This window comes from Ceratotherium simum, chromosome 25, assembly GCF_057802395.1.
Source record: "Ceratotherium simum simum isolate JZ-2026a chromosome 25, ASM5780239v1, whole genome shotgun sequence".
NCBI classification, from domain to species: domain Eukaryota; kingdom Metazoa; phylum Chordata; class Mammalia; order Perissodactyla; family Rhinocerotidae; genus Ceratotherium; species Ceratotherium simum.
The window spans coordinates 14,503,065-14,574,761 of record NC_141924.1 but is presented as its reverse complement, the minus strand read 5'-3'; the positions used below and the strand labels follow the sequence as shown (position 1 = coordinate 14,574,761).

The window sequence follows — 71,697 nt, the reverse complement described above, 5'->3', positions numbered from 1 at the left end:
ATGCAAAATGAATTGATGAAGTTACTCCTAAAAGATCTTCATATCCAGAGGCCAACTCTTCTGAATCACTTTTTGACTCAAAATCTTTGTTTTACTTCTGTCCTTGTTTTGCACACAATATCATCCTCACGCCTCTGTGTAATGCAGCATTTCTTTTTTTTTCATTATTGAGGTCACATTGTTTATAGCATTATATACATTTCAAGTGTATATCTTTATATTTAGACTTCTGTTTAGACTGCATTGTGTTCACCACCAAAAGTCTAGTTGCCATGTGTCACCATGCACATGTGCCCCCAAAGAACACGAAAACACTAATTCAAAAAGATACATGCACCCCCATGTTCATTGCAGCATTATTCACAATAGCCAAGACTTGGAAACAACCTACGTGCCCATCAATGGATGAATGGATAAAGAAAATGCAGCATTTCTTAAAAGAATGCTTGGTCATCATCTCAGGATTTTCTTCCCAGCTGCTGACACCTGATCTGGAAGTTCTTATTTGAAGATACAGGCTGTGACAATTATGCTGTGACTGCTGCCTGGCCAGCGGTGATTTTAAGCAACATCCCGATTTCAGAGATGTTAGAATGTGTGGCAGGGAGGGTGGCAGGGAGAGTGATATGAACAATAAACTTTTTCGATATTGTAACAATTGTTGACTGGCTGGGTGACAACAGGAAACAAAACAGATCCAAGTTCTGTCTTCAAGCAGCTACAGTCTAGTAGGTTAGGAAGACAATAGACAAAAAAAATATATATGGTTTGTATCAATGGGTGATGAGTGCTCCAAAGTTAAATAAGCAGAATGGGAAGAGAAGAGGGAAGAAGAGGAGAGGAGGAGGAAGATGAAGAGGAGAGGGGAAGAAAGAGAAGTGCATGCCGGGAAGGTGCTGCTGAGGGAGCGTATATCAGGGAAAGCCTCCTGGAGGAGGTGGCATTTGAGCAGAGACCTGATGGAGTGAGGGAGTGAGCCACAGGGAGACGTGGGGAAGAGAGCTCCAGGTGGAGGGACAGCAGGTGTGACCCCAGTGGGAGGGCAGTGAGGTGGGGGTGGGAGATGAAAGATGAGGTCAGAGAGGCAGTCTGAAGCCAGGTCAAGCATGAAAGAATTCTGGATTTTATTTCTAGTCTGATGGAAAGCCACTGGGGGTGTTGAGCAGAGGAGTGGCATGATCTGACAAATATTTTTAAAGGATCGCTCTGGCTTCTCTGGTGTAGAATGTGGGGCTCGGGCAAGAGCAGAAGCAGGGAGACCAGCTCAGAGTGGAGGGGTGAAGGCGGCTTGGAACAGGGTGACTGTGGTGGAGACAGTGAGAAGTGGTCAGAATTTGAAAGGAGAGCCAACAGGGTTGCTGATGACTAGGAAATAGGCACGAGAGAAAGAGGGACAACGGGGATGACTCTAAGGGTATGGTCTGAGGAACTGGAGGAATAGAGTCACCATTTTCTGAGATGGGGAAGTCTACGGAGGGATGGAAAGTCAGGAATTCCATTTGGGACTTGCCCAGTTTGAAATGTCTATAGACGGCCTAGTGACCCAAGGTGGGCAGCCAAGTGGACAGCTCTGCATTTCAAAGGAAAGGACCAGACTAGAGAGAAACCCCAGGAGACATCAGAGCATAGATGGCCACCAAAGCCATGAGCCTGGATGAGCTCACACAGCGAGTGGGTATCCGTGGAGAGGAGACTACCCCGAGGGCTGAGCCCCTGGGCCCTCCAACATGAAGAGTTCGGAGAGATGAGAAGAGACCAGCAAAAAGACAGAAGGAGCCACTAGTGAACAGGACGGCTACCTCATTCATAGGTCCCAGAGCAAAATGAAAATGCAGGCCCCCTTGCTCAAAATTATTAGGAATTTCAAGATGGCAGCAGCAGAGCCTTCAACAAAGCTGGGGGCATTCTGAGCATTACTCTCTGCAAATGCACAGGTCACACATCCGTGAAGCTGGCCCTGTGGGTGACATAGGACGCCAGGGGAACGTGGAGTCCCAGATGCCAAGAGAAAAAAGGTATTTCAAGGAGAAGAGAATGACCAATTAACTGGGTCAATAAATGAGGACTGAGGGCCCACTGGCGGATGTGGCAAGGTAGAGACCACTGGTGGCCTTGTGAAGAGCAGCTTCTAGAATGGAGTGGGGACAAAGCCCACTTGGGTGTGTTCAAGCAGAAAGAGAGAAATAGAGTTGGCAGGTAGATGACTTTGGAGGGGTTTTGCTGTAAAGAGAAGCAGAAATGTGGAGCATTTCTGGAGGCCACCACGGAACCCAGGCAGGGACTGTATTATTACTATCATGAAACGATTCTGTAGAGAACAGAAGTTGATAAAGCGGGAAAGAAAGGGGAGCGTTTGCAAGAGAAGTGTCCTTCAGCAGGCGGGGGGTTGGAGGAATTGGCCTTCTGTGGGAGGACAGTTCCTTGATGGCGTGGGCAGGCAGGCCAGCCTGTGACGGGCGGGGCCGTGTGGAAATTCTTGTTCCAGCCACCTTCTCAGTGGACAGACAAGCAGGGCATCGCTGAGACGAGGGTGGAAGGAGGACGTTTTTGAGGTTGAAGAGAGAGGAGCAATTACGGAATGTCCATCCGGGAAAGAGGGAGGGAATGGTCCCAGCTCTGTATTCTGAACGCCTTTTGACCGCTCCCCGCAGTAAGAAATACATTTTGCATCAAGACCCAGGGTACAACCCATTTCACAAAACAGTGTTCAACCTTGTTATATTCGGTGGGCTCTGCCCTTTTTCATTCTATCTCATTTCCTTGATGCTTGTCAGACCCACTAAATTGGTTTCTTGACTCACAAATGAATCTCGAGCTGGAGTGTGAAAAACAGGGGCTGGGAAACAGGGTTGACTTGCAGACACACTGGGGCCTTGCTTGAGTTGGTGGTCGTCATGTAAAGGAACACCTGGGTGCAGGTGTGGAGGAGACAGAAAGCTAGATTTAACCAAGACTGAGATTTTGCCAAGGAGGTACCACTCAGCGAGAGGGGAGCGAGGGGCATGGGGGTGTACACAGGAGAGGGATTTTACTGATGGGTCATAGGATCTAACGAGGGAGTTGAGGACTTGAGGGGTGAAAGGCAGTAAAAGGAGGGTAGTGTGGGTAGAATGGAGGTGAGGCCCAAGAACTATGGAGACAGGGAATCACAGGGGGCGACAGAGCAAGACAGGAAGCATTGGGTAAAGTGTGGAATTGGCCAGGCGGTGGGGAGGGGCAGTTGCCAGATATTGGCGAAAACAAGGTCCAGGGTGTAACCATGGAGGTGACTGGCTGAGGGGGAGGGAGGACAAGTTCATTGGAGGAGACGAGTCTAAGGAACCAAGAGGCTGGGGTATTTGAGGGATCCTCTCTGCAGATTCTAAAATCCCCCCAAATTAGGACCCGAAAGTCCAGGTTGGAGACATGGCAAGTAGCCAGGGGCTAAAAGCTTCGGTCTCAGAGACACAAACTAGGGTCCACAGATGGCTGCAAGGAAGAAGGGGTGGCAGGTTTTAATCTCATCATGCGTGGCTTACCCTGGACAGCAGGATGGGCAAGGCGTCCGTCCGTCCGTCCGTCCGTGTGTGTGTCGTCCCCCACCCCCGCCCCAACCCCTTACACGGAGTGTGGGAGAGGAAAAGAAGTCTGCTTGAAAGGCTGCCAGGGACACTGTGTGCTCAGGAGAGATCCAGGCGTCCTCCAGAACAAGAGGACGAAGGGACTGCCTGGGGAGGAGGCTGAGTGCGTGGAGAACCTTGCTGGTGGTGCCTCTAAGTCCTGGAGGGCACAGCAGAGGGTCTGGGCAGGGGCGTCCCCAGGGCGTGGGGAGGCGGGGCCATCTGCCCCCGCAGGGGGGACTGTGACCGCTGACCTTGGCTAGAACAGTGGGTGCATGGTGATTATGAAAAGCAGGCTGACTTTTATTGGTTTTATTCACGTTTTAAATTCTCTACAGCCCTTCTTGCCTGACCCGGGCAGACGGCTGCCTCCCACCCCCTTTGCTGGCCGCTGGTTTGAGGAGTTGGGAGATGTGAGAAACTGAGTCAGGCAGGGAAGCACCGGGAACAGTAGGGGATGAGACTTGGTGGGGCTGGGGGTGGGAATAGCTAACCCCCATGTGAGCCACCCTCCTCTCTAAGGGCTTCATGTTCGGTGACTCATTGAATCCTCTCGACCACCCTGTGTGCAGGCTCTGTGATTAGCCCCATATTGTGGAAGAAGAAACCGAGGCACTGAGAGGGACGCGACATGCCCGAGGGTGCACAGCTTCCAGGGGGGAGAGCCGAGGCCCCCATCGAGGCCACCTGGCTCCAGACTCTGCTCTGGACCCCCGTGTGGCCCTCCCTCGCGCTGGGCGTCACTGTGATGACCCAGGGCCCTGGCTCCTCACGGTGCTGCAGTACACGGGGCTGTGAGTGTTGGGTTCATCCTGGTGGTCGCTTGTGCTGTGAGGGATGAGGAGTGGGGTGTTTCCCGGGGTGCCTGGATCTCCATGGTCCCCTCCTTAATCTCTCCAATGGCTGTGTCTTTGAGCAGAGGGCCAGGTCCTTGAGCCCAAGGACCTCAGTGGGCAGCCTCAGCAGCTCCTGTCTCTGTCTAACGAGGATGCAGAAGGACAGGTTCCCGGGACGCAGCCAGTCACTGCTGGAGGCAGAGTCAACGCAGGGCTCCACACCTGTTCCCAGAATAATAAAGTTCCTTCTTTAAGGCAGGTCAAGTTGGGGTTTCCCTCCCTTACGGCCAAAAGCATCGTAATTGAATTACAAGGAGGGTCTGCTGGCACGAGGTCCAGGGCAAAACAACCCGGAATGTAGGGAAAGTCAAGATTTGGCGAGTCGAGCATCAAAGAGGTCTGGCAGCCAGGCTGTAACCACCAGGAAGACGTCCCCATTCCCTGAGCAGGGGGCCTCATAAGGTGGAGCAGGGCCCCATACGGGACGACTGGATGTAGAGCAAGGACTCGGGATGCACCGTCAGGCCGTTTCCTGGTGTGCGAGTGACAGAAGAGGTAGGGATACCAGCCCGAGCGTGACGCTGCCCGTCCTGGAGCCCAACCGCCACCACGCAGTGGCTGTGTCCCTTAGAAAACAGCTGAACCTCTCTGTGTCAGTTCCCTTCTCTGCCACATGAGGACGGAAAAGCACCTGCCTCTGGGGTTGCCAGGTGCACAGATGAGGTCATCCTCACCAGGTGCTTAGTACAACGCCCGACGATGCTGAGAAAGTGGCAACTACGAATAACCTTCAGCCTCCCCCGCTCCCCTAGGCTTTCTGCCTGGTGGCCACACCCTCCCACGCTCCAGTCCCCTCCGCTCCTGCCTGTCCCACTTATGCACATCCTTGAAGATGCAAGCTTGGGCGTCATCTCCTCCAGGAAGCCTTCCCTGCTTTCCTCCCACTCCAGGTCTGGGTAGATGTTTTCTCTGTGCCTCTCCCTATTGAGCTGTTGAAATCTGCCTCTTCAGCACCTATGGTAGCAGGTGGCACATCGTAGGTGCTCAGTGATTGTTGACCAAATGAGGGAGTGAGCAAACAAGCTGAGGAAGTAGGGGCTGGGTTTCAGGAACAAGACAGAGGTTTATTTATCAATACCAAGGGACAAGCAGTGAGAAGGGCTCGTGCTGAGTTCCCTGATGCCTCCCCACACACACCTTCCACGTCCTATCAGTCTCAGGGCTGTTTTTCATTCACGCAACGAATATTCCTGAGCTCCTAATGTATTCCACACCCTTGGCACTAAAGATGCAGAAGTAAACAAGATATTCATAATTCCTCATCTCTTTATGCCTATTGTGTTCTAGGAGCAGAAACGGACACACAAGGAAATACGTAAAATACAAGATAATTTCAGATCAAGGTAAGCATTAGGGAAAAAAATGAAAGGATGCAGGGAGTTCCTTTAAATGGGGTAGGCAGGGAAGACATTTGAACAGAGATTGAAATGAATGATGAGAGGGAGGAAGCCAGGTGAAGACCTGAGGAAGGACTTTCCAATACAGAGGGAACCAGCAGCAAGTGCAAAGGTTCTGAGGCAGGCCCAGGCTTGGTGTGTTGGAAGAAACAGGGGAGTAATGCTTGGGGAGCAAGAGGAAGGCAGGGAAGCCAGTCAAGAAAGAGCATAGAGGCCAAAGTAATCCAAGTGCAATGAGAAGCCTTTAGAGGTTTAAGCAGGTTCAAGCCTGATCTGACTTATGTTTTTAAAAGGGGCAATCTGGCTGCTGTGTTAACAAATGACTAGGGAGGGAGGGCAAAGGTAGAAGCAGGGAGGCCGTGAGGAGGCTTTCACGGTTGTCCGAGGAAGAAGCAATGTGGCTTGAACAAGTGCAGGGGCACTGGAGGTGGAGGGAAGGGTGGCTTGGGATATATTGCGGAAGTAGAGACCACAGGACCTTGTGAGTGTACCAGGTAATCAAGCCAGCCCAGCTGTGAGGACTCGGACCCAAGAGGCGGCTACTGTCTTTCCAACTTTGCCCTGGGATGGCTCTGCCTGAGCCGTGTTCCCAATGTGTCTGGCATTCGTCCCACAGCCAGCCACCAGCTGTGGGTGGACGCCTCCTGACTGGTACGTTTTTCCTCCCCTCCCTGCCTTCTGCACGCAGAGTCATCCATTATCACCATTCTCTTCCCTGAGGATTCTGGCTTCTGCCTCTATCTGAAGTCACCTCCTATTAATATAAGTCAAGAAAATACCAATGGCCAACCATAGCTCTGCCCGGGGTTTTATCACAGCAAAGGGGCTTTGTGTACTTTGTCTCCTTCCAGCCTCAGAAGTCATAATAATGGCTAATATTCATTGAATATTTATGAGGCAACAAGCTGAGAGCTTTCCTTACTGTTGTGGGTTGAATTGTGTCCCCTGCAAAAGATATGTTAACATCCTAACCCCCAGTACCTGCGAATGTGACCTTGTTTGGAAACAGGGTCTTTGCAGACTTAATCAAGTTAAGACGAGGTCGTTAGGGCAGGTCCTAATCCAGTATGACTGGTGGCCTTATTAGAAGAGAACAGACGCAGAGACGACACGCAGGGGAAAGGCCGTGTGACAAGAGAGGCAGAGACCGAAGTGATGTGCCTACAAACCCAGGTAGGCCAAGACGTCGAACGCCCTGGGGATAAGGTCTTACGAAGACCAGGAGGCGGAGCCAGGAACGAGCCCCCCAGACCCTCAGATTCCTGACTCCCTCCACCCTGCAAGCTCGTCCCTTTCACATTCTTGGACATAAAGTCTTCAATTTTAGGTAGTGATTCCGGTTTATAAAGAGTCTTCAACTCTCTTCTGGGTTCACTGATCCCCCAGTCTGTGAGGGACGCAGGAAGACCTTCATCTCACAAATGATGAAACTGAGTCTCAGAGAAGCCAGGTGCATGAGCCCTTCCTGGCCCCTCTGACCCCTCTGACCCCACTCCAAGGCTGGCCCCCATTTGTGCCATCAGAGGGGTAGATGCTTAAAGGCATGAGGGACCCGTCCAGGCCTTAGAGCCAGACAAGCAAAGCTAGAAGGGCCATCTGGGCTCGCCTGGTCCAAACCACTCATTTCACAGAAAGCTGAAGCCCAGAGAGGGAGGGCAGCTTAGCCAACATCACACAGCTTGAGAGACCTCGATCTCTAGACCCAAAGATCCAATACTCTTCCATCCAAACCACAGCCACCCTACGTACTAGTCACGGTCCGGTCAGGAAACCAAACCAGGGAAAATCTAACGTACAGCATTATTCATTAGTAACAGGGATTAACTACGGAGAGGAATAAAGAGAACAGAAATAGCGGAAGTAAGGAGTGGGCCCCACCTCCAGCGCTGAGGCAGGGCCCCAGGGGAGGACTACATTTGAAAGAAGCTGACACCCGACCCCAAGTCTGAGATTCGGAACTGGTTGGGGAGGGTGTGGCTGAGGCCGGCTGGGTGGTGGAAGCTTGCTAGGGTGCCACAGGCCGGGGCTCATGGGCAGGAAACCACCCACTGGGGTGCAGCAAGCCTCGCTGGAGGATGGGCACCCCCAGACCCCCTCATGTCACTGGCAGAGAAGCCAGCTGCTGGTGTAGAAGCCGCCTGCTTACAGCCATGCCCTGAGAACAGGAAGAAACAGAAGCCTGAGACCCGGAAAAGACGCCGTCTCCTCCTACAGGGACCCTCCAGCGCCCTCTGCTGACCAGGCCTAACATTGCGCCTGCTGGTGGAGGAGAAGAGTTTACAGGGTCCAGCTCCATGATTCCAGATCAGGGCAAGGAAGGGTGGGCTTGGAGCTGAAACACAATCAACTGACGACTGGCCCACCCCGTGATCAGAGGAACCAGCTAATTTCCTCAGCGTGATATTCAAAGCCCTCCATGGTCCAGCCCCTCCCCTCTTACATGGCGTGCTCCACGCATAGCTTATAGTTTCCCCAACAAGGTAAGCTGCTCGACGCCTCCTCCTGCTCAGGCTGCACCCACTGCCTAGAATACCTTACCCCTCCTCCTGTCTGCCTCCATCCTATCTAAAAGCACGTTTTGAATACCTGCTGTGTTCCAGTCACTATTCTAAGCCCTCTTCATGCACTCTCTCGTTTCATCATTTGTGGTCACCCTGTTGAGGGGGCAGCAATAGCCCCATTTCCCAGGCGAGGAGACTGAGGCTCAGAGGGCCCAGGTAAATGGCACAAGGTCACTCAGCAGGTGAGAGCAGAGCTGGAATTCAAGCACTGTCCCCTCACCGCCTCCCCCAGGAGGGCTGCCCCTCCCATTCCAGGGCTGTCCCCACTGGTCCCAGTAAAGGTCATCCCCAGGGAGGGCCATGGTCTGGATTCCGTCCAGGGGTGCTGGCCTGCAGAGCTCTGCTCGTTTACCAGTTTGCCACCCCAGTCACCCCCTTCCCCACACGTGTCCTCGCTCCAGACCGTGAGATGGCCTCCGGCTCTGCCTTCCAGCTCTGGAGCAGCCTGACACCATTCGTTATCACGGTATTCCAGGATTTTGAACAATATGAAATCTGAATCATTTACATCTTGAGACATACCCAGAGAGTTATATGCTGAATAAAAAGCTCAAAATGAACCCAAATGACTGCCTCGGAGGCATTCTGACCACATCCTCCCTGGTATGGAACAATTTCCAGGTATCCTGTGGTCATGGAAATAGGAAATTCCTATTTCCTGGGTTACTGATGAGATGGAGCACTTTTCTTGGTGTTAGTAATCATTTCCATTTCCTCCAGAGTCTGTTTGAACCCAAGACTATTTCCTAAAGTCCTAATGGAGTCATCTTCGCAGAGGGTGGGGAGATGGAGGGAAACAGAAGGAAGCATAGGGTAGGGAGGCAAGGGGAAGGAGGGAGGTCCCAAATCCAGCTCCCAGCCTCAGGAGCCTGACCACCTACCTCCCTGCAGGGCGGGCTCCCTCTGCCCCCACCAGGGCCCCATGCCTGCCTGTGATTGAAGACCTTGTTCCCTACACAAGAGCACCCACTGAGAGGCCAGGGAAACCCGGCTCTCACTGTTTACAGGCTCCACGCCCTCCCACATCTGCCCCCAAGGAAAGCCCTTTCCTGACTGGCACAGGCCTGTATGGACTGGCAGCAGCTCTGGCCCTACAGAGGAGGCGGGGTGCAGGGGGGCCCATCTCTCATTTCTTCAGCCAAAGACCCTATACAAAGGTTCGGGACCAAAAGGATGATGTTGACCCCCCACCCCGACCCCCTAGGGAAACTGAAGGAGAGAAAGGCGGTCTCCCGGCCTGTGCAGACTGCCTGTGAGATGTGCGTGGCCCCCTCTCAAATGATTCCTGGGTGTGCCAAAAACATTATCCACGTCCTCAGCCTGCGGGGGCCAGGCCGGGAGGTAGCCAGCTGGGGCTGAGCAATCTTGAGGCCTGTGTGGGCCCGGGCGTGGACGGATGCTGCTCTGGTTCCTTTCCTATCAGCCTCGTAACGTAATGCACTGTGTGTAATTGGTACATGAATCAAGAGCCACACTCCCTTTATGTTCCGTGGGGCTCTGCGGAAACCTCCCTGTGTCCCTCTGCCTCGCTCGGGCACTTCTCCAGCTGGTCAACCTGACATTTTTGGAGCTGGCAATTTGCAACCCCTAAATTGGGAAGTGACATATTCTTAAGCTTTTGTAAGAGGCAGCGATCAGATCATCGGAAGGCCAGCCTCTCTTTTCGTTCCTAGAGAGCACGTCTGTTTCCAAATATAAGGAATTGGAGAGGGCAGGAGGCAGCCAATGGGAACAGATGCTGGCAAGCTGGCCCCACCGTGTCTATCCAGGGCTGTCTCACTTCCTATAGGCCCAGTTTCTCACTTCCTGCCACCACCACCATCCTGGCTGCCTCCCAGCCCGACCCTGCCAGGGGTCCCCAAGGTCCCCCTCAGCTCACCTTTCTGTACTAGTAAGGAGACAGTGCAGAACAATGGAAAAAGTCTGGGCTTGGGATACCCAAGTTTGAATCTAGATCTGAGTACCTAGGCCAGGTGACCTTACCTGCCGGCCTCAGTGTCTTCATCTGTAAAATGGGTATGTCATACCTTCCTCCCTGGCTGGTGGTAAAGACTGAGTAAGTCTCCCAGAAGGTCTGGCACAGAGTTGGTGTCCAAGTCAGTTTGATGGCCCCCCACCTCATAGTCCCCTCCAGCCCTGGCCCCACCCCATCAGGCAGTCATGACTGGCCTTTCATTATGTCAAAGAATGAATCCAGGAAATAGCCTGGTGGGGAGGTCTAGGCTGTTCACTCTAAGCACACAGCTGTGAGCTTACTTATCCCTAAAGGAGTTCTCACGCAGTTCCTTCCACGGCCAAACATAAAACTCATCAATGAACTGGCCACTTGTAAACACATCCATGCTCAACCATCCCGCCCCACTTAACACCAGTGTCCATCTTAGCCCATCACACCATTGGGTCAGTCGTCAGTCAATCTCACAGACTGTGGGACATTCGTGTCCCATGATGCTGTGCACATGAAACGCAGGTTAATTTCATCTGAAAATGCAACTCTCACAAACGAGGCAGGATGTCATGAGATCAACGAAAGCAATCTTAGAGCATGGCTCAAATCACACACAATTGTGTCTTTAACAAATGAGTAGTTTAGAAGCATTCTCTGCAGTTCAAGCCCCTACTCCTCCACTTACTAGCTGCACAACCATGAGCAAGTGTCTCAACTTCTCCATGCCTCAATTTCCTTACAACACACGCATGATAATATGTCCTACCCCACAGACTTGCGGTAAAAATAAATCCATTGATATATACGGAGAGCCTGACACGTGGTGAGCATTCAAAAATATTAGTTATTAGTACTGTATAGAAGGGTAAGACCTGTTAATAATTAACAAAGAGGAAATCAATGAGGATAATGAATAAGTACCTCCAAAGAGAATAATTTATATATCAAAGTACTAAGAGAGGCCCTTAGGAAAACTTACAAAGCCCTCAAGCGTTTTTGCAAAAATGACCCTCTTTATAGCGCTGTGGAAATCTAATAAGAAGTGAAGATTGTCCTAACAAACCATTATATCCTCTTGTCGGAAAAATTCCACCCAGAGGAGGAAGATGTGATTCATTCTTTGTTCATTCCAAAAATGAGTGTGCTATTTTAATTATAGTAAAATAGTGTTAAATATAAGACACACTTTACTTACTTTCATTATATTTAGCTTTATGTTTCAGTGACAGATTGGTCTCATCCAACGGGATGACTCGCGGGGCTGACATGAGGCAGAGATGGAAGCGATGTCCAAATGGGGGGTCCGAAGCTCGCCTTGTGCAACATAAATACTCGTGTGGCTGGAGAGGGGGCCCAGGCCAGGGGAAGCAGGAAGCAGGAGATTTTCTGTCTTTCTTTCGATCAATAAATATTTATTGTGCCAGATACTGTTCTAGATGCTCGGGATACAGCCATGAGCAAATAGAATAAATTCCCAACCCTCATAGGCTTACAATCTAATTGGCAGGAGGGATAGGGGGTAAGATCTAAGCCATCGACATACTAAAACTGTGTAGCACATGAGAAGGAGCTGAGTGCTACAGGACAGAGGAGGAGGATCAGGGGTTCCAGAGCAGGGGTCAGCAGGGAGGGCCTGGTGGAGAAAGTGGTGTTTGAGCAGATTAGCAGGAGTGAAAGAGTGAGCCATGAGACTGTGTAGGGAAAAGCGTTTCAGACAGAGGGAACAGCAGGTGCAAAGATGTGAGTGTGTCTGGTGTGTTCGAAGGAACTGTCAGGAGGTCTGTGTAGCTGGAGCACAGACGGGCCAGGGGGTCAGATTCACAGGGGCCGGTAGGCTGTTGGTTCTCCTCTATATTCATGGGGTGTCCAGGCAGGGGCTTGAGCAGGGAGACCAGATATGGAGCGCACACACTGGAGGGCAAAGGAGAAAAGCAGGGACCCTAACACAGTTGTCTAAGGCGAGGCCTGAAGCCACTCACCCAGGGGGCAGCGGAGGTGATGGGGGAAGTGGCGGGATTCCAGGCAAATCTGAGAGGTCTAACCAACAGGATTTGCTGATGGACCAGATGTGGGATGTGAGGAAAAGGAGTTGGATAGTTCCCAGGTTTTTGGTTTCGGCCAGTCTGGGCCCAGGCCTGGAGCCTAGGTCAGTTCCCCAAACTGAAGTGTCGCCTCCCAACAGGACACGGACGATGAGCAGTGTGGAGTCAGCCACAGCGTCCACCACAATACGGCAGCCTGGGAAATAACAACGACAGCAGGCACCCGGTGGGGGCGCCTGGCACCGTGCCCTGCTCATAGGACCTCAGGTAATGCGAGCCTGTGACATAGCATCGTCAGTCCCGCTTAAGAGACGAGGGCCCCTGAGCCCAGAGACGTCACTAGACAGACCTCACCCAGCTAGGAAGTGGCAGAATTAAGACGTGAATCTGCGGTTGTCCGACTTGATAACCTGAGTCCTTAGCCACCGTGTGGCACTGCCCCCTCCCGTGCCAGGCAGCTCATTTCCCCTCTCTGACCACCTGTCATACAGGAGAGAGGGCCTCTAGTGGTCTCCCTGCTCTGGAATTTTCTGTGCTGCAAAATCAGGAGTCAGGAGACCCAGGAGCTGCTGGTCTTGGCTTTTCTGCTAATTGATCCTGTGACCTTGGGAAAGTTGCTTCCCTCATGTGCCACGGTTTCCCCACTGGGCTAGATGGTCCCTCCAGGCCTTTTCTGCTCAAAAACCCTCTGTCTGTATGAATGCTACCATTTTCTGAAAGTTCCAGCAGGCACCTGCGGACCCTTTCAGAGGGAGCGATGGGTTGCACTGCCCTCTACACAAAAGGCCCCCCAGAGAGCCCTGTCGAGCCGCCCGTCACTCAGCCTCTCCTTCTGCCTGTACCCGGCGCTGGCTGTGAGTGCCGGATGGCCCCATAGCTCTGCTCGCTCGGGGTGCACACCAGGCCGGCATCTCCTAGGAGCGCCATTCATACCCGCCCCCTCCTGTGCCTGCTGAGCTCCCACCTGCCCTCTCTTTCTTGCTTCTGCTTTCCCTCAATCAAGAAAGAACAGCTCCCAAGTCAGGGTTTCGTTTCCACCACACTGAGGTCCTTAAATGCAAGTCACCAAGTCACGGTTCACTGCGTATGCACCTACAACATTCACTCCTCTCATCCGAGCCTCCCGACCACCAGGCAGGGAGACATTGTTCTACCCACCCTGTGCTGGCGAGGCAAGGGCACGGCACAGGAGCCTGGGCCAGGCCTCCCTCCTGGTTTGGCCCTCCCTGTGGCCAGGCCCAGAGCCCCAGTCCTTGACAGAAACATTCTGCCTCCCTCCTCCCCATACCCTGCTCTGGGCAAACTCAGAAGTCTTCTCCAGGCAAGTCCCATCCTCTGGGTTACCATCGCCATCTCCACAGCACCTCCTCCTCCCCATCCTCTCAGAGACTGCTCCAGTGCCACCTCCTCCAGGAAGTCCTCCCTGATTTCCCAGGGGGAGGGAACCTAACTTGCCGCTGAAACCACGTAGACAGTTTCATCTTCCTTTTTTGAATTTCTTTTAAATAAAATCTGTGTATATTGAAGATGTACAACGTTATGATTTGATCTGCACATACGTAGTGAAATGATTACTACAGTCAAGCTAATTAATGTATCTCCTCATATAGTTGCCATATGTGTGTGTGGCACGTGTGTGTGTGTAATGAGAGCAGCTGAAATCTACTCTCAGCGAATTTCCAGTATTCACTAAGGTATTGTTAACCGCAGTCACCGTGCTGTACATTAGATCTCCGGAACTTCTTCATCCCACGTCACTGCAACTGTGTCCCCTTCGACCAACAGCTCCCCATCCCCCACCTCCCTGCCCCTGGTCCCCACCGTTGCGCTCTCTCGTCTATGTGCTCCACTTCCTGTGGATTCCACACACAAGAGGGTCATGCAGTGTTTTTCTGTGTCTGCTGATGGTCACTTGCGGCTGTGGTTTTTAGGATGAGTCGGGAGGTAAAGTGGTTCTAAGCGTGAAGTCTCTAGAACAAGAGGGACCTGCCGTTTCTTCATGGGTCGCCTTGGGGAAGATAGTCTCTGGGGGTCCTTTTTCTCATGAGGCTTTTGGGAGATCTCAACTAAATGACCAGTTTAGGTAGAGTGCCAACTGTAGCAGCTACTGCATCCTGGGGACTCTCTGCAGACCCTCATTGTTCAAAGCCCTTCGTGTTCCGTTCTCACAGCAGCCCTGTGCCAGGGATTCTGGCAATAAACACATTGTATAGAAAAAAAGACGGGGGGCCCGCCCCATGGCATAGCGGTTAAGTGCGCACTCCGCTGCTGGCGGCCCAGGTTCGGATCCCGGGCGCGCACCGATGCACCGCTTGTCAGGCCATGCTGTGGCCGCGTCCCATATGAAGTGGAGGAAGATGGGCACAGATGTTAGCCTAGGGCCAGTCTTCCTCAGCAAAAAAAAAAAAAAAAGAAAAGAGGAGGATTGGCATGGATGCTAGCTCAGGGCTGCTCTTCCTCACAAAAAAAAAAGAAAAAAAGACTGAAGCACAGTAACTTGCCCGAAGTTCCCTGCCTCCTCTCCTTCTTCGCTCTGTGGCTTTGGGCAAGTCACTTAACCTCTCCGATCTCGTTATTTCACTGCTTGTGTGCCCAGTTTCCTTCTCCGGAAAATCTGGCATGCATTAATACTCAAAGTCAGCTAGAGGGTTTTTTTTCATCATCATCACCTTCATCACCACTACTAATGTAATTACAGACTTGCCCAAAGAGATAAGAGGTACCCAGGAAACATTCAACAAAGGAGGGAGGGAAGGCAGGCAAGAAGGAAGGAAGGAGTAAGTGAATGAAGAATGAATGAATGAATGAATGATTCACCCACCCAGAGAAAGTTCTGGAAGGCCGAAGGGGGGCAAGAGAGTGTGAAGCATATTTAAGTGATACGCCTAAGAATAGATGGAGCCTGTAGGTGCAGAAGAAACAAGGACTCGCTTCACGGCAGCCTCATAACCCTCACCCCTGGGCTGCTGTCTCCCTTCAACCCCCCGGGCACGAATCCTACAGCCACTTGCCCCCTGATGGATGGTGACGCAGAAGGAAATGTCAATTGATCATAACTGGTCCATAAATGGACCCCATCACACAAGTTATCAGTTTAAGACCCAGGGATGCTTTATTAATATTCCTAATTTATGGGCTCATTTGAGAAGTCGTCAGGGACGACAAACCCAATAAATCACGGGATATAAGAACACCAGACCGCAGTGCACGGGGCTGTCCGCACGAGGGGTGGTAGCCGCTGAACTTTGGAGACAATCTAGCAACTGTCACCAGGGAGACAGGCGGCAGAAGGGAGGCTGGACCAGGCGGCAGAGACAGCTGGAGGCGGATTGTCAAGAGAGGACAGCGTTTCCTGGTCCCGCGGGGCAGGCAGGGGAAGACACTGCTGGCAACTGCGCACCTACTTTGCACCGGCACTTGATTCGCACTGCCTCGTTCAAGCCACCTCACGACACGCCTGTGCGGTGGCTGCCTGCATCCCCATTTTACAGACAAGGCAACCAAGGCTCAGGGAGACGAGGCCACCTGCCCAGTGACTGCAGTGAACAGCTGAGCTGAGATTCAAAGGCGAGAGGCGCCCACTCAGCCATTCGTGCTCTTCATCACCGCACAGTTCTGGCCACCAGTCCAATGCCCCCATTACACAGGGGTGGACACTGAGACCAATGGTGAGCCACACACAGGCAAGTCAACAGCAGAGCTGGGATGAGGACTCCGGCCTCTTGTTGTCTATTCTTCTGAGACGCTTCCCTGACTCGCTGCCACCTTCTCTTCCATTCTCATCTCCTTACTCTGCTTTGCTTTCCCTTCATAGCGGTTATCGCCTGTCATGTTATATATGTATGTGTCTGAATCCCAGATGCGCACATGAGTGAGCTGAGCCTTTGAGCTGTTTTATTTATAGCAACTTGTACCCAAGATGGTGACGTAGCTTGGACTCGGATGCAACTGGTTACACACACATCTCGATGACGTGGTTTTCCCAGTGCTACCAAAATAACTGAAGTCCACTTGCTAAAATTCTCCCCTTGGCCACACCCCCTGACCCCCATGGTCGGGAGGCCACGCTGCTGACATTGGCGCTGGTGAGGGCTTTCTCTGGGCCCCGGGAGGTGACCAGCTCCTTCCACACTGCCACGTTCTTAACAGTCTACAGGCTTTCTGTGTCATGAAGTCGCCTTTGCACATCTCTGCTTCGGCCTGTTATGTGTTCATTATTAAGTTTGTCACCAAAAAGTCCACCTCATGTCCTCTCTCCAAGTTTTTAGGGAACTTCTCCTCTCCTTGTAACTCCCAACTGCAAAAGGAGGCTGACTGAGCTGAGAGATTGGTCCTTTTTCCCTTCCACCTGGAATTCAAACCTGATGTCTGGAGCCCCAGCAGCCAGCTTGGACTGTGAAGCAACCTTGAGGATGGAGCTCGTACTAATGTAGGTAGGCTCTGATGATAGTGAGTCTGCCAACACAGCCCTAGCCTGACAACCCTGGGGCAGCATTTACATGACAGAAAAAATGCACTTATATTTTTTAAGATATTTATGTCTATATTCTATGACATGCAGCCAAGCAAAATGCTAACTAATGTGCTAACACATGCATTTTCATTCAGCAGACCCTCACTGAGCACCCACTATATGCAAGCCACTGTGTTAGGTGTGTGGTATGAAAGACAAGTAAGCCACGGCTGCTTTCAAGGGCCTCGAAGTGCAGGGGGTTCCACAAGTAAACTGTGATAGGGGTGTCAAAAGAAAAATTGAGAGAGCTTTACTTGGTAGGAATATTTTATTGAGTGAGACCGAAACTGTTCACACACAGGAATACTTCAAACCCAAAACTGGTAAGGAGCTCAGAGGCATGACATTACAGGATGGCTTATAAAGTGAAAGTGAGGAAGTTGTTTAACCTTTAAACATTGATTGATTTTACAATGGAAGTTTCCGGACGGCAGAGTATTCGTTAAAAGTGAGTATCTTATACCGTTTTAGGAAGATGATTTAAGTTTCTTCTGTGATTATCAGAGGCATTTAGGAGAAATAACCTAAGTCGTCTCGCTTGTGTCCATGAAATAAGCCAGATTTCGTTTTACTTACATGACTTAAATGGTTTTGTCTGCTGGGGGCGTTGTCAAGCCTGGTCTCCGTTTTATTTTATTTTAACAGTGGGAAGTATGGAGAGCTGAGGGACACAGAAGCGGGGACCTGACCCAGCCAGGGAGAGCAGAGAAAGGGACCCAAAGGATATGCCGCATGGTCGAGAGCAGGACTCGCTCGGGGAGATTTGGGGCAGAGATAGAAGCAAGAGAAGGGCAGACATGAAGAGTTTGTTTGCCGGGTCTCCCCCACCCTGGGGAGCATACACTTACACACGCACCCCACACATATACACACATGGACACGTGTGCGTGCACATGAACACACACCAACTGAGCCATCCTGAATGTCTTTCTTTCTCCAAACCTCCCAGGCTCCCTCGTGCCTCCAGGCCTTTGCCCAGGCTGTTCCCAGGCTGTTCCCTCTGGCTGGAACACTCTCCAGCCCCCGCCCCCTGGCCAACTCCCGGGTGCGCGTGGTTGGAGGCGCACCTTCTGGGTTGGGCTGCCCACCCTCTCTCTCCACGTCTGTCTCCTCACACGCTTTGCAGTTTTTCACTAAGAGCTCACCTCCGGCTGATTTTGGTGCCTCTGAGCAGTGGGATCGCCCTGTGGGGAACTTCTTTGCCTCTGCTGAGGTCCCTCAGGTTTCAGTGCTCGGGTTTGAAGTTTGTCAGTGTAGAAAAAAATCTGTGTCTGCTTTTTATCCAGAATTTCTATCTTTTGGAGCGGGAATGTGTTGCCTCCACAACAGCTAAACTCTTCTTGTTAAATCATGTGCCTGGTTCATGGTCTGAGAAGAAAACACCAGCTGGGCAGTCAGGAGAACTGGATTGCAGTTCTACACAACACTCATTAGTGTTTTAGGATGATACATGGATTGTCCCATTCCTTATACTAGTGTTTATTTACATCTCTGCCTCATCCCAGAAAAGGTTGGAGGAGGCTTATCTGAACACAGACAACCCCGCGCCTATTTTAAAGGAAGGAATAGATCAAGAAACCAGGGTGAGGGAAAGGAAGCCCAGCACACTTTAGGATCCAATGGGCCAAACGAGTTTTTTAAACTTATCTTCCTAGTAGCCACGAAGAAAACAGAAACACAACCACCTACAAGTGGTCAGGATGACAGGGATTCTAAAAATTACAAAATTGCTAACTAGTTAGTTAGAAGTTAGAGGTGGGCTTTTCCTGGCCTGGCAGTCGGAGAAAAATTTAACTGTGGGTTCTCAAAAGGGAAATATCATGTGAGCCTCAGCAAGATCCAGCTCTCTTCCTCGGGGGGATTCTGGGGAATACCTTTCTCTCAATCTCTTTAGAGATGTAATGTGCATCGCCCACAGTCTGAAGTTACAGTCTGTAGTAAGAACCAGCCTTTGGCATGGACACTCTATGCTACCCACTAAGGGAATATCCATGTACATTAACAATCAAGTAGACCAACCTCTACATAAAGAGAAGTTAAAGGAATATCTAAGGGAATACCTATGGGAATGCCTGTGGGACTATCTGTGAGAATATCTGCGGAAATACCTGTAGGAATACTTGTGGAAAGCTGTTTCCTTAAGAGAACAGCTCTGTATCTGCTCCTACACCAAGAAATAATGTTCTAGTCCATCAAGCTAAGCCATGACAATTTTAGATTAAAATTTTTTCAAAGTACATTTTACAAATCTCCCAAGAAAGCCTTAGAAAAATCCTAATACTGACACAGACACCTAATGTTAAGCAAGTATCGCCTCCTGGTGAGTCCCCCAACTGGCTTAGTAGGAAAACGTAGCCCTCAGTGACTAAATGAGTGAATGCAATTCACAGGTTGTTGAATAAAAGCCAACTCCACGTTGGAGGGCATCTGCCCAAAATGGCAGTTGGGGGGTTGGAGCAGTTCGTCCTGAGCCATTTTTCTCTCACAGTAATGAGGCCATTCCTGGCTGGTGACAATAAAACCACGTCATCTGCATAGAAAAGACTTAACTTTCCGTTCCTCTTAGCAAAGGGCAATTCAGTCAGCTCATTCAAAAATTCTTTCAAGTCATAAAATACTCGTTAAAGGGAGCCGAGACCGACGTACACGGCTCTTGTGCGATGCTTGAAACCGTGGTCTGGTTCTCAGGACACCATTTCTCCTGACTCAGGCCCTCACACTGAACTGAGGTGCAGGTTCTATAGAAGCGTCCATGGCGGGGTGGGGATTAATGCTGAGCACCTGTAGTTTAGCCCTTAACTGGTTTCTCTCCACGTGACTAGTTTCCCTCCACTGAGTCAAAGGCCGAAATCAGTCATGGCTGTCGCAATTCTTATATTGTTCTTGGCAAATTTTTGCACAAGTGGCATGAAAAGGTCTACAGTGTGGAAGAAATACGCTGAAAACCCACGGGCTTCCTCATACAAAATACCAGCCTGAGAAACCCAGACTTGCAATTTATAAGAGAGGAAATTGACAGATGGTTTAGTTGGACTATCAAGTAAACCAATGGGTCCATCATTTGGAGCGGAAATAAAGGATGAGCCTCTGTTTACAAAGTGGGATAATCTACCCTTCAGGTCCATCCAGACAAGACCACACGTGTAGAATTAAGGAAAGGAAGCAACTTGGCTTGAACATTCGAAATGTGGCAAGTCCAAATTGAGACAAACTGTAAGTGTAAAGTACATCAGATTTCAAACATGGTACAAAAAAAGAATGCAAAATATCTCATGAATAATTTTATATTGATTACATGTTGCAATGATAATATTTGAATATGGTGGGTGAATAAAATATTATTATAATTAATACCACTTATTTTTACTTTTTTTTTGAGGAAGATTGGCCCTGTGCTAATATCTGTTGCCAATCTTTCTCTTTTTCTTTTTTCCCCCCAAAGCTCCAGTACATAGTTGTTTATCATAGTTGTAGAGTTGTAGCTCTTCTCTGTGGGATGCTGCCTCAGCATGGCTTGATGAGCGGTGAGTAAGTCCATGCCCAGGATCTGAACTGGCGAACCCCAGGCCACCGAAGCAGAATGCGTGAATTTAACCGGTTCGCCACCGGGCCGGCCCCTTTTTTTAATGTGACTACTAGAAAATTTTTAATTACTTGTGTGCATATGATGGCAGCCACCTGCAAGATGACCCCCAATGATCCCGCCTCCTGGTATTCATGTCCTGTGTAGACCCCACCCATATTGTGTCAGGGTTGGTCTGTGTGACCAATAGAATATGTCAGAAGTAATGGTACGTCACTCCAATATTAGGTTACAAAAGATACTGCAGCTTCTGCCTTGGTCTCTTTCTCAATCTCTCTCTCTCTCTCATCACTTACTCCAGGGGAAGGTAGCTGCTAATTTGTGAGCAGTCCTACAGAGATGCCTACATAGTAAGGAACTAACGCCTCCAGCCGACACCCATGTAGGTGAACCTTCTTAGAAGCAGGTCCTCCAGCCACAGTCCAACCTTCAGATAACTACAGGCCAAGCAACATCTTGACTACAACCTCATGAGAAGGCCTGAGTCAGAACCACCCCGCTAAGCCACTCCTGGATTCCTGTTCCTCAGAAACTATGTAAAATAATAAATATTAAGTCTCAGGTAACTTATTACACAGCAATAGATGACTAACACACAGGCATTATATTTCTGTTGAACATCACTGATCTCAAGCTTTAAAAAAAAAAAGTAAACTTGTAGAGCAGAGATTCCTAACCCTGGCTCCACATTAGAATCACCTGAAGAACTTTTTTAAATTACTGATGTCCCAGCCTCACCCCAAAACAATTAAATCAGACTCTCTAAGGATAGAGCCCCAGCGCTGGTATTTTCTACAAGTTACCCAGGGGGTGTTAATGTGCAGCCAGCATTGAGACCGCTGCTCTCAGGAAATGCTTCTTCAATGTCATTGTGCTTAACTTAACACAGCATGAGGGCTTTGCCACTCCCAGTATGCATCAGAATCTCCTAGAAGTTGTTGGAAGTGCCAAGTCTCGGGCCCCAACCCAGGTGTACTGAATAGAATCTGATTTTTAATAAGACCCCCAAGAAACTGGGTGCACACTGAGGTTTAGGGTATCAATTCAGAACTGGTCCTCAGAGATCTCACACTCCAGATTCCTGCTAAGGGTAATCACATCCCGGAATCTGTCCTCCCATGAGCCTTTCATTAGGCTGGACGTTGTGAGTGAGCGTCCTCCCCGAGGGATTCTGGCATAATTGGCGTTGGGAGTGAGGGGCCTAGCCAGGGAGAATCTTGTGCAAGTTCCCCCAGGGAATTCTAAGCTGCAGCCAGGGTGGAGAGCCACCACCAGGAGGTGGAGAGATGGGAGACGCCCTCAGCTGCCTCTCAATCCCTGAGTCTCTCATCTGGCCACACTAAGGGGGAGTCGAGAGTTTAAAAATGTATTGTTTCCATACATCGTGAACCCTACAAGCCAACTGCCCGTCTAGAACTTACTGAAGAAACAGCCATTTATTCCAACTCTAGAGAGAAAACGTGCCACGTGGGTCTTACCCAGAGCCAGTGCGTACATCTCAGCAAGATGCTCTCCTGAGGGACTTCCTAGAGTGACGCTGAGGATCAGTAACAACCGCCTGAATCCCCTCCTTGAAAACTAACCTCCAACCAGATGCACCACCACCGCATAGCAAGATTTAAATTCTATAACTACTGCAGCTGCCTCCAAACTCCTCTTCACACACCAGCTCACTTTCCCGGCCACAGTTTAAGAATTGTTTTATTTCTTATTTCATTTGTTTTCCTTTTCCTTTCTGACACTCTTTGTCAAACCAAGAACTACAATGACAAAATCCACCTTTACCCAAATCAAAATGAGCCAAGAAAGCCAGTTTTAATTTGCCAACAACTCCATTGATAATGGGTGAGGGGTAAACCCAAGGCATCTCTTGGCATTTCAAGAGATTCTCAAAAAGGCAATTTCCACAAATATGAAAGTCCTATACCTCTCTTTGCAATACCCCATCCTTGGAGGTGCAGCCATGGGTCCTAACAGCCTTAGGCATGGCAATACCCACCTTGAGGGTGGGAGGGACATTATCACTTTGTCCCTGGCTGAAAAATGCCTTCCTAAACATAGTGATAAGTAAGACAGGCTAACTGTAATAGAATTTACAGCACTGTCTCCTTCAAGCTGTTTACCATAATCTGTAATTATTTTATCCACTTGTCTGCTTATTTATCTCATCTATAACTCTATCAGGGCAGAAGCCATGTTGGTCTTACTCAATATATTCCCCTTACTTAGCCTAGCGGCTGATACATAGTAGGCACCAAATGAATGTTTGCTAGATGAAGAATTGAATGGAAAATTTCCCCAGATCCATCCCACACACAACATCCAGAAATATTAGACTCTATAAATCCATTGGTGAGGAATTGTGCTCTCAGCTTGATACAGCTGTCCATAAGGAGATGTGATCGATATATAGGAAATAGTTTTATATATATATATATGAAATATTTCTTGTACTCCAGCGTGGTTCAAGCAGGATCCTGTAAGCCCTACGCGAATCCTGATATTCTGCTCTTCTGAGGTTATTATGACTGACTTTAAATATGTGATGTAATGGAGGATTTTAACCATCACACACAACCCAAGGTCCAAGTAGACTGCACATACCCAACCAGAGGGATGTGAGCCGACTTTGAGCCAGGACCAGCCTCTCTGGTTACCAAATCCCAAAGGAAAGAGCTCTGTGTTCTGTCCTGCGCACTAGGGATTGCCCCTCTCCATTTTAGGACACCTCTAGGATCTGCCCAGCCTGCTTGGAAGGACAAGTTCTCATTCCCAAGCAAGGGGGCGTAAGGACCTGGCAGTTTATGGGAGGACTTTGAATGCTCTCAACAGAATCGGGTGAAAAAGAATCCGTCAAACATGAGCTCAAAATGGCAGGTCTAGGCATCTCAGTTCCCCCAGGATGCCATGTCAAACTCAAGTCTCAAGGGCAAATAGCACAAGGGCAAGGGGTCCACTGAGAACTCCTGATCCTCTCACCAGGCCATTCCATGATGGGCCATCTTCGTGTCATTGTCCCTGATCCCTCAGCTCATATAACCCAGCCCACAGAATGAGGGCCCTCTTCTGCTCAGGAAGCCAGCACCACAGAATCCCAAATGCACAGAGGGCTAGACTCTGAAAAATACTCTGGAGGGAAGTAACAGACTGGGAGCCCCACAGACCTCAAATCTCTCAACCACCAACCCACTGAGGTTTCCATACAGATGCTTCTTTGGAAGTTCTTAAAACTCAGAATTTTAAAATAACTCAAAGAGGCAGTGTGGAGTCGTGGAAAGAGCTTGGGTTGGGTGATAGAAAGATTGGGTCTAAGCTGTGACTCTGCCTCCAGCTAGCAGCTAACAGACCTTGAATGAGTCACTTCCCTCATCAGGCTTCAATTCCTCCAGCTGTACACCAGGGACAATAGCTCCCTCTTCCCATGGAGGCTGTGAGCATCACACACAGTCATGTCGTGGAGGGCTTTGGAAATGGTCCAGCTGTGAGAAATGTGAGGCGTGTTGGAGGATAACCAAAGAAGGGAGGCGCTGGAGTGGTGTTTCCTTCCTGCCTTCCTTCCCCTCTTCCTTCTTTCCCCACATCACAGGAGGGAACCGTCAATGAGCCAGTTACTCAGGCAGAGCTACTGCCCCCGCACACATGGGCATGCACCTTTCCAGACACAATGTCCCAAATCAAAACCCGCTTGATCTGCTGCACGCCTTGAAGCAGACACTCTTGGTCGTCTCCCCAACAGCAATTACCTCCTTCTTCCTGGCTGACAGAACCCAGTCTTGTCCAGAAACTGAGCAGCAGAGCGATGAGGGAAGGGGGCCTACTGCACAGTCCCAGAGAGAATGCTGAATCTGGTAACCCATCGTGGTCCTTTCATTCTTTCTGCCAGCCATTGGTGTAAGTGTGGGCACGTGATGCAGTGCTGGCCATGGGGAAATAAAGGGACTGGCTAAGAGACTTCTGGGGAAGGATTTCCTCCATGGCAAAAAGAGTGAGAGAAGGCAAACCTTCCCCTGCAGCCTTGGGACATGTTGGTATGAGGCCTTGAGGCCTGAGGCTTAAGCGATGACCTACCAGCCATGTGGGAACGAGCCCAAAGACAAAAATCAACGCATTGCGGGTGGCAGAGGAGAAAGAGGGAAAGTGCCCGACCTTTGACATTGATACTGTGCCTGAATTAACCCACCCAGGACCCTTCTACCTACACACACTATCATGTGAACCAACAAACCTCTGCTGTGTAAGTCTCCTCAAGTTGGGTGTTTGGTTGCTTGCGACTGAGACCACCCTAATACACAGTCCCTCCCAGATACCAACACACACAGCCTATAACTTGTCTCCGTCTTACTTGGGTCCCTGGGTTTTACCTTAACCCCATAGTTCAGTTCATGAACGATTGCTCACAAAAACACCCAGGGCTCTGTAATGCCTGTGGGATCAAATTCAAATCTGAAAATACTAAAGTACCTTCCCTCACCTGGCCCCTCTGCAGCTCACCATCCTGCTTTGTTTTATTTAGAACATGATCACGAATGGAAATTATACTGGGCATTTATTTATTATCTGTTGATTGTCTGTCTGTTCTCAAGGTAAGCTTCATGAGAAGAGGGAGCTTGTCTATTTGGATCACAACTGTCTTTCCAGCACCACAGTCACAGTCTGGCACATTGTAGTGGGTGCTTAAAAATACTTGATGGATGCATAAATGAGCAGACAGCTCCAGCCTACCTTTCCAGCATGTTCTTCCTGAATACCTCTTCAGAAAATGAAATCCCTCTCCCATCAATGAAACGTTCACAGTGCACCACACAGGGTGACTCTACGTGCTTGTGTGTTTTAGAGGATTAAATGAAGGAATTGTGTGTGATGGCTCGCCTTCCTCTCTCCTTCCTCCATGTAAAGCTTTCTTTGAACCAAACAGTCACAACATCTCCTACTCCTCTGAACTCCCACAAGACACCATCACTGACCGCCGACCACTTTCTACCTTTTCTCGCTGGCATGTCGGCAGCCGTCTTCCCTCCTCCTACTCCCACCCCAGAATGTGAGTCCCTCGGGGCAGCGTCTGTGTCTCATCCATCTACATCTCCCTAGTGGTTGGCACATAGTAGATGCTCAAGAAACATTTTTGGAATGAACATACGTGTGAATGCCAGGTCTGTGGGTAACCATGGGGAGGATGATTTGGAAGGAGGGCAACTGTCCAGGTCCACACCACAAGGGCTGTTTTTCTTAACTTGCCAGGGGGCGGGGCTTACCCCAGAAAGGCAAAATAAAAGGAAATCAAATGAGGTGCTAAAAATGACAGGCGTAACTGTGGCAACTTCTCTCTCTGAGACTTGGCTCATCTGTACCATGAGAGGGTTGGACCAGATGGTCTCTGGGGATTCTGGTAAAGGGGGCAGAGTGTGAGGTTTAGAGCTGGACTCAACCTGGGTTTGAACACTGCTTCTTCTACTGGCTAGCTGTGTGGCCTTAGAGCTGCCACTCCACCTCTTTGGGTGCATCTCCTCGGCTATAAAATGGTGTGAATGACACCAGTTGATGGGGTTGTGGGGTGGAGTAAACATGTGCACAACTCCTGGCTCCGTGGCCTCTCCTCCCCTCCTTTACTCCCTCTGCTGCTCCGGCCCCTGAAGTCCCTGTCCCCACTCTTTTTTTTTTAAAGATTTTTTTATTTATTCATTTTTTCCCCCCAAAGCCCCAGTAGATAGTTGTATGTCATAGGTTCACATCCTTCTAGTTGCTGCACGTGGGACTCGGCCTCGCGTTGGACGGAGAAGTGGCGCCTTGGGGCTTGCCCGGGATCCGAACCCGGGCCGCCAGCATCAGAGCGCGCGCACTTAACCGCCAAGCCACGGAGCCGGCCCCCCTGTCCCCACTCTTGACCAGCCACCGCAAGTATCCGTCACAGCTTCTCTGCCCCAAGTGGAAGGAAGTTGCACAGCAGGCATTTCACTGTGCATCCAACAAACCGGGCCATTTCCCAGCCCCCTTGCGTCCAGGAAGGGTCATATGACTCATTCTGGCCACAGAATGTGAGCAGAAGTTACGTTAACCACTTCCACTTCTCACTCATCAAAGTTCCCTCCTCTGCTCTCTCTTCTTCCCTGGAAAACTTGGAGCCCATGCTTGGAGGATGGAAGGAGCCTGGGTCCCTGAATGGAAGTCCAGCTACGTTAAACTGGGACTTGGGTGAGCAATGATGCTCCCAAGATTTTCAGGTTTGCTTGTTACTGCAGCAGAGCACAGATCCCCCAGCTAGATCAGACAGCCTGACACTTCCAAGGGGCACAGCTCCCGCCCCTCATCTCAGGGTGAGGTCCTCACTCCTGCTCACCCTCCTCAGGGAGTGGGGATCACTCCCACCATCTGTGAGAAGGTCTGGATTCTAATGTCCCAATTCACGTTCACGGTCTCTCCCAGGGTATCTGTCACTCTCACACAAATTGGCTGCTTGTGGCCAGCATGGCATCCTGGAGCTCCCCAATGGAGCACTCAGATCAGACCGTGCCATGACTTCCACTGCACCCCCTTGGTCTGGGCCTCGGTTTCCCCACACACACCAGAAGGGCTCAGAAGGCTTCTCCCACTCTGATATTCACAAGCCCAGGAAAGCATATCTGAGAGGGGCCGCCTGCAGCCGACACCCAGCAGATTGCACCCTGGCCCAGCCTCCAGCCTATATGTGACCCATAAACTCTTCCTGCTGAGTAAACACATTTTATTGGGCCTGGGGACGCTTCCTGGCCATCCTGCTCCCACCTTCCCTTGTCCTGCTTTGGCCTGGCCAGTTCCCCAGCACAGCCCCTCCCCAGGGTCCCCAATACCCGTCCTTCAGCTCCCCTCTGCCCCCAGCACCTTCCCCCGATACCTGTAGCCTCGGTCTTAAGGAGGTGGAGAGTTTCTTTTCTTATCAGCCGTTTACTGCCCCCTCCTCCCTGGTTACACAGTAATTGGGAGCAGAACTCCCGGCAAGGACGGGTCAATACCTGTCAGCGCCCAGCCGACGGTTTACAGGGTCAAGAGAGAGAAAGGGTCCCTTCAGTGCTGTCTCGGGAGGCAGGTAAGGGGCGTCAAGCAGGAGAGAAGCAGAAAGGACCCCAAAAGGAAGGAGGAGGCACCCCGGACCAGGAACCTGTGGAGAGACTTGTGAAGTAAGGGTGGAGAGAGGAGAAGGGAAGAAAGTCGGTGCCAGACCAGAGACACCTGAGGAGGTTCAGAGAGCAGCGCTCAGCCCAGCCCCGTCACAGAGAGACAGCCCAGCAGTGACCCACTGGCCCCCTTCTGAGCCTCCACCTGCAGGACAGCAGAAGCACAGGCGCTCTGGAAGGCCTATTCTGGAGTCTGGAAGCAGCCGAACTGAAAGGAGTCCACGAGGGTTTCTGGGAACACCCCTCAAGCTGCGGTTTGGCCCAGAATTGAGTTGGCAACCTGGGGACCAAGGGTGGCATTCCAGCCTTCCAGAGGCCTGGCCAGAGCCAGCAGAAAAGGGCCACATGCCAGAGAAAGGGCAAAGGTGGACAGACTGTTCCAGATCTCCTCTGGGGGCAGGCTCCCTCCTCCTTCTAGTTCTTTGCCTTGTTCCCCACTGACAGTGACTCCAGTGGCCTAGGCTGGGGACTGTGAAGGTGACCACCCAGGAGAAGACCCATCACAGTAAGACTGAACCCAATTCGGGAAAGGCGACTCCACTGACATTGAGCCGGCGAGGGCTCTGAGCCCGTGGGCACGGGGTACAGCCCATTCCAGCTCTTCCGACGGGACCTGCGTTCCTGACCCCAGAAGTCTTTTGAGGTGGCCCATGGGAGTCCCCGTGGAGACCGAATCGTGCTTGGATAATCCGACATGAGGCTCCTCATTCTCCACATCTGCTTGCCCTCTTGATTCCAGGAGTTTCAGGGGAGGAAGTACGCCACCCTCCATCAACATCGCCCTGGGCACACACAAAGCCCCCTCTGCCTCTCCTCACAGCCCCCCACAGAGTGTGCCAAGGCCCTGCTCTCGGCGGGGGTATGGAGAGGAAGAACTCGGGGTGCTGTGAGGCCCCAAAGAAGCTAGGCCTGTCCTTCTCCATCGAGGAGATCTTAAAGAGGCCCACCAAAAGGAGCGATGTGGTCAGGGCAGAAGGGGCAGGTGGAGGGGGTGCCAGGCAAGCAGCAGCCACAGCCTCCAGGCTGGAGAGACCCCGGCAGGACCAGCCCCAGGGTAAGTGTCTTCCGGTCATTTCTTATCCACTCCCGGATCTCCAAGGCCCAGCTGGGCTCAGGCAGAGAGAAACCTCCATAACAGAGCTTTCAAAGGACTCCAGAATTCAAAGAGATGTCAGGCACTGGGCTGGTTGCCCTAAATACCTTTCTGTCTGGCCCAGATGGAGGTTGTTCAGATGTGGACACCAAGGCTCAGGTAGCTGTAGAATGCAGGAACCCTGGGCCTGTTCCTGTAACCAGGCCACCGCTGAGAATGCTAGTTACCATCTGTTTATTCAGCATTTACAGTATGGTAGGCATCGTCCTGAAGGCTATACGTGTCTCTTCTTTACCCTCAGTGGAAAGGCATGATTATCATAACTTAACAGATGAGGAAACTCATCCGTGACAGAGAAGAGGTGGATTATGCCCCCCAAGTTACACAGCTAGTAAGCAGAAGAGCTGAGCCAGGACCCGGCTCTGGCTGCCTCCAAACCCCTGCTCAGTCCGGCCTGCTCTCCTCCTTCGTAAGCAGAGTACAGCCTGCACAGCTTCTAGTGGCTGAAGCTTTGCTCGCAATCTGCCCACTCTGATCCTGGGTGCCACCCACCCAGGCCAGTGGCCCACCCCAGGGCATGTCCCCAAATAACAATGACCACATAGATCTCAGGCCCCTCCTTGAGAGCTGGCTTGAGGAAGGGCATCAAGATGGACACATGCACACTGCTACAAGTCAGGAATCCGCCATGTCAGTGTCAGTTGTACCCTGGCCTGCTGTGTGACCTCAGGAAAGTCCCTTTCCCCTCTGGCCTCAGTCTCATCCTTGGGGAACCACTTGGGGATAAGGAACAGGAAAGGGAGCTGGTGATGTCTCAAGGGTCCACTGGAGTCTGATAGTCGATGAGCCTGGAGATTCTCACATGAGGTTCTCAGTTCTCTCCTCCTTTCTGCCCCTCTAATCCAAAGAATGGCTGGGAAGGAAGCTCAGGGGAGCCCATGATGTCTTCCCCTACCACACACAGATCGCCACTCCCTCCCCCGAGTCTAGTCTCCCAAGAGGGAGCTGATGGGGGCTGTGCTGAACTGCAGGCAAGGGGAAGACCCCTGGAGGCTATGGAACCCTGTCCCCAGGGAACTAGTGGATTTCCCAGTAGCTGAGCCTATCAGAAGGACAGGGTCCCCAGCTTAATTTTCAGAAGTTCATTGATAACTTCCAGGAAATTGAATGACCATTCACAGAAACAATTCTTCTGGGGATCTAACCCGAGTCTCTCTTGCTGCAGCTACATAAAATCCGTGACTGTCTTCTCTGTCCCAGAAAGAGAGAGAGAGAGAGCAAGAGAAGAGAGGTCCGATCTCCCCTAGGCATCCCTTCCCCTAGCCTGACAATAGCTGATGGCAACAAGGAGCCCACTCATTCTAAATCTCCCCTGAAGATGCTGGCATGTTCCATGTCAGCTATCCTGCTGGACTAGAGCAGACCCCCAGTAACTGCTTGCCAAAATAGCAGTCATGACATTGGACAGTGCCCTTTGGCTCTCACAGCCCTCTCGTGGCTATTCTCCCATTGAACTGTCACAATTGTGAGCCCCTCCTCACAGATGATTAAATCAGGAAGGGAAGATAAGGCACTTGCAAAAACTACATGAGTAGTTAGCACTAGAATTGAACCCTGGTGGCCTGAGACCATCCACTCTAGATTATTCCTGAACGTGGCTTAAATCCATACATTTCCCACTCTGCTGGAATGCATCATTTCCAAAAGACCAGTGAGGGTCCCAGTGGTAGTTTTCAAGATGAGTTTAAGGGGTACACAGACAAAGATTGCTTATGTCAAGGGTTCTGTAATTATTTCTACACTAACCAATTTATGACGCATGATACGGATATGGTTATCCATTTATGGTTATAATATGAGGTTTTCTTTGAAAATAAATTTATTTATTTAAGCAAAACAAAAAAGTCTATTTGGGAAAATGCTAAGCAAATAATAGTACAGAAGGGATGCCGACATGTCAGACACTACAAAGGTAACTTGCAGAATCTGCAAATGAGCTGGAGTCTGCAAGACGCTGGGCGAGGAAGGCTGAGAGCTGGGACCCCAGAAAACTGGCCTCTAAGCCCCGGTCTGGCACCAGTTCTCAGGAGGACGTCAGGCCAGCCGTTCCGCTCTCTGGGCCTCTGTTTCCGCATCTGGAACGTGAAAGAGCGGAGCTAGAACATTCCTGAGGCCCCTCCCAGCTCTGAGACGCCATGACTGATTCCACCACAAACTGGCTGCTGAAAAGCCTTGGTGGTTTCACTCATGGTCGTTTTCCACAGCAGAGGCTTCCTCCCTGTAGAGGGGGGGTCTCCAGGCTAGGAGGGCAGGGGCAGGATGCCTGGGAGGGGCAGGCAAGAGGGCAGACCCTCTCACAGGCCTCTGCCTCTCCCTGCCCTTCCAGGAGCCGCCACCCCCAGCGCTTGCTGCTGCCGCTAAGCGCCTCCACCTCTCTGTCCTGTTTTCCGCCCAGCACCCAGGCCCCCTCGGAATGGGCAACAGGACCAGAAACGGTGCATCCAGGGCCCTCCCCTGCCCTAGTAATAACAACAGAGGAATAAATTCCTTTGTCTCCACTGAACACTTAAAGGGCTTCATGGAGTAGCTCACGGAGCCACTGGCAAGCATTACCCCTGGATCCCAGTGACCTACAGAACCTGTGAAATGCAGCATTCCAGACCCGGCACCCAAGACTCTGACTCTAGGTCTACGGTGGGGTCAGGAATCTGCACTCTGGCAAGCCCTCCTAACTGATTCTAATGTAGGTGGTCCAAGGACCACTCTTTGAGGAGGCTGAGGTCCAGGGAGGCAGGGTGGCTTGTTCCAAGCTGCAGGGCCCATATGTGCAAGAACCAGGGTCAGACCAGTTCTCCCAGCCCAAGGCCAGTGCTCGGCCTCCCTCGTTTCTCATGGCGGGGACCAAGGTCCCCCCTCCCCACACCTTCCCCCTCTCACAGGGACCCTCATAATATAAGGCTTGGACCCTCCCAGGTGTCAAGCCAATGGAAAAATCCAAGAGGGCCTCCCAATTTGAAAGGATGCTGAGCCCAGCTGCCCGCTCACTTCTCCTGAGAGAGTAAGCCCCCTGAAGCTCGGCACCCTCCAAAGTCCAGGGGAACCCGGTTAGGAAGAAGCTGCTTTGTACTGGAGGCTCAGACCCTGGGAAGAGTCATCTCTGCACCTGTCCCACTAATGACCCTCTGCAGGGAAATTGTGACACCCAGGGCGGGGAGAGGAGAGGAAGATGGGCAAGGAAGAGACTACCCCCGTCGGTAGGGGTGTTCTGGCCTGTGGGGACCCGAGATATATTCCCTCACCTGTTCACGAGCCATTTGGTCACTCAGTGAATAACTGCTGAGTGCTTACTCTGGGCCCAGCGGGGGCTAGGGAGGTGAAGGCGAAGAGAACCAGACATAGTGACCACCCACCTGGCATGGAGTGCGGTCAGCAGCAATGAGAGTCCTGGTGACACCACCTTGGGGCAGTGCTGACTTCTACACATCTTGTCTGGTGGAGGGGGCCAGAGGCATGGTGGAATTCTTGGGATTTGAGAAATAACCTGTAGCAGTGGTCAACAAAGTTTTTCTGCCAAGGGCCACATAGCAATTTTAAGCTTTGGTGGCCAGATGGTCTCTGTTGCAATTACTCAACTCTGCCATCACAGCTGAAAAGTAAACAGTATGTAAACGAATGGATATGTTTATGTTCCAATAAAACTTTATTTACAAAAGCAGGCAGAGGGCTAGATTGGGCCTTGGGCTGTAGTTTATCAGCCCCTAACCCGTTGGTGTGACGCTCCAAGTCCTGCTCAGACTGGCCTGGCTTGTCCCCAGGTTGTCTCCCTTCACACCCTCCCCACCCCTCCAGGGACATGGAGCTGCTCTCTGACTTCCGATCTTTCTTGCCTCCAAACCTTTGCCCTTTAGAAGCCATTGCACCTGCTCCCACTTCTTTCTCCTTTTCCTCTTCTTCCCCTCTTCCTCTCCCTCTGTATTAGCTTCCTGTGCCTGTTGTAACAAACAACCACGAACTGAGTGAATTAAAACAAGAGAAATTTATTCTCACAGTTCTGGAGGCCAGAAGTCCGAAACCAAGGTGTTGGCAGGGTAGGTTCCTTCTGGAGGCCCTGAGACGAAATCTGTTCCCTGCCTCTCTCCCAGCTTCTGGTGGCTGCCAGCGATCGTTGGCCATCGTTTTTGGCTTGTAGATGCATCATTCCAATCTCTGCCTCTATCGTCACCTGGCCTTCTCCTCAGGGTCTGTGTTCTAATCTTCCTCTCCTTCCTCTCACAAGGACACTAGTCATTGGATGTAGGGCCCGCCGTGAATCCAGGAGGATCTCATCTCGAGATCCTTAATTATATCTATAAATGTACTGTTTCCCAATAAGGTCGCATACACAGGTACCAGGGGCATGGACTTGGACATGTCTTTTGGGGGGGACATAGTTGACCCCACTACATCTTCCCTCACTTCCTTGTCCTCCTCATTTCCATCTTTCTCCTCCCTCTTCCATGTCTCCCTCCTCTTTCTCCTCTCCTCCTCATCCTCCTCATCACCCTTCTTCCCCTCACCCTCCACCTCCTCCCTTGCACTGCCTGGAACCAAAGGCGGCAGCTCAGCGATGCTCTGGGCTCTGGGAGAGGGAGCCCCGGCACGGGGCTGGGCCGAGGTCTGTGGTCTGTCCCGTCGCCTCGTGATTAACGGCTCTGGGTCTCAGACAGGTAGACACAGAGGCTCCCACGAGAGCAGACAGGAGCAGGGCAGAAGGACATGGAGCTAAAAACTTGCACTCCCAGGATAAGATCTCCTCTCTCAGTCCTTGCCACCAGAGCCACAACCTACTGTGGCCTTGGGGACATGCCTACAGGGCTCAGGGTCACCTAGAGGCTGGTTCTAGAATTGAGAACCTGGCTCAGTCTTAGGCCCTATGGGGATACAAAGAAGTACAAGGCCCCTGCTTGCAAAAAAGCATTGCATTTGTGTGGGTTCCCCCAAAATGCAGACCTGAAGGAAAGGATTTGAGCAGGAGTAGTTTATTTGGGACATGCAAGGAACACCAGCAGGGCTGGAGTGACAGAACACAAAGAAGGGAAGGCAGTGAACAAGGGTGTGTGATAAGCCAGGGACCCCAGAAGGCAGCAGAAGCTTAAATCCTTTGGTAAATGGAGCAAATATACTCCTCAGAACTATCTGGGCTTTTTGGCCCAGAAATACATATCCTGGCAGCAGGAAGTTGGTCTGGAGCACAGAAAGGTCTGAGGGATACAAGCAGGGTGTTGACAACATGGCTACCACCATAGGGCCCCAGAGTGTGAGAGCTGGGGAAATCTGAGTGGACAGAGGGGACTTAAAGCATTGGCTATAATTTAAATTTGATTTGTCTGTTATATTCTTTATCCAGGCACGCAACAAAGAGCATGTCTACTGCGTGGCAGGCATATCCATTGATGCACAACAAATCCCAAAATTGAGTGGCTTAAAATAACCATAAACATTTATGATCTCACTCAGTTTCTGTGGGTCAGGACTTTGGGACTGACTTAACTGGATGGTTCTGGCTCAGCCAGAGCCATTAATCATGAGATTGCGGTGAAGGTGTTGTTTGGAGCTGCAGTCACCTGAAGGCTGGACTGGAATAAAGGATCCACTTCTGACGTGGTTCACTCCCGTTGCTGTGAGTTGGCACCAGCTGTTGGAGGAGGCCTCAGTTTCTCCCATGTAGGGCTCTCCACATGCCCCTTGAGTGTCCTCACAAAATGGCGGCAGTTTCTATCAGAGTGAGCCATCCAAGAGGGAGAGAGCCAAGTGGAAGCTGCATCCTTTTACGACCCAGTCTGAGATAATTTGTAACAGTACTTTCACTGCATTCTATGTGTTAGAAGGGAAGCACTAAGTTGGGCCCAAAGGGAAAAGAATTCAAAGGGAGGAACATCAAGGAATTTGCTAACCTATCTTGCAGCCACCACAGGTCCTGAGTTGGGAGTGGGGGTGGTGCTCTGCTCTCATCTAGCTTATAGTCTAGCAGGGGAGACAAAGAGCCATCCAATAATCACAAATGAAAGTACGATTGCAACTGTGATAATTGTGGGGAGAGGGTGACACGCTGCTCCGAGGGCCTATTCCAAGGGACGTTTGGCCTGTCAGGGAGGTCAGCGAAGGCTTTGCAGAGGAGGTCATGGTTGAGCAGCAATCTGAAGACTGAGCAGGATGAAAGGGGAAGGCATTCCACACAGAGGGGACCCCAAAAGGCAAGGACCTAGTGGGACCTAGTGGGACGAGATGTTCAAGGGCGCAAGATGGGGTCAGAGAGCTAGAAACGGGCCAACTCACACTGGGCCTTATAGGCCATGGTAGGGATTTTTATTTTTGCTCTGTATCCCAAGAGGAATGAGGAACCCTTTCAGGGTTTTAGGCGGGAAAAGATGCAGTGATCAATATTAATGAGAACTCTTGGGTTCCAATCGACAAAAATTGTCTTAGGTTAGCTAAAATAGAAAAGGAAGTGTGTAGCCTCGGAGAAAATTAAGACATAGTTTCCCAAACTAAGCCATGGGGAGGGCAGGATCCTAAGCAGGCTTCAGCCACAATGGGAGCCAAAACAAGTAATACCATCAAGTCTCTCCAGTTGCTTCTCTCTGCGTGTTGGCTCAACTCTTTCTCACTCTGATCGTCATTCTCCAAATGGCTCCCAAAAGCTCCGAGAGATACATCAGCCTCCAGTGACTTCCCTCAGGCTCTCAAAAGTCACAGGTCCAAATGTCCCAGAGGAGAGACTCATTGGGACCCTCCAAACCAGTCCATCCCAACCAGTCAACTGAGGCCAGAGAGTGTGGCTGAGAGAACTGGAGACTTCTTCTTGCTGGTCCTCTTCTGCCTCACACTGTTCCATGCTGGCATGATAGTTTATGTCAGGGTCCTTATAACTCTTCATACGTCATTTTGGGTCCCCATATATGGAATTCTCAATGGTGTGTCCTGAAGAGGTTTACTCCCCCGGATTCTACTTGTAAGGTGGTAATTGTTAATCATTTTTTTGGCCAGAAATGGCTCTTCCCCCTGTTTGCAGGGCCCTGTGGCTTTGGATACCTCTAATCTGGGCACTCTGCACACCCACCACTTGGGTTGGCCTTCTGTATGTATTTTCACAGAGAGAGCAGTTAACTTCCTCCTCAGTTCTTGGCAGGAAGGGTAACTACGTTTGGATTCCCCCACTGAATAGAAATGAGTTCTCTGACACTTCCTGTGTCACACCAGGAAACATCCTCCGGCTTCACAGCTTGTGTTGTCTGACTGTTCCCCTGCATGGTCGCAAATATGGAGAGAGATGAGGGTGGGTGGAGAGCGCACGTGCACACACACACACATACACACACACATGCAAGCTCCCAACAAGAAAAGAAATTATAGCTATTGAAACATGATGGCACCATGAAAGCACATGACATCAACCCGTCGTCCCCCTGTCCTCTGTGCCCACCCCACTCCTTCCATTTTAGTCTCGTCAGACCTAAGCGCACTGTCATGAGAGTCACGTTGTAATGACACAAGTAAACATACAAACCTGACAAAGTGCCTTGAGAACACAGAGGAGGGAATAATGGTCTCTGTTTGAGGCCCTCAAGGAAGGCCTCAGAGAGGAAGTGACACTGAGACAGCAGTCAGGCAGAGAAGGGGAGAGGGCACGCCAGGCAGAGGGAGGCATGTGCAGCAACCCAGAGGAATAGAAAGGAATATTCCTTTTGAGAAACAAAGAAATTTGGTGTGGCTGCAGTCTAAGAACCATGGAGCAACATCACCGGAGATGAGAGAAGAGAGGTAGACTGAAGGTCAAGTGTTCCAAGCCAAAAACTTTGACCTTTATTTACGTACATCAGCATTTTTTAAACTGATGTTTGGATAATTTCCAGAATGTTCCAGAATTTCCATCTCAGGCTTCACTGAGATGCCTCATCAGAGCTGCCCTGGATGAAGGGGCACTGAGTAAGCTGCACCTTGGTGCCCCCCACACACGTCAATCAAGGAGCTCTACTGCCATCTGTTTTGTAGGGTTCCCCGCACAATTTTCTTTAAACAAAAGATACAACTTCTACTAAAAAAAGGTACATACAAATGAAAAGTATGAGGGATGCATATGTGCAGGTATGTATGTGAGCACGTATGCTGAGATCCATATGTAAAAAATATTATGTAAGTGAGGCCCTACACATCCCAAGGATGTGGATACACGTTTCCACCTCTTGAAAATAAAAATCCTCGCACTGCTGAGAGGGAGAGAGAGAGAGAGGGAGCTCCAGCCCATTCGAAAGCAGCTCAGCAAATCCTTCACTGGTGAGCTTTTCAATGGTCTTCTCTCAATTGTTTCTTTTAGTGATTTCTTTATTCCCATCTCTTTCCACTCTAGCTGCATTCTTTTTGTTGTTATTTATGTATACAAGTAATCCATGTTTATGATACAAAAATAGAAAATGCAGATAAACAAAAAGAAGGTAAAAGAAAATATAGCTATAACTCTACCACCTCAGCATCCAGTAATAACCACTATTAACATTTTCCTAGATCAATACGTATATACATAGAGAAGGACTGAGAGAGATTTATTTTTTTTACAAATATGGAGGCTAGTTGACTACAAGCTCAAAGCACTCTTTTTAAATTTATTTAAAAAAAAAAAAACTTGTTGTGTTTCTACACAGAGATTCACAATAGACCTTGGTGAGAAGGAAACATTTCATTGATTTGAGTTTTGATGGATGAATAGGCGTTCACTAGACAAAGTGAGAACATGAAAAGCCTTGAATGCCATGCCAAGGAGCTCTCCTTGTAGGCTGTGGGCACGAGGGGACTGTGGGTAGTCCATGACCAGACTGGAGACAAGAGGCCAGTGCAGGTCTGCCCTGGGAGACTCCTGCCCTGCACCCCACCTGTCACATCCTGGAGGTGTCCCCAGGCTGCAGGAGGGCCCCAGATGGTACCCTGGATCTCCTCCATGCTGAACCCACTGCCTCAGGAAGACAAGGGAGAGCCCATTTCCAGAGACTTCGCCCAGTGCAAAGCCCCCGGGGCCTTTAGCTGAGCAACCAGGGCCAATTAGCAGAGCGCAGAGAAGGAGCAATCAGGGGAGGGAGCTGAGCACGGAGAAACATCGGTTTATAATTAGGTGGCCTAATCACCTGTGTAAACTGTGTATTTCTTATGATCGATGTGCTAAATGGCTCAGGTTTAATTAAGTTCTGCTGACTTGTTCTCTTTGAAGACCCACTGAAGTGTGGTTCACAGCTCGTACAATTAATAACGGGAGAGGAGCAACTTGAAAAGGGTGGCAGTTCCCCATCGCCTTCTTCCACCCTCTCCCTGCCACCCCCATGTGCCCACTCCCGATGCCCTGGGCCAGCACAGCGGGTGCCCCCCCCAAAAGCAGACTATGCAATGCCATCTCTACAACAGAGGCAACTGTGCCTGGTTAATCCTAGAGATGCAGGAGCTCCTTCAGCCAGCAGACTTAACCTCAGTGGAAATCTCTCCTCTCTGGCCGCCTCCCTTTAACCGAGCAAATTGGTACCCCAGGCAAGCCTGAAGGAAGGCGTTTAAGCCATTCAGGCTCCACCTGAAGAGCAAGAGAATTACAGAATGTCAAGGTGGATTTGGCCTTAGCGTCTTGATCTTGATCGTTCAACCTCTCTTTCCTGCCCCATTCTACAGATGAGGAGACTGAGGCCCAGAGAGTAAATAAAATGGGGTCCAAGCTATAGAGTGGAGCCAGGAACAGAGCTCGGGTCTTCTGACGTCCAGCACAATGGGTTGTCTACTATCCAACGATAGTGGGATGGATAATAAACACAAAAAAATACCCCACAAAGTTAGTTGATCTCTTCAGTTGTTGAACCATCCCAAATGAAATCCACTTTTCACTCAATGTCTACTCCAATTCATAGCTTGTGGTGGTTTTACCTCATATTTGGGGAAAGAAGAAAGTGAGCTGAGCAGAGTAAGGAGCCTTCACGGGGAGATAGATCCTCATCCCTCCTTTAAAGGAGTTTCAGCCATCTCCATCATCCCATCTGACCTGTGATGTCCAACAGGGTACAAAGTTCCAGACAAATCATTCAGCATCGTTTATTGTGAAAGTGTCCTATCTGCCCAATGGGATTGAGAGCAGAGCCTGAATTACACATTTATTTATCTAGAGCGGATAATTATTAAGCTCCCACTAGGTGCCAGTTACTCAGCTAGTCTAAGTACAGTCCCTGCCCTCCAGGAGCTCACAGGAGGGGAGAGACAGAGAGAGAACAGCAGGCAAGGGTGGGCTTCCCTAGAAGGGTTTCAGTCCTCCCAACATGAGTGAGTGATCCTGGGACAGGAAGTACCTAGATTCTCAGTCATTTTCTTAAAGCAGATTTTTCTTATAAGAATGAGAAAGAAATCAGGAGCCCTGTGGTCAACTAAAATGGCAGGAATTCTATTGGCCCCGAGAGTGAATGTGATTTGGGGAGTGGTTTGTACCTTTCCTACAATCCCTAAAATTATATCACGTGGACTTTGTTCCAAGTAAGACTAGAATTGTACCTCAGAGGCTCATGGTCAGGAAAACAAACCCACTCCACCCGGTGGGGCTCTTCTTCCAATGTCCACTGTCCCTGGGCCCCAGTCAGAAGGTACGGGCAAGGCTGGTTGAATCTCCTGACGGGCAAATGGGCAATCCTCCTTACTATCCTCACTTCCCTAGCCCTTCTCCAGAGTAGCTTTCCAAATCCTTTCCCTCCCACCTCCCTCGTTCTCTGTTGATGACCTGATCTCCTACTCTCCTGTCCCCAAAAGCTCGATTGTATATGTAGTGAGCACCTCTGACCAGCCCGTCCACAGTGCCCCATCGAGCACCCACCAGAGCCCTCTCTCTCACCTCCTCAGTTTCTCCTCCTCAGCCTTTAGACATGCTCCAGGCTGCACTCTGAAGCTTCTCCCCAAATCTCCCCCCACCCCTTCTAGCAACTTCTCAAGATATAAATATAAGATCTTCTCTTACTGCCTCCACTTCATCCCAACTGCTCATGCCTCAATCCAATTTACTTCAACATACATTTGTTCAAGTCCCTACTAAGTATGAGATGCAGTATTGGGTGGGTCTGGGGACAACACATACCTGATTCCTCTTTACTTGGCTTCTGCCATCATAATTCGACCCAAGTGGTCGTCCCATGGTCCTCAAGGACCACCTAAATACCAAATTCAGGACCACATGCCTCAGGTCCATCTTGGAACAAGGCAAGCTAAAAACATACACATATATACATACCTAGGGGCCCAGGTCAGAGTCTGGCGCCATACCTGGCACATGATGGGTATTCAATGAACACATCGATCTTTTCTTACTTCTCTTCCTCTTCATCCTCTCTTACTTTTAGTTCCATGACCACTCCTTTCTTTCCAAACCTCTTTTCTCCCGTGTTTTCTATGGCACTACGTGTGTCTGAGTTCCCTCTGTCTTAGGTCAGGCTCCCCAGGAAACAGACTGAGATAGAGATTTGCTAGAGAAAGTTTACTGGGGCGTTTATGTGATGTTATAATGTTCACATTTTTTGTTAATCCCCTGGATCACACATTCCCTCTCTAGCTATCAACTGCAATGCTTCCTCCACATTCCCAGAAAAAAAAAACTTTTTTTTTTTTTGGTGAGGAAGATTGGCCCTGAGATAACGTCTGTGCCAATTGTCCTCTATTTTGTATGTGGGACACCACCACAGCATGGCTTGATGAGCAATGCATAGGTCCATGCCCAGAATCCTAACCTGCAAACCCCAGGCCACCGAAGCAGAGCACGCAAAATTAACCACTATGTCACCAGGCTGCCCTCAGAAAAACTTTTTGAAGAGTTGTCTCAATTGCTGCCTCCTCTACTTCACCTCTCCTTCTCTCCTCCACCCACTGCCAACTGAGCCCTCACTGTCTCAGGATGGCCAGGTTCAATGACCACTTTTCTGTCCCCATTGTAATTAATCTATTCACAGCATGGACACCACTGAGCCTCCTTTCCTGAAACAGTTTCTTCACTGGATGTCCATGTCACTGCACTGTCCTTGCCTTCCTCCTTCCTCAGAGACCCGTCCTTGGTCTCCCTTGTCGGCTTCTCTTGGCTCCCTCATTGGCAGCTGAACCTCTAAGTGGTGGAGGGCCCCAGGCTCACTTCTAGACCCTCCATTCCTCTCCACATGTGCTGCCTGCCTAAGTGATCTTACCCATTCTTATGACAGCAAAGGCCAAATATATGGTGAAGATCCCCAAATTTGAACCTCAGCCCTGAGCTCCCCTTTGAGCTCCAAACTTATATATACATCTGCCTATTCAACGGCTTCTTTTGAACACAATAAGGCATCTCAAACTTAACACATCCAAATCAAATACCTGATTCCCCATCACATGCGCACACGTGCACACACACACACCCCTCTTCCTTTCCCACTTACTCCCATCTCATTAAATGGCTATGCCATCCATCCTGTTGCTCAAGCCAAAATCGTAGCATTGCCCCTGATTCCTCTCTTTCTCTAGCCTCAGATCTAATCCAGCAATATGCCCAGAATTCCCTCCAAAATATATCCCATGGTCAGCTCTATACCTTCTCCCTGCAAACAACTACACAAGCATGACAAGAGACGTGGTGGCTGCTGGCCCAAGTCTTAAATCCCACCACTGGAGGGGTTTGATTCTCCTTCTTAGTTCCAGTACAAAAAACCTCCAGAGAAGGGGCCCAGTAGGTTCAGTTCAAGTCTGGCTCCCTTCCCTCCTTGGCCCAATCCAGTTCCCATTATAACACCTTGGTTGGTGTGTGGGCAGCTTAGTGTACAAAAGGAAGAGAGTGTTGGCTCCAGAAAAGAGTCAGTGCTGGGCAGATGCATCAGTGTGTCCACCTCATTCAGTTACAGCAGTGACCATCACGTATTCTCAGTCATGTACAAGCCTGTCTGGATCCCCCACCTCACTAGATGATGAGGTGCTTCCAAACAGAGGCCATATCTTCATCCACTCTGCAACCCCACTGCCTAGTACAGTGCCTGGCACAAACTATATGCTTAATAAATATGAAGATGAATGAATGATATTGCTAACAAGTGGGATGAAGACACTCTGCAGTAGGAAAGATCACCCAGAGCTAGAAAGATTAGGAAAGAATTTTTGGAGATTATAAGAGTGAATTTAGATGTTGAAGAACCAGTAAACATCATAGAAATTGAAATCACAGATGAGAGGAAGGGATCCCAGACAGAACAGGTTGCCTGAGCAAAACCAGAGATATGCACATATGTTGAGTGTGGAGATGGGAAGTAGACCTGCCTGAAGGAAGCAAGGTGTGTGGGTTGACAGAGGAATGGAGCCGGGGCAGGCTTCATGGGGTGTGTGTGCCCGTGCAGTTGCACGGGGCTCCATGCTCAGAAAGAGGCCCGGTATGTGGGGTTTAATGCTTACGGTCACCATCTTGAAATTCTTAATAATTTTGTGTTTGAATCTGAGTTTTGTAAATGAAGTCCAATGGAACCGTGGAGCATGCACCAGGGGCCTGGAGCCCTGAGTCATGCTCAATGACCCTCTCATCGTCTCCCTGCTTCCCTGGGGTGGGCTCTCGGCCACCTGTCTCCCTGCCCCTACCCAGTGACCACTACCCCCTCCATCCTGGGAGGAGTTGGTTGGGGGACGGGGAGCCTGGGTGGGGATGCAAGGAGGGTATAGATCAGGCGCCTGCACCCTGGCACAAAGTCAAAGGGTGGGCCCTAGGTCCCTGAGAGGGTCCGCACTCACCCTGTTAGTATCCTTGTGCCTGAGGGAACCCGACTTTAAATAGCAAATCAAAAAAAAACCCTGAGAGAGAGACTGTGGAAGAAAGGAAAAGGCTTTTTCCTGCTTATTGAACAAGGAACCCCACATTTTCATTTTGTGCTAGGCCCCACAAATAATGTAGCTGGCCCTGAGTGGACATGAGGCCACACAGATGGGCTGGAAACAGACCGTGAAGGGCAGACTGCTGTGGAGTTCTGCCTTTACTTTGTAGACCAAGGTTGGCAAACTTTTTCTGTAAAGGGTAAATTATTTTAGACTCCTGGGCCGTACAGTCTCTGTTGAAATTACCCAACTCTGCCATGATAGCACAAAAGCAGCCACAGACAGCACATAAACCAATGGGCGGGGCTGTACTCCAATAAAACTTTATTTGCAAAAACAGTCGGTGGGCTGGATTTGGCCAGCAGGTCATAGTTTGCCAACCCCTATTGTAGACAAGGGGGAGTCACTGAAGGCATCTAAGCAGCAGAAAGGACGATCAGAGAAGTTTCTAGAAGGTTATCTTGGCCTCACTGTCCAGGATGGATGGGAGGGGGTCAGCCTAGGGGCAGGGTTTCTAGGAAAGAGCCTATTGCAAAATCCAAGCATGAGGAGCAAGCAGCCAAGACGGGATAGAGGCAGCAGGGGTTGAAAGGGTGGAACAACGCATCCCAAAGCCTAAGCAAGGCGCCAACACCAAGGTCACTAACACAACTTGGACCCTCTTCCACCCAGAGCAGAGGAGGAGTAAGCGGAGGGTCCGGACCACCTTCACCACAGAGCAGCTGCATGAGCTGGAGAAGATCTTCCACTTCACCCACTACCCAGACGTCCACGTCCGCAACCAGCTGGCGGCCAGGATCAATCTCCCAGAAGCTCGGGTGCAGGTACAGCCGTCCCCACCCTCAGCCCCCCACCTCAATGCCCTTGGGACCGTGGGTGAGACATCATGGATCCTGGACCCTCCAGGGTCACCCCATCTGAAATTTTCCATTGGTTTATCCCATGAGTACAGTCATAGTTGCCAAATATTATGTCCCGGGAAATGAGGTCACCATAGTTACAAGGTGGTTTCTCTCCTAGAGGGGTGGAAATGGAGTGAGGGGGCATCTGTGATGCTTCCACTCGCTTCGTAGTCCATCTAGCTACAGTTCCAGAGCATCGTTCACCGCGCAGCCTCATTCACAAAATAGGTCTTGACAATCTCGACCCGGAGTCAACAAACTTTCTCTGTAAAGGGCCAGATGGTAATTATGTTAGGCTGTGTGGAGCCATACGGTCACTGTCGCAGCTACTCAACTCTGCCGTTGGAGCATAAAAGCAGCCGTGGTTTACAATGTGGAAACAAGCGAGCATGGCAGTGTTCCAATAAAACTCTACTGATGAACACTAAAATTTGGATTTTGTATAATTTGCATGTGTCACAAAATATTATTCTTCTTTTGATTTTTTCCCCCAACCATTTAAAAGTGTGAAAACCATTCTTAGCTCATGGGTCATACAAAAACAGATGGAAGGCCAGATTTAGCCCACAGATTTTTGTTGGCCAATCTCTGCATCTAGACCACATGGGTATCCCTTTGAGGCAGCACAGAGAAGTGGAAAAGACCGTGATCCACGGTCAGAAACCTGGTTTAAGCACCGGCTGCCTAATCTGGAATCTGGAATCTCTTCACTCCGGGGTGTCTATTGCTTCATCTGGGGTTAGAAATGCTGTAGCTCCTGTCAATCACCAGGGGTATGTCCCGCCCTCTTCACATACCCCCAATTTTGCAAATATCACTCTAGCAAATCCAAATCCAGTTGTTGCACTGTTGGACTCTCACTAGAACAGTTTTCTAAGTCACTCTTCATTTCTTTTTTTAATCAAATGTAATGGACTCATTCGAATTCAAAATCTGAGCTAGGGCCCAGGTCAACATTCCACTCTTTATTTTATCCCAAGTTACTTTTCTTCTGGATAAGGACCACGCCTGTCTTAGACTTCTCCCCTTCTTCTTCACATTCAGAATCAGTCACAGCTAAGTGGGTAGCGCCTGCATCTGCCATAAAGCCCAGAATTCAGCAGCTGCCTCAGCAGAATGACCTGGTACAAGTGGCTGCGGGTCACGGACAATCAGGGCGCGTGTGAACACGGGGAACCGTCAGTGTTCAACCTATAGATGCCAAGGGGCCCGCAGGGGTTGCAAACTGGTGGTCTGCCAGCAGGAAACAGCCCAGAGATGGGTTTTATTTGGTCGGCACAGTATTTTAAAACTCGGAGCTTTCACATAAAACTCAAGATTTCTGCCTTAGAAATTGGATAAGCCTGCAACACTGGGCTCACATTTCCACGTGGTGACTGTTGGCTGAAGCTGAGAAGCTGCCCCCTTAGGCTGTGCACCACAGACCCCACCACTCCCAATTATGCAGCACCCAGCTGCTTCACTCAAACATGAGCCCCCACCCTGTAGGCATTGAAGGTTGTGATCCCTGGTCCCCTCTCAGAAGACCCCCAGAGCCAAAGAAATCCTGGAAGCCATGGAGCTTTCTAGACTGTAACGTGTAGGTCCCTTGGAAGGCCTCATTTTTATGCATTTGGGGGAGGTCCTAGATGGAGAAAAACCTTTTTGCTTATCTCCATCCTCTCTCCCCCTCATCCCAGATCTGGTTCCAGAATCAGCGAGCCAAGTGGCGGAAGCAGGAGAAGATCAGCAGCCTTGCGGCTCCGCAGCAGCTGAATGAGGCCAACGTGGCTCCGGCCACAAATCTGGATGTGGCTGTGAGTGGCTGAGGGAGCAAGGGGGAGCTGGGGGGAGCCATTGTCTGGAAATATCGCATCCAGGCCCAGATGTGAGGAAACACTTCTGGGGTTCTTACTGTAGTAAAACACGCAAGGGGAATTGTTTTAGAAAGAGCACGGGCAAGGATGCTCTGGAAGTCTGTAGGACCTGGGACGAGTCGCTACCTTTCTCTGTCCCCACATCCTCATCCACTGAGTGACAATCACAGTGTCTCTCCCTCCTCTGGGGACTGGCTTGTATTACTTGTGCAGAATTTCACAGTTCACAGAACAGGGTCACAGAGTAAAGGGCGGAGGTCCAGCACATCCACTCTGGAGTCAGACGGCCCAGGTTCGAACCCCAGCTCTGCACTTAGCAGCAGGGTGGCCTGGAAGAGTCACCGTGCCCCTCAGAGGACAGTAATAGTTTTGAGGAGGATGAAATGAGTGAGAGGTGAAGAAAGCTTGGCACCTTGGAAGTGCTCCCTAAGAATTAGCTGTCCATTAGTCAACACATATTTGGAGTGTGTGCCGGATGCTAAACTCTGGGGAGAGAGCAGTACACGAAAGAGATAGTCCTATAGCTGGAGGTTGGTGCATACCCGCAGTGATGCTAGGAGGTAGGATTTGTTTATTTATCCTTATTTTTTGCTAATGCGGAAATTGGCCCTGGAGAAGCAAAGTGACTTTTCCACATCAAACAATTGCTATAAATACAGGGATGAGGGCCAGGTTTTCTGGCCCCCAGGGCATGCACTCCTCCTCAAGTTGGTCCCCCTGCCCACCCTGAGCTGCCCAAGTCGGGGGAAAGGTTAGGAAGCTGCAGAACAGTGCCGGGTAAAGCTTAGGGCTCACTTCTCTCCCGTGACTTCTCCTCGTGCCAGGGCCCCGTGCTGCCACCCCCTGCACTGCCCAGGCTGGCTCCTCCCACCACGTGTTATCCACCGGCTCAAGGTCAGCTGGCCCCTGCCTGGTTCCCTGCCCAGATCACCCTCCTCCCACACCACCCATGGGAAACACAGCCTCTCCGGGGCCCGCTCGTCCAGCAGACCTGCATCCCAGTGCTCCACTTCCTTCCACCTCCGCACCCAAAATGGGGCGGCATCTGTGCCACTTCAACATAGAGATCAGAGGGACATCCTCTCCCCCAATGGAGCCACTCTCCTCTCCAGGTGAAGGCACCCCAGGCCTCTGCGGGAATCAATCTCACCATCCAAAGATGGCCCACAGCCCAGGAGGCCGCTCTGAGCACGCCCCTTGGAAGGTGGCATCGGACTCAGCAGCAAGGTTACCAGCCAAGGGAGCTCTCATCCCTCCTCGCCAACGTTGCCCTCCTGGCTCAGGCGGCAGAGGCTGTGTGTGTGACATCTCAGAAGGAGCTCTGGAACAAGGAGGTCGTCCTCTTGCACCTTTGCTTCCTCTATCTTGCTGTGTGACCTCCAGCCTGTCACTTGCCCCCTCTGGACCTCACCCATAACATGAGGCAGCTGGACAAGGCCCTTCTGGCCCTTACTTTGGTGAGGTGAACCATGGTGAGAGCAGGGGCGTAGAGGGCACCAAGGAGGGTTGTTTGTTCGTTCATTCATGATGTGCTTATTGAGCACCTACTGAGTGCTCCGTAAATGGAACTGGATACAGAGATGAACAACTGGCTCAACAATGGAGCTCAGTCCAGGTCAGTCAAAGGGACAGTGCTGACCTTCCCCTGCAGACAGAACATTCCCCCAATGACGCTGCAACGGGCCCAAGTCTAACACATGCCGTATGACCTTGATGTGAGTGCTCTAAAGTGGGAGAGGAATAGAGGACAAAATTTGTTTTAATCTAAACAGAATTTTGTGTCTTTGGTTATTCTGCTGGATTGGGGAGGGATATTGTCATTTCTGAGCTGAATGAAGAGTGAGACAGTAAGCTCTTTTCAGAGTTTATCTTCCTAGGACTTCTCAGTGTCTCTGAGACCCTCAAGCTAAAGCATCAAGTTATCTAGAAAGCATTTAGAAATACAGTAACATTTCTTTAATATCCATTGACCTTTAATAGTTCAATTTTTTAAAAAGCTAAACAAGCCATAGAAAATGGGCAAAGCGCAGAAAAAAGATTCACAGGAAAATATACAGATAGATACTAAACATATGAAAATATTCTTGACCTCATCCACAATTTAAAAATGTAAATAAAACAGTAATGAAATACTTTTTTTACCTTTCAGATTGGCAAATATTTCAAAATGTTGGTGAGGTGTTGATGAAATAGTCACTCTCATATATAAGGAAAGATGCATTAGTAAATCATTTTGGAAGATAATTTGACAATTATTTACTATTCTAAATGCAAATCTGTATGACTCAGTAATTGTATTTGCAAGAATTTATTTGATGGATACCCAAGTATGTAAATACTGTTTATAAGAATGTTCATCGAGGCTTTGTGACAGCAAAAACTGGAAACCACCTAACTAAGACACTGGTTGAGCCAATTATAGTATATTCACCCATCTGTAGAAATAATGAGAGAGATTGAAATGCATCTCGTGGGAAATTGTCATTGGACACGTCATTAAACGGTAAAAGCAAGTTACAGAACAGTATTGTGATCTCATTTGAGTAAGAAAGGGGTAAGATATCTTTATATACAAAAACATCATCTCTATGCTGATGGTTTCCACATAAGTTAGCTTTTGCTCCATAACAAATCACTCCAAAACTTTGTGGCTTAAAGCAATGATTTCTTTGGCTCACGACTCTGGCTTACCTGGGTCCTTCATCTGGTCTGGGCTAAGCTGGTTGATCCTAGCTGGGCTTGCACGTGTGTCTGTGGTCAGTTGTTCAGTCGATGGCCACTGGGTGATCTAGGGTGGCCTCACTCCCAGGTCTGGGTTTGGCAGGCTGTTAGCTGGGCGACAGGGTGGCTGGGCCGCATGTCTCTCCCTCCACTTCCTCATATTATCACAGGCCCTTCAAGAGCACAAAAGCAGAAGGTACAAGTGCTCTTCGGGCTTCGGCGCAGAATTCACTCATCACTTCCGCTGCATTCTATTGGTCAAAGCAAGACGTGACTGTCGATCAAGCCCAGCCCAGATTCAAGAGGTGGGAAAATAGACTCCTCTTGACGGGAAGAGCTGCACAGTGTGCGGCCGTGTGTACAACCTGCCATAACTCCTGAATGCGTGCCTCATCCAGCCCTCATCCTTGAATTCTCCCGACACCTGCACATGAGTGTCCAATAGGCATCTCATGCTCAACACATCTAAAACCAACTCTATCTGCTACCCACCACAGCTGCTGCTCCCTGACTCCACCTTCCTCCTCTCAGCAGATGGCAACTCCTTTCTTCTAGTGGCTCAGGCCGACATCCTCAGAGCGTTCTTGAGGACTATCTTTTCTAACGGAGCAGCAAATCCAGCGTTTAATTCCACGTCCTTGATGCCAGCCGCAGTCATCTCCCCTCCGTCTCCCTGGGTCCACCTCGCCCCACCTGGACTCTATTCTTCACCCAGCAGCTGGAGAGATCCTGGGTGAACGTGAGTCAGAGCATGACTCTCAAAACCTCAAGTTCTTTGCTGTCTCAGTTGGAATAAAGTCAAAGTCCTTCCCATGGCCAACACGAAAGCTCCTGGGCTCCTGCCACTTTCCCCACGGCTCCCTGCTCCAGCCACGCTGGCCTCACCAGGCGCTCCTCCAAGGTGCGAAGCACAACCCTGCCCCAGGGCTTTTGCACTTGCTGTCACTCTGCCTGAAACATCCTCTAGCTATTCGCCTGGCTCACTCCCTCACTTCCTCCCAGTCTCCACTCAAATGGTACCCATGGAGCCCTCCCCCACCCAGAGCATCCTATCTAAGACAGCACGCACATCCGCATCCTGTCACTCTCCAGCCACATACTCTATTTGATTCTTTTTATAGCACATATCAACACCTGACATATTGTACATTTATTTATTTCTTGTCTATCTCCCAGCACTGGAATGAAAGCTCCATGAGACCAGAGATCTTATCTGATGCATACAGCGCTATATTCCCAGTAACCAAAACAGGGCCTGAACATAGTAGGCACTCAATATTTGTTATACGTGCACACGCAAACACAGACACACACACACATCTGTATATGCCCAGAAAGTTCTTAGACAGATACACGAAAAACCTGATAGCAATTCCTTCCAGAAAGTGGGCTGGTGGTATGGAGATGAATGGAGAGCAATGTTTGTTTTCTTTGCTTCCCTGCAGTGTTTGAATTTGCTGCCGTAAGTATATAATTTTATAAATTAAAATGTTAATAAATAACAATGAATGTATTTTCTCGCTTCTCTTGTGTTTTGCCATTTTGCTATCAAAGAAAATGTTTTCCTGCCTCTTCTGATGCTGGAGGGGTCCCCTGGGGGTCATCTAATGAGCCACCGCTGAAAATGACAGGAGGGAGAAGGGAGGGATGGAAAGAGTTCTCCATGGGCAGGGAGGGCAGACGCAGGGGACAACGAGAAGGGGACAGAGAGCTCTAGGATTAAAAGCAAAGGAGATCAAGTCGATTCACAGGGAAAAACAATACGCAGAGCAGGCGGGTCCAGAATCACAGAAGAGAAGCTGCCTGGGCAAAGGCTCTTAGAGGTAGGATGGATTTTTAAAGTAACCTCAGGGGAATAAATGCAGAAGACAGTCAGGTGGAAAACACCCCTTAAGGCAGTTAGGACAAGAAAATGCATTGCTGCCTCGAAGTCTAGCAAGAGGGCAGATCCACATCTAAGCAATGGCAGCGCCTTGAGCGAAATCCTCTAACACAGGTCTGAACAAGGTGTTACGGGAGATCCAAGGACGAAGAGCCTGAGGACTGGGTCCTCGTGTCCTGCTCATAAGCGAACCCTCTGCAGGATCCGGCGAAATCCAGGATTCACTTTGACGAGGTTTTGAGCCCCTGCCCTGTGCTCAGAGATTTTATTTAGGGCTCTCTGGCCCCACCTGATCACCAAGTCTGGGCTCCTGCGATGGGAGAGTCAGCTCAGGTAACTGAAAAGTCCCGGAAGGCCAGGATGTAAAGCTCAGTTACGTCCCCAGGCCACGTCCCCATCTCTCCACCCTGCCTTCCTCTGTGTCAGCCAGACGCTCAGGTTCCCATCTTCCCAACTTCACGCCGAGGGAAAGAGATTCTCTCTTTCCAAGGGTTATCACAAAGTGCTGGGACTGAGTGCCATCGGCCGTGTCTGAGGCACATGCCAGCCCTCAATCTATCTTTCCCTGAGGCTGGGATGGGGGTGCAATGTTCTGACTAAGACTGGGTTATAGACCACCCTAGGGTGCAGCCAGAGGTAAGGTCAGCTCCACCAAAACCATTGAGGGATCCCCGGAAAATGGGGATGTTGGTACCAGAAGAAAGGGAAATGGATTCTGGGTTGACAAACAACAGGTATTCAGTACTGAACCCAAAATGTTACCTATTTATACCACACAGGAATGCTTTCAGCTGCAAGAAATAAAAGACCAAACCAACAGCGGCTTACACAAATATGGATTTAAATTTCTCATATAGTAAGAAACCTGGAGGCAGGGCCAGCATGTCTATGATTCTCTTGATCTTCCCCCCATGGCCACATAGTGGCTGCTTCAGCCCCTGCTATCATACCTGCATTCAACTTAGGAAGAAACGAAGGAAGCAACATCAGTGACATCTGTCTTTACTATCAGTAAAAAACAAAGCTCTCCCAGAAACTCCCCAGCAGACATCCATTTAAGACTCTTTATCCAAGACTTGTCACAAAGCCACACCTAGATATAAGGGAAGCCAAGAATGCAAGTATTTAGATTTTACAAGCATCTTTAGCAGAGGCTAGCAATGGAGGAGGAGGTGGGAACGCGTGTCTGGCAATCCAAACAACTGTGCCTGCCATACAGGCAGCGTGGCAGTGACTTGCTGGGGTGACAGGTCAGAAGGCACAGAGCTGGGTCTTGACCTCAGGCCTTTTGAATCCGGAGCCACAGCCCTCGATCCTTTGCCATGCTTTCTCTAAAACCCAGGCTGGGAGCCAAGAGCAACCAAATAAACAAATTCTTTTTCTTTTACACAAAGGAAGAGAATCACTAATTAAAAGATAACGAATCCCAAGAAGAAGGAGACGATGAGTGGCAGGTCATCAGCTCCTCCCTCCTTGTCCCCTCCCGGGGCCCTGGTCAGACCTCACCTCTTCCACGATGGTTCCCCAGGCGCTTTTGTTCAGGCTTTCATGGTACAAAATAAACTTCTGATTGGGGATTCTGGAAGCCGAACCTGGTCCCATCCCCATCGTGCGTGGCAGTGACCAATTTGCTCTCCTCTGAAACTCAGTGTCCTCATCTACAAAATAACACTGGTCAGGATGACCCTGAGGTCTCTTCCTGTTCTGGTATTCTTCGTTCCTCAGGAAACGAGGGTCTGAGCCTGGAGCCATTGCCTGAGTGCCCAGGAGACCTTGACTCACTTCCTGTCTGTCCCCAGGGTCCTGGTCAGAAACCAGCCCCAGTGAGCACTGACCCCTTCCTGCCAGAAAGGTGGAGATCAGGATTAATGAGTGCGGTTTGCCTGAGCCTCAGGCTCTGCAAAGAAAGGTTCCAAATGGCAGCTATTACTCATCTTTCTCTGGGGTCACAGCTAAAAGAATGGTCCCCCTGGGGCTGAGTCACTCCAGCTGATTGTTCGCTTCCTTGATCTGGAGTTAAATGCAGTGCAAGAGCAGAAGGAACAGGCTCCATCACGCAATCGGGTTTCTCCACTTCTTACAACAGAGCCCTACCCACTGGTATCATCTTGGGCAGCTGTGAGTCTGTGCGTGTGTGTGTGTGTGTGTCATAGTGTGTGTGTGTGTGTGTCATAGTGTGTGTGTGTGTCATAGTGTGTGTGCGTGTGTCATTGTGTGTGTGTGTCATTGTGTGTGTGTGTGTGTGTGTGTGTGTGTGTGTGGTAGAGAAAGGTTCCAATCACAATTTATCTTCACTGTTTCTCCTCCGTGCCAGGCATTTTCAGCTTTAAAGGAGCCACTAACTGACCTTGAGTCTGACAATGGTATGGGTAAGCTCCAGGATCCAACAAGGATTCATCCATCCCAGAGACACTTACAGAGTCCTCTTCTGGGTGCCAGAGAAACAAAGACAACAAGACACAGTTCCTGGCCTCAAGAGTGGACAGTCTAGCAAGAGGGGACAGACGCTTAAGCAGAGCATTAGGACCTGGGGGAATATGAGTGATGTGGAGCCATGTGGGAGCATTACACAGAGGTGACTCAGTCTGCCCTAGAAAGCCAGAGAAGACTTCCTAGAGGAGGGAGCATTTGACTTGGGCCTTGAAGGATGAGTAGGTGTTTAAGAGGTAAAGAAGTAGGAGAAAGAACACTCTGGATGAAGGAATCGTTGTATAAATGGAGGCAGAGATGGATTTGCTGAAATCTTATGAAGCTTAAGCTTCAGGGCCCCTTCCAAGATCTTGGACTGAATTTGATATTTGTAATTTTCCATTTTCTTGCTTTTAAAAGGTCCCCCAAATCGCATAAAGTTTAGGCTCCACAAAACCCGAATCTGCCCCTGAATCTAAGGAATGGCACACGAAAACAGGAATAAGGATGCCCGGGGCTGCATTTTTCTTCTATGCCAAACTAGATCCCCAAATCTTCTTTAGGATAATCAGATAGGGGCCACCTACCCAATCCAGATACCTATTCAGACAACGCCTGACTGGATTCTGTAATCCCAGACAACAAAAGGATGGGCTGCAGATGGCAGAACCCACAAGCAACCTGGAAGGAGAACTCAACAGAGCTTTCTCTGTAGACGTGGTCTCAGCAAACTGTCAAGGACCCGCTGAGTTTCCTAATTGCAATGTCACTGTATTTGTACTAAAGCCCTGATGAGGATTCTCAAAGCAATGCGACCAAGGGACGGGTCTGGTCCAGTTTTGCATGCCCTGTCCCATGCCATGCCCAAACCATGCTATTGCGTCTGGGGTCTCCATCTGCTGCTTCCAGACCCTCCAGAGCACATCTGGATCTCCGTTGGTTCATTTGCTTGAAGTCGAGGTTGAGGCCTTGAGCCTATATCTATGGATTTCACCATAAGACTTTGCTTGGAGATGCTCCCCAAAGAAGGTCGGCCCTCTGCTGTTCTGTTCACGGAGCAGCGGATGCGGACAGTTGTCTGGGTGTCTTCCTCTAACCACAGCACTCTGTGCCCACGTCTGTGCTCTCAGCCACTCGGGTCCCTCCCCATCCGCATTCCCAGAGCCAGCTTTCCCAGAAGACCAGCACCAACATCTAAGCGCTGACGGAGCCTCGGAGCCTCGGCTAACATCATTTGCTAATGTCTCATTGGCCAAAGTAAGTCATGTGGCCACGCCCAGGGTCCATGTGGGCGAGGACTACATAATGAGTGAAGACCGGAAGTGTGTTCACCAGGTCACCAGTGTAACAGTCTGCCCCGTGGTACATGACCCTGAGCAACTTAATTCAAAAGACGAAATTTCTCTGTACTTCATTTTCTTCATCCACAAAGTGACGGCGCTAAGATCAACGATCTCAGCGGTGCCTTCTCCTATCAGTCTTTCTATAATGACAAAATCACGGTGGAAAAGAACCTCTAAGAGTTGGCTGAAACAACATGAAACTGCACTTTGAATAATATAATATATATAAATATTACACATGTATAATATACATAAGGTTTATATGTATAAATATAATATAAATATAAGGTTCACTTGGGACCAGAAAACCAACCAGGAAAGTTCATGAAGAGAGAGAGGTGGTTTAGCAATCACTCATGAGAAAAAGGCATAGGTGATTTATTCAAAGGTGAACTCAGTGGGAGTTAGCAGTGTGCTGCAGCCCCTGAGGAGTTAACGGGACCTTCAGCTGCATGAATAGAAGCATTAGGTATAGATTGAAGGACATGATACTCCTCCTCTATAATCCAACCAGAGCTGGAGGGATGTATTACCTTCTTGGTGCTTCCTCTTAGGAGAGCAGTGTAGACCAACTGGACTCTGTCCAGAAGAAATGACCTGTGGAGAGATCAGGCTGACACCATCTGAACTCCTACTGGCCTTCATCTCACTAAGACTGGAACAATCCGCCATTGTTTGAATTCTGACATAAGGCAGTAGGGAGCATGCGGTATTATCTGTGAATTGTTCTTGCCTAAAGCACTGAACTTGACTCCAATCATGCTGTAGACTTAACTACCCATTTACAGAATGTATAGAGGATAGAAGAACAAAATTAAATACACAAAGAAGCAATCAGCCATATTCAGAATATGGGACAGTCAACAGGACAAATGATTCTGTTTCTCCAACAAATCAGTGACATGGAAATAAATGGGAGAGGAACTATTACAGAATAAAAGAAACTTAGGAGCTATAACAAGCAAACGCAATATAAGAATCTTTTTTGGATCCTAATTTTTAAAAAATAACCATAAAAAAATTCTTAGATACAATCAAGGAACTCTGAATATGGACCCAGTAATAGAGGATATTGAAATTTTCTGTTAATTGCATTGTCAAAATAGCATGGCCCGGTTTTTTAATGTCCCTTTTTGTAAGAGATGCATACTAAAATCTTACGGATGAAAGGACGTAACATTTGGGATTTGCTTTAAAATACTCTAGCAAACACACCCACAAAAGAGAGGAGGAGGGAATAAAGAAAATCTGAGAGGAAAAATGTTAATAGTTGTTGAGACTTGTTGATGGGCATGTGGGAGTTCATTAAGCTATCCTCTCTACTTTTGTATACGCTAGGAAATTTCCATAATAAAGAAATCTTAATCTAGAAGTCATTCATTTTTTAAAAAAGAAGAAAAAAAAAGGAGCGATAGAACAGAAAAAATGACCTAGAAGGTGCAGGTTCTCAAAACCAGGTCTCCTGAGGGTCGCTTGAAAGAACCAGGGATGTTTAGGATGCAGATGAGGGATTCCGGGAGCTCTAACCCTGTGTTCAGATGTCTGAAGGGCTTATCTGGCATAAGAGGGAAGACTTGCTCGGTGCAGCCCCAGAGGGCAACACTGGGACCAACACGGAAATTACAGGAAAACAAGTTAAAGGTCAGACAAGGAAAGAACAGGCAAGGTTTTCCAAAGGTCCTGTCTCCCCCCACCTCTCCAACCTCCTCTTCTTCCACAGCCCTCCATGAGCCCTGCCTTCCGGCCACACTAAATCACGTGAGGCTCCTGGAACACACCAGGTACATTGGTATCTCACGCCCTTTGCCCTGCACGTTTCTAGGCTAGGAAGGCCCTCCCCTCTCCCCAGCTATTGGAATTCTGCTCCTGCTTCAAGGATTTCCTCCCCCCATTGCCCTCCATCTCCTCTTCAAAATAATAACACCCTACAAGTGTTTAGAATATGCTGGTGGCTGTTATATGCGTATGACTCGGCAGTTTAGAAAGAGCTTGTATTATCTTTATAGATAGATATCAAAGATAAATTCTATATTATCTTTTATAATGGTTCCTCCTTTTCGCTCCCACAACACTGTGTACCTTTATTGTGATAACAGTAGGCCCCATGTATTAAGGGCCTAGCATGTGCCAAATGCTTTAATTCTCACAGCAATCCTATGACACGGACAGGATAAGCATCAGAGAGGGATGCAACTTACTCAGTGTCACACAGCAGAGGTCTAGTTAGAACTCAGATTTGCCTGACGCCAAAGCTTTTAACCATGATATATAACCAATACATATACATACATGAGAGTGTGTGTGTGTGTATGTATGTATATATACATACAAAAAATTTCTAATACATTCATATGGATATTCTCAAATATCCACACCCATATATATACATACATAATTATTTATAATATGAATGTATAAATGGTGTGTGTGTGTATATATACATATACACACAATCCTCCCCTTATGCATTGTGTCGATTTTCCTATCTAGCATATGGTGAATGCTCAGCAAATATTTGAGAACGGATGGACAGATGAATGAATAAATCCTGTATCATGACTAGTTATGTATATGCTTTCCCCCACAATAACCCGCCATGGTAAACCTCTGGACAGCTAGAATAAATAAATGAAACTGGGCTCCAGCATTCCATATGGGATAGCAGAGTAGTCCTTGTAGATAAGTATCAAGACTCAGAGAGGGACAGGGGCTTGCCACGCTCCCCCGGAAGTCAGTGGAGTGACAGTGGGAGGGGAGGAGCAGTCTAGGACTCAATGGGATCACCCTCTCCACCAGCCCAGGATACTCCCAGGCGCTGTCAAAGGTGGGGGTTTGGAAGAAAAGGGCCTCTCTCCTCTTCCCCAGCTGCCAGGGCCCTGACCGCTGTGTGACCCCTGGGGGTGGGGACCTGTACTCCCCAGGGGAGGAAGATTACAGCCCTGTTATCGCCAGGAGGCAATCAAGTCATTTCGTGGTAATTAGAATCCTAACCAATTTAAGTCATTTACAGCTCCCAAACAATTACCTGGTGATTCTTATCTCCCCAAGAATCCTGAGATGTTATTTGAAGGGGGTCATAAACTAAGAACCTGGTGGGGGGTGGGAAATGACAAAAGCAGACAAGGAAGAAATATGGCTGCCCATGGCAGTAGGAAAAAAGGAAAAATTTTAAAGTTCCATAAGTGTGCCTGCTCCTTTCATCAGATGTGGGCAAGGCAGGCCATCCTTACGGATTTAGTAGGAGAAAAATGTTCTATCCCTAGAAGTTTCCTCTCCAGAATCATGAAATCTTAGAGCTAGAAAAGCTAAAGAAACATCTAGTAAAGAGTTTCCCAAATTAGAAACCCTGGACAGGGCCGGCCCGGTGGCTTAGCGGTTAAGTGCGTGCGCTCCGCTGCTGGCGGCCCGGGGTTCGGATCCCGGGCGTGCACCGACGCACTGCTTGTCCAGCCATGCTGAGGCCGCGTCCCACATACAGCAACTAGAAGGATGTGCAGTTATGACATACAACTATCTACTGGGGCTTTGGGGGGGAAATAAATAAATAAAATCTTTAAAAAAAAAAAAAGAAACCCTGGACATCTGTGGTTCACAAGATGTTCATAGGTGTTTGATGAAAAGTATTCCTGGGGTGAATCGGTTTGGGAAATTTGCACACTGGGACTGCCTCTTAGAGAATCACAGAGCCTGCTGCATCTCACAGGTTCTGGAAAGATCTGTAGGAAAGAAACCAGGGTCTACATGAAAGTTTAACTCAGTGAAACCCACTGTGTTTAGACTTTGACCACTGAATCTTTTCACCCTTACAGGAAATCTATTAATAGCACAATAAACCTAGAAATCCGAATCTGTTTATCCAAGTCTCCTTCTCATTCTTGGGCTGAAGTTAGCCTGAGTGGATTTCTTCCACATGGAAGAAACCACATGCCCCTGGTTAGGACAGGTATTTGCATGTAACAGTGGGCAGTCAGCCATCTGTGGATACCTTTGGAAGATAAGGGGGGACAATCTCCATTTTTATGCCTTACCTGAGAGCCCATGTGAAGGGGAAAAAGGAAGGACAAAGAGAATCTTTTGACTAACCAAAAATGGGGCCACCAACTAAAGGTCGCCTCCAAATGTGTAGGAAGAGACTTATTCGGTGGGCACCAAAGGGGCAGAATTGATCAAGTTAAAGAAGTTAAAGAAGGAACTTTCTAACAGTCAAAGCCACAGACAGCCGAAAGGACGGCCTCAGGAAGGAATGAGCTCCCTGATAGCATGTGTGTGTGAACCAAAGCTGAACGATCCCCAGGAGTGTAGTATTCAGTCAGTTAGTAAATATTTGAGAATCTATATTGTTCAAAGCACTATTTGAAGGTAGAAAAACAATGACGAGCAAGTTAGATAAATTTCCTTCTGTATTGGAGCTTATACTCTGATGGGGAGGGAAGAGAAACAGGTAAAAATGGAGTAAACAAAAATAAACATAATAATTTCAGAGAACTACAGAAAATTTAAGTGGGTGATGTGATAGTAATGGAAGACAGGCTAGTTAAGTTAGAATGACCAAGCAAAGCCTCTACGGGGTCGAGGTACTTGAGATGAGACCTAAGCAACAGGAGGAAGCCAGCTCTGAGAAGATCGGGGGCAGCGTCCCAGGCATACAGTTCAGCAAGTCCAAAGGCTCTGTAGGGGGAATAATTTGAGCGTGTTCGAAGAATGGAGGAGGGAGTATTGAGTGGGAGAACACCATGGGTGAGGGCAGAAAGGTACAGCATATTCTAGCATTCGGTGGCCTAGACAACCCCATGTATCCTTCCAGTTCTGGGAATCCGTGACAGCTCCCCTGGTTGAGCAGAATGAGATCACAGATCTCAAATAGTGTCAACAATCTTAGGCTAGGCTTCAGTTTCCTTGTCTGACAATTGGAAGCCATAAGCCTAGTTTGCATAGATGCTGTGTGGATAAGTGACTATTTGCTTATTTAGTATGCACAGATACAGTACTATGTGCCATTCTAAGCACTTTATAAATATTACTCACTGAAGCTTCCTAACAGCCCTAGGAGGTAGACACTATTAATTTTCCTATTTTATCAATGGGAAACAGAGGCACAAAGAGTCACCTAGCATGTCTAATACATAGTAGATGCTAAGTACCTCATAGCAACTGTATGCTTAGATTAAAAAGTTCCTAGGAGATGTAAATAAAATATTCTCTATGGTCTTTGTACTCCTTCACCCCCACTTTCAGAGCCCCCAATTGGGAGCACCTATACATCCTTGTAAATTCTCAGTAGAAAATTATTCAGTTGAATCCTGTGCCACTGATATATACAACCCACCTCCAGACCATGAGGATAATCAGGAGTCTTACAGTCATGCCGATCAAAATTCCAATGGCATATTTTGCAGAAAAAAAAAAATCCCAAAGTTCGTGTAAAACCACGAAAGACCCCCAATAGCCAAAGCAATCTTGAGAAAGAGGAACAAAGCTGGAGACATCACGTGTCCTGATTTCAAACAGTATTACAAAGCTATAGCAATCAAAACAGTATGGTACTGGCATAAAACCAGACACATAGATCAATGAAACAAAATAGAGACCCCAAAAATAAACCCACACATATATGGTCAACTCATCTATGACAGGGGAGCCAAGAACACACAGTGGGAAAGGATAGTCTCTTCAGTACATGATGTGGGGAAAATTGGATATCCAACGAAAAGAATGGAATCGAATCCTTCTCTTACACCACTCACAAAAATCAACTCAAAATGGATTAAAGACTTAAACATAAGACCTGAAACCATAACAATCCTAGAAGAAATCATAGGCCATAAGCTACTTGACATCAGTCTTGGTGATGATTTTTTGGATATCACACCAAAAGCATGGACAACAAAAGCAAAAATCAACAAGTGGGACTATGTTAAACTAAAAAGCTTCTGCAAAACAAAGGAAACCATCAAAAAAATGAAAAGGAAAACCTACCAAATAGGAGAAAAAATTTTCAAACCATATATCCAATAAAGGGTCAATATCCAAAATTTATAATGAACTCTTACAACTCAATAGCAAAAAACAAATAACCCAATTAAAAAGTAGGCAAAGAACATCTTTCCAAAGAAGACATACAAATGGCCAGCAAGTACTTGAAGAGGTGCTCAACATCACTAATCATCAGGGAAATGCAAATCAAACCATGAGGAGATATCACCTCACTCTTGTTAGGATAACTATTATCAAAAAGACAATAGATAACAAGCATTGGTGAGGATGTGGAGAAAAGAAAACTCCTGTGCACTGTTGGTGGGAATGTAAATTGGTGCAGCCATTATGGAAAACAGTATGGTGGTTCCTCAAAAAATTAAAAATAGAACTATCATATGATCAAGCAATTGCTCTACTGGGTGTCTATCCAAATGAAATGAAATCAGGATCTCAAAGAGATATCTGCACTCCCATGTTCATTGCAGCATTATTCACAATAGCCAAGATAAGGAAACAACCTAAGTGTCCTTCTATAGACGAATGGATAAAGAAGATACGGTATATGTATATATACCATATCTTGTATATATATACATATACATATATATATACACAATGAATATTATTCAGCCACAAAAAAGAAGGAAATCCTGCCATTTGTGACAACATGATGAACCCAGAGGACATTATGCTGAGCAAAATTAGCCAGACAGAGAAAGACAAATACTGTATGATCTCACTTATGTATGGAATCTAAAAAAGTTGAACCAGAGGAAAACCGTGATTACCAGGGACTGGAGGATGGGGAAAATGGGGAGAGGTTGGTCAAAGGGTAAAACTTGCAGTTATAGGACGAATAACTTCCGGGGATCTAATGCACAGCATGGTGACAATAGTTAATGATACTCTATTGTATTCCAGAAATTTGCCAAGAGAGTAAATCTTACGTGTTCTCACCACACCAAAAAAAAAGAAAGAAGTGACTGTGCGAGTGATAGATGTGTTAATTAGTTTGATGTGGTCGTCACTTCACAATGTATATGTACAGGAACCATCACATTTCAGACCTTAAATACATACAATTTTTATTTGTCAATTATACCTAGATAAAATGTGGGGGAAAGTCTTGCGGTCAAAGGAGATGGTGCTGAGGGCCATCACGTACAGTTACACAGGCTGTGCACAACCTACAGGGCCTCGAGGGAACTCATATTTGTTTAGTCCCTACTCCATTCATCCTCATCACATCCCTGTAGGGTCAGATTACAATCCCCACCATATCTATTGAGAAAATGAAGCTCAAGGCAAAGTCACGGTCGCCGGTAGTAAGTAGTAGAGCCTCCTACTCCAAAGGGCTTTCCTCTGACCCTACACCATGCGGACTCTCAGGGCACTCGCGCGAAGCGGCATCTAACTTTCAAGAGATCAGTTCCTTACAGGGTGTTTCTTGGACCTGGGATATAACACATCTAGGTCATGAGAACCAAATGGAGCACTTACACCTTGACTGTGGCTTCACAGAGGGAGAAATAAGTCTGTATTCACTCCTGTGTTGAAAAAAAAGTTATCTTTATTACAAAATATATATTTAACACATTTTACCGTGTTAAAAAGTTTTTAAAAGATTCGGAAAAAAGATCTCGTACAGCAAACAAGGGTTTATTTGGTACCTTTCCATTTAACCCGAACTGCAATCGATTTATTCAAAACACTTTTTTGAGCCTTTGGCTCTGACCATTTCCTTGCTAAACACCCACATCCCACAGACTTGTGTATCTGTATTATCACTAACTTCTAACTAGGATGTAGCATTCCTCCCATTATGGCTGCAGACAACAAATGACACAGCAGTGTAGTCACCGTACCCACAACTTTGTCCCCATAGACATTTTCTTCTCTTGGTGTTGTTGTAGATATCTCAAAATATTCCATGCATTAGTAAAGAAACACATATATGTACTACAGTATCACAAAAGTTTTACTGTTTTGATAGCTGACTTGCAACATAATTGGTTTCCTTTACAATCTTCTGTGTTTTATTTTATCAATTTAAAAAGGGCCCATAGCTTCACCAGCCCACCAGAAGATTCAATGGTTCAAAAAAGATAAGAACCCCATCCCACAGGCTGCCTTCCTTCTCTGCCAGGGGCTTCCACCCCTGGAGACCGCAGAAGACTTTTTTAACTCTTCGGGCTAATCGGAGGCCCAGCATCTCTCAGCTCTCCTGTCCTGTCTCCTCGCTCCTTGCATCATTCATGCTGAAAGAAATTGCTGTTGCACTGTGCATGCGTCCTGCCCACGGCATTAACCTCCAGAACCAATCTTCCCCAATCAGACTCGCTCAGCCTGTTTACCGTTTGAAGAGCAGAGAAAGCAAGCACCTCTTCAGCCCTTCAGAGGGAAGCTTTCTGTAGCCCGAGTGCCGATAAACTGGAATTTTACACCCAAGCGAAGATCAGGCTGCATCTGCAGAGTCCCTCAGCGGCAATGAGCACAGCTCACAAACTCCCCCTGATGCAAACTGTGTTCTGAGATGGCGCATATTCCCTTCCAAAGCTGCGGAAAATGCTACCCAAGAACATTCGCGATGAGTAAAACTGGAATTTACGGTTGTTCCATCACAAGCGATGAAATCTTCCCTTCTTGAACCACCCAGATCTCCGAGCCCACTACCCCCCCAGGGAAACTTGGTGTGATGCTTTACCAACCTGACGCTCACTGGGGGCTGAAGGGTCACAGGTTTTAGGTTGTATGTGGGGGTAACCTCTTAGCAATTTTCTCTCCACGTGACCATCCCACAGGTCCTTCTCCAGGGTGTTTCCAAAGCCCTCTGAGAAGATGCAGCCCAGGGCAGAGGAAAGAGGGTCCTGGGCTAGCAGTGAGAAGATTCTGGATTCTTCCTGAGCTTTCCTCACATGCTGGATGCATCTGGACAGTGGACCCCACACTCCTGAGCCTCAGTGTCCCCATCTCTAGAGTGAGAAGGGAAGACTGGATAATCCCTCTCTTGAGGCCTTGGGTACCACATCAAACCACTCAGTGATGACTGCCCGGGGAGCTGCTGCCCACAACCCTTGCTGCCTGCTCTCCTTTCTGGCTTTGCTTGGTCAGACAGGTAGCCCCACTCAGGCTCCAGGGCCCACAGTCTCGTGCCATGTCTTGCCATGGCTTTCAACCCCGTCTGAGAAGGAGCCCCTCCGTGAAGGCAGGATGCCCAGGGGTCCTCAGCCAGCAGGGCCAAGAAGAGCAGGGGGCCCAGGGCTGTGCTTAGTGACAAGCCCTGCCTCTCAGGGGGTCTTAACCTTCCTCACAGACACACTTCCTCCTGCGTCCCTCTGGGTCAGGGCGATGCTGGCCAAGGTGAGGAAGGCTGACCAAGAAGCCCTCTGGGAGCAGCACGTAGGGGACAGTGGTGTGAAAGCCCTGCCTCCCCCAGGAGGCTCCTGGGACGGAGCATGCTGGGGGGCCTTCGAGGATAACCAGTTGGGGAATAATTGAATAATCGTGCAGACTCCTTGGTTTACAGCAGAGGAGGAGGCGGAGAGGCGAGGGACTTGCTCAGGGTCACACGGTAGTGTCAAGAGGACTAGAATCTAGTCTGTCTCTCCTCCTCATTCATTTTATTGATTTTTTTTTTAAATGACAAAAGGACCGTCTCTCCTCCTTCTTATTCATTTTATTGATTTTTTTTAAATGACAAAAGGACCAGGTGCTGCATTCAGCTGCTTCTCCTCTCCACCCCACTGCCCTGGAAGAGAAAAGGGTCGTTAATCTTCTTTCCCTAAGGTCGTTCCCAGTGGGCATTTCTGGAAAGAAACCTTAAAAAACAAGGCTCTCTGGGCTGGCCCAGTGGCATAGCGGTTAAGTTCTCACGCTCCGCTTTGGCAGCCCAGGGTTCGAGGATTCAGATCCCAGGCATGGACCTATACACTGCTCATCAAGCCATGCTGTGGGAGATGTCCCACATACAAAGTAGAGGAGGATGGGCATGGACGTTAGCTCAGGGACAATCTTCCTCATCAAAAAAAAATAATAATAAGGCTCTTACGTGCCACAGGGAAGGACATTTTTCCCAGCCATCTTCCCACACGCAGCTTCTGATTTCATCATCTCCAGCCTCAGGGTTGGTCTCCCAGCTTCCAGAATCAGGGACTCGTTACCTATCTACAGCACTAGTGGAACAAGCCTCCAAAACCACCCCTACTGAAAATCTTCCAGTGCCCCTGTGATCCCATCAGTTGCCAAGATGTCCGGGCACAAGATCCAGAACCCCAATCTTTGGTGATCTACCCCCGGAGACCTCTCCAGCCTCACCTCCAGTAAGCCTCTCAGACACTCTCCTTCCTTCCAGCCATGTGAAATTACTCTCAATTCTTAGAATAGATTATACTTTTTTAACTGAGATACTTGTATACACATATGTAGTTGTAAGAAAGAACCAGAAGAAATAGAGTGATCTTATGTATCCTTTACCCAGTTTTTTCCAATGGTAACATCTGGCAAAGCTATAGCACATTATCACAACCAGGATACTGACACCAACACAGCAGAGATACAAAACACTTCCAAAAACACCAGGATCACTCATGCTGTCCTTTTATAGCCACACCCATTCCCTCCCACCCTCACTCCCTCCTTAACCCCTGGCAACCACTAATCTGTTCTCCATTTCCATAATTTTGTCCTTTCAATAATTTATATGAACGGAATCATACAACATGTAACCTGTTGGGGTTGGCTTTGTTTATTCAGCATCCTTCTCCGAGAGACACTCAGGTAGCTTCATGCATCAATAGTTCGTTCCTTTCTATTGCTCAGACTCTTTCACGGTGTGGATGTCCCACAGATTGTCTGGTCAGTCACCCACTGAAAAACATCTGAGTTGTTTCCAATTTGTGGCTATTGTGAATAATGATGCTATAAATATTTGAGTACAGGCCTCTATGGGAACCTAAGTCTTCATTTCTCTGGGATGAATGCTCAGGACTGCACTGACTAGGTTGTAGGTTTCATGTGTTTTTGTTTTTGTTTTTGTTTTTGTTTTGGTTTTGGTTTTGGTTTTGGTTTTGGTGAGGAAGATCAGCCCTGAGCTAACATCCGTTGCTAATCCTCCTCTTTTTGCTGAGGGAGATTGGCCCTGGGCTAACATCCGTGCCCATCTTCCTCTACTTTATACGTGGGACGCCTGCCATAGCATGGCTTGATAAGCGGTGCGTAGGTCCACACCCGGGATCCAAACCTTCAAACCCTGGGCCACCGAAGGGGAGTGCTCGAACCTAACCACTATGCCATCGGGCCGGCCCCTAGGCTTCATTTTTTAAGAAACTACCAAGTTGTTTTCCAGAGTGGCTGCACCATTTTACATCCCCACCAGCAGCACGTGAGTGATTCCATTTCTCCACATCCTCACCAACATTTGATGCTGTCACTATTTTTAATTTTAGCCGTTATGGTAGGTATGTAGTGATACCTCACTGTCGTTTTAATTTGCTTTTCCCTAATGGCTAATGGCATTGAATTTTTGTGTGTGTGCTGTTGGCCATCTGTATGTCTTCTTCAGTGAAATCTCTTCAAGTTTTCATAGTTTTTTCTGTTTGATTGGAAGAGAGAGGCTGTTATTCAGAAGGTCTCTGTCATGTTTGGATATCCCTTTTCTGGTCCTTTGGCTCACAAGAGCAAGCTTTTGTGTATTTTTTTAATGTATTTTCTTGGTGTGTCCAGGTTGCTGGCTTCAACTCCGATTCTTGGAAACATGAGGCAAAGAAAAAACCCCAGGAACTCACCACCATGTCGTTCCCTGGGTCCTCAGCTCCCGAGTCAGTCGAGTACTTCTCTCCCCCTTTCCCAGTCTTCACATGTTTGTTTGACACATGATGTCCAGGTGTTTAACTGGCCTTAGCAGAGGCCTCTGTGCATCTACTCCATCCTCCCAGAAGCAGATGTCTCGATCATGCTTTTCACATCCCTGGGCCTTTGCATATGCTGTTCCCTCTGTCGAGAACAGCCCCTCCCCTCCTTTCTGTGAATAGTTATCGCCAATTTCAAAGCTCAGCTCCTGTCCTCTTCACCAGGAAGCTGTCCCTGGCCCCAGAGACAGGGTAGGTGACCGACAACGTCCCATGTGCCCAGAGCACAGTAGTGACCACCCCCTGGCGAGATTTCCCTTTGTCCATCTTGCTCTCTAGGCTGTCCGCTTCTTGAGAGAAGGACTAGGTTCTGGTTGACTGGGGGCCTCTAGCTCACACTACAATGCCTGGTGCATAGTAGGCACTTGATAAATGTTTGTTGAATGAATAATATTTACTGGGGCCTTCGCTTTGTCTTTGTGCAGTGCACAGCATATGAATGAGGAGAACTGCATTTATGCCAACTCCTTCTAGACTTTTCTGGGTGATCTTGGGTAAATAGCCTGACCTCTCTGACATCCATTTCTTCCACTTTGACTAATTAGCATGAAAATGGGAATAACTATTATTATCAAACCTAAGACTTTTAGCACTAAGCATGTGCTGGGCACCGTGCGAATTGCTGTAAGTAACTTCATTATCTCATTTAATTCTGAAACTAACTCAATAAATGCTAAGCAAAGTAAGTCAAGCAGAGAAAGACAAATCCTGTATGTTCTCACTTATATGTGGAATCTAAGAAAGCTGAACTCAAGAGAAACAGAGAGTAGATTGGTGGTTACCAGGGGCTAAGAGGCAGGGGAAATTGGGAGATATTGGTCAAAAGGTAGAAACCACCAGTTATAAGATAAATAAGTCCTGGGGATCTAATGTACAGCACAGTGACCACAGTGAACCATGCTGTACTATGTGCTTGAAAGTTGCTGAGAAAACAGATCTTAAATGTTCTCACAAAAAAAAAAAAAAAAAAACCTGGTAATTATGTGAGGTGATGGAGGTGTTAACTTTATTGTGGTAATCATTTTGCAATATATCCATATATCAAATCATGACACTGTACACATTAAGCTTATACAATGTTATATGTCAATTATATCTCAACAAAGGTGGGGTGGGGGAAAGAAAGAAAGGAAAAAATAACCCAATGAGATGAGTTCTTTTCCCTCCATCATGCACGTAAAAATCCCAACGTTCCAAGAGGTTGATGAGCTGCCCAGGGTTGCAGAGGCAGTGTGAGGTGAATGTAGGGTAGGAGACGAAACTGGGTCTCTCTGCCTCCATCATCGTGTGTTCAGGTGAAATTCCACAAGACCTTTCTCCTGAACATAACTTGGCTCAATTCACAAACCATTGTGGGGTGCTTGCCATATGCTGGGAGTTGGCAATTTGTTTAAATCCCAAAATTCACAAAGAGCACAATCCAAATCAGGTAAAGATTTTAGAGGTGCTTAAAGCATTAAAAGGGAGCAGATGGGAAGGGGATAACATGCGTCAGATGTTCCCCGTGAGCCGGGCACTGTGTGCACCGCCTCCCATCAGCTGTGGTCCTCCACGCCCTCTGGGGTTGCTGCTGTCTTCACCGCACAGAAGAGGAATCCTACTCGCAGAGATGAGAAACAGCATGCCCAAGGTCAAAGGATGGTACACAATGAAACCAGCCTGGAACCCAGGACCACCTGCCCCCAAAGCTCTCGCTCTTCCCAGTATATACATGTTCCTGCTGTGAAAGTGACTTTAGTCCATGGAATGAAGAAACTAGAAGACAAGCCTCAACCCACCAGTCCCTGTGGGTTTGAATCCATCAGATGTGATGAATTCAGTGTCCAGACTCTGGAAGTCCTGGGCTTGTGTCCCAGCTCCACCACCACTTCCCAGCTGTGCAAGCTTCCACCAGCCCCAACGTCCTCATCTATAAAGAGGGGATGATAACAGAACTGCTGGCTTGATAAGGCAACATAGGAGGCAACTTGGCACAGTCCCTGGCACACAGCAAGCGTGCAGTTAATGTCCTGAGAATCACTGTGCTAAGCTCCAGGGTGTCAGTCCTGTATCGCACACTGAGGTCAGAAGGCAGGACACATGGCCTTCAGGAAAGGTGGCATCTTGCAGAAGAAACAGGCAATGAGACAGTTAAATTCAAAGGCAACAGCCTAAAAGTGTGGCAAAATTAATTCTGCCAAAGGAGTTCAGTACAGGGTGAGAGATGAGTGTATGCTCTGAAAGGTCTGAAAAGGTTTCTTTTCTTTCTTTTTTTATTGAGGTCATATTGGTTTATAACATTGCATAATTTCAGGCGTACATTATTATATTTCAGTTTTTGTATAGACTGCATCTTACTCACCACCAATAGTCTAGTTTTTATCCATCACCATACACATATGCCCCTTTACCCCTTTCGCTCACCCCCCTCCCCTTTCCCCTCTGGCAACCATTAATCTGTTCTCTTTGTCCGTGTGTTTGTTTATCTTCCACATATGAGTGAAATCACGCAGTGTTTGTCTCTCTCTCTCTGGCTTATTTCACTTAACATCATACCCTCAAGGTCCATCCATGTTGTTGCAAATGGGACGATTTTCTCTTTCTTTGTAGCTGTGTAGTATTCCATTGCATATACATACCACATCCGCTTTATCCATTCCTCAGTTGATGGGCACTTGGATTGCTTTCCAGTCTTGGCTATTGTGAATAATGCTGCCGTGAACACAGGGGTGCCTAAGTTTCTTTGTAACATTGATTTCACGTTCTTTGGATAAATACCCAGTAGTGGGACAGCCGGATCGTATGGTACTTCTATTTTTAATTTTTTGAGGAATCTCCATTCCGTTTTCCATAGTGGCTGCACCAGTAAAAAGTTTCCTTGAAGATGAGGTGGATTCCTAACTGCCAAGGGAGAGAGAGAGACAGAGACAGAGAGAAATGGAGGGCTGGCTGTCCGGAGGGAGGAGCAGCGTGAATGAAATCCCGAAGGCAGGAAGAGAAGGCTGGTGGGAGCAGGCAGCGGACCTTGACTGGAACAGATTCGAGAAGCACTTGGGTGTGAAATTCCAGGAACTCTGATTCTCCAGGGTCCGGTCCTTCTTTGAAAATGTCATAACGATGCAATCAACCCCAGGACAAAGTTGTTCTCTTATCCAGCGTGTGATCTCTGAAACTGCATTTACGGCCCTAAAGCAAAGTTCAGTTTCGACTTTCAGGCGACTTTCAGAGACGGTCATTCCTTCAGCAGCGCTCACTGAGCACCTACTGCGCGCCGGGGGCCGCCCTGGTGTCGAGGATTCGGCAGCAAACAAGACCGACATGCTCTCTGAGTTTGCTTTCCAGGAACTGTCTCCACGGTTCTGTCAATTCCTTCATTGTCATTGTACCGTGTGTGCACAAAGGTGAGTGTGTGATGGGGAGAGGATCTGCGCTGGGGGCTCAGCGCAATCGGATGAGGTAGGAAGCTTCTGGCAAAACCAGGGCAGAAATCACAGAGAGAGCAGATCTCCATCCCAAGTTGCTGAATGCCTGTTTGAGGGGGAAGGAGAGGCCAGCAGGACGCTCCTCCTGCATCCCTGGGTCACCATCTCTCGTAGGAACCAGTAACAGAAGCCAGGTCAGGGAGGATCTGACAGGTTGCAAACGCAGGCCCTCCTGGGGATGACCACTGGCTCACTGGCCCAGGAGCTTCTGGGACAGTCTGGGCTTCAGTAATGAGGTGGATCAGCAACTTGAGCAGGTCCTCTAACCACAGCTTGGAAATGTGGAGTCTGCACCAGAGGTAGGAATTCTCCTAGATCCGTGTTTGTAGAGTATGCTCTGTTGAACACAGCTGTACTGCAATACCTATATAAGGGCTGTCTTTAACAAAAATACAGTATTTGTTATTTAACTTAAAAGTTCTTTAGTTATTTTTTTATTTGCAGGACTTCTCAGAGCCTTGAATTTGCTGATATTCATGCGACTTTGTAAGATGGGCCATCATATGCAGCACTTCCCAAACTTATTCGACTAAGAACATTTTTTTCTAGGAACACATGTTAATATTTTCCCCAACACAGTTAGGAAAACACCCCCCTAGGGTTAACTTCTGGCTAGACAAGCCAATGAGCCTTGACAAAGAGGCTTATCTTCAAGCTGGAACTCACATTGGGTATGATCGAGAGCAGCCTCCCCTCACTGACGGATTTCCTCCATTCCATCCCTGACAAGTGATCACTCAGCCCCTGCTTGAATGCCTCCCTTTATGAGGCACTCACTACCTGCTGGGGCAGCCCACCCCCACTGTTGGAGGTGGAATTCCATCCAGAGCCCTTCTTTAGGCAGAGCTGAAATTCACCTCCCTGACCCATTCATCTATTGATAAGAGTAATATAATGGCTGCCATTTATTGGACACTGACTCTGTGCCAGGCTGTGTGCTAAGTATTTTTCATACATGATCTCAATGAAACCTCCCAAGCACTCTATGAGGTCAGCACATGCCTCTCCTACAGCTGAGGAATCTGGTTTTGGAGAAGACTCACTTTTCTGTGCTCACCCAGCTAGCAAGGAACAGATCGAGGACTCAAACCCCGACGGTCTGACCCGAAGGCCAAGAACCTCGATGTACCTAACCACTGCACTACCCTGCCCTCCTCATAAAGCTGTCCCCTTGGAGCTCCCTAGCATAATAGCCCCCACATCTGTGGGCACTTCCCACATGCCAGGTTCATTCGGATGGATGAAAGCATCGAATCCTGACAGCAGCCTGTGGGGTAGGCTCTGTGATTGTCCCCAGTGCACAGGTGAGACGCTGACCAATCACCTGCCCAGCCACAGCTCCCAGGTGGAGACGGGAGCCTGGAACCCAGGCCGTCCACTCTGCGTGCCCCCCGTGTCTCCATCCTTTTCCATACCCCCTCCTGCGCGCTGGCTGAAGGGACTGTGTCTCCATGAGCCTCGTCTTCCCCCACCCAATAGCCCCTGGTCCCTCCGTGTTTCCTCCCAGAGCAGGGTCTCTAGACTTCTCTCTATTCTTGCCATTCTCCTGCGGGCCCATCCCAGGAATCTGCGCAAACAGCCAGGCCATTTCTATGGCCCCAGAGAAGGGAAGGGTCAAGAAGTCAAGAGTGAGGACAAGAAGAAGAACAAGGATACAAATAGCTGTCAAAAGGGGGTTTGCTGGGCCCAGACCCTTTGGGAGAATTATTGCATTTAATCCCCTTGGCAGCTGCTGGCATCTGGAAGCAACTCCAGTGCACATGAGTTGAATCAAGGGAATGCTCATCGTCGTCATTTACAGATGAAGAAAGGGATGCCCAGAGGTCTTAGAACAGGCTCAAAACCACACAGCTAGTGACAGATTCAGAATTCAAACCCAGGTGTGTCTGGCTCCGCAGCGTTCGCCCCCTCTTCAGCCCCACACTGCGCCCCCCGGTACACAGAGGGAGTCTGAAGAAACGGATCCCCACTCCGGCCATGTCTTGGACCCCTTGGCTGGCCTGGAGCCAGGCTCCCTGTAAAAGGCATCCAGGAGATCTCCAAGGGGCCTCCAGGACAGGGAGCCTCCTGAGTTTGGGGGATGTGGGAGGAAGGAGTGACAGAATCCACCAGCCGAATCTCCAGATTCACACAGCCAACACTGGCAAGCCACCAACACGGCTTCTTTTACGACAGGAAAACGCTCTCTCCAGTGACTCACTCGAGAAAGTGTCCTTAAAGAGTTCTGTAGAACTCTGCTTTCCGGAGCATGACAAGTGGATCAAGCCAATGTGGGCTTCACAGGCCCACAACATCAACAGGGTAGAATTTCAGGCCGAGAGCTCGGGTGAGGGATTCGATTACAGGCTGGCGTCCAGAGCACCCCAGATGTGCTCAGCTGGCCCTGACCTGTGTCTCCAGTGCAGAGGGACCCTGAGGGCTCTGAGTGTGATGAAGAAGGCAGGAGGCAGCAGGCCAGGATCTGAGTGCCGAATCTGCCAACGCTGGCCATGGGGAACTCAGTGATCCCTCTAAAATACGCACCGGGGATTCCTTTATGCATTCATTCGTGCTGCATTTATCGACACAAATACTCGCCTGGGAGGGTTGCTGTGAGGATTGAGGACA

General features: G+C 48.9%; 1 protein-coding gene across 1 annotated transcript; it reads left to right on the top strand.

Annotated features, from left to right (window-relative positions):
- Positions 1 to 28,533: 28,533 nt before the first annotated feature.
- ISX (intestine specific homeobox) lies at positions 28,534 to 46,456 on the top strand. Its single transcript, XM_014780191.2, has 4 exons — positions 28,534 to 28,741; positions 43,307 to 43,458; positions 45,216 to 45,332; positions 46,217 to 46,456. The coding sequence occupies exons 1-4, from the start codon at positions 28,549 to 28,551 to the stop codon at positions 46,454 to 46,456; spliced, it is 702 nt and encodes a 233-aa protein (XP_014635677.2). The 5' UTR covers positions 28,534 to 28,548.
- Positions 46,457 to 71,697: the final 25,241 nt, after the last annotated feature.

What these genes read in the sequence shown, in the direction of transcription:
- ISX (XM_014780191.2), top strand. Translation starts at nt 28,549, where the DNA reads ATGGAGAGGAAGAACTCGGGGTGCTGTGAGGCCCCAAAGAAGCTAGGC. An exon ending in CCGGCAGGACCAGCCCCAGG is followed by an intron (nt 28,742 to 43,306) that starts GTAAGTGTCTTC and finishes TCTTCCACCCAG; the next exon opens with AGCAGAGGAGGAGTAAGCGG. An exon ending in CCACAAATCTGGATGTGGCT is followed by an intron (nt 45,333 to 46,216) that starts GTGAGTGGCTGA and finishes TCCTCGTGCCAG; the next exon opens with GGCCCCGTGCTGCCACCCCC.